General features: G+C 30.8%; 6 protein-coding genes across 6 annotated transcripts; 4 read left to right on the top strand and 2 right to left on the bottom strand.

Moving 5' to 3' along the window:
- Positions 1-1,492: 1,492 nt before the first annotated feature.
- On the bottom strand, positions 1,493-4,799 carry LOC137821620 (uncharacterized). Its single transcript, XM_068626302.1, has 2 exons — positions 4,655-4,799; positions 1,493-2,907 (listed from the first exon to the last, which is right to left on the bottom strand). Exons 1-2 carry the CDS (start codon positions 4,712-4,714, stop codon positions 1,768-1,770), a joined length of 1,200 nt encoding a protein of 399 aa, XP_068482403.1. The 5' UTR covers positions 4,715-4,799; the 3' UTR covers positions 1,493-1,767.
- A 28,446-nt stretch (positions 4,800-33,245) lies between these two features.
- LOC137822669 (protein NODULATION SIGNALING PATHWAY 2-like) lies at positions 33,246-35,160 on the top strand. The gene has a single exon (XM_068627611.1). It carries the CDS (start codon positions 33,560-33,562, stop codon positions 35,063-35,065), a length of 1,506 nt encoding a protein of 501 aa, XP_068483712.1. The 5' UTR covers positions 33,246-33,559; the 3' UTR covers positions 35,066-35,160.
- Positions 35,161-46,719: 11,559 nt separating this feature from the next.
- On the top strand, positions 46,720-49,698 carry LOC137822745 (G-type lectin S-receptor-like serine/threonine-protein kinase At5g35370). Its single transcript, XM_068627729.1, has one exon. It carries the CDS (start codon positions 46,939-46,941, stop codon positions 49,516-49,518), a length of 2,580 nt encoding a protein of 859 aa, XP_068483830.1. The 5' UTR covers positions 46,720-46,938; the 3' UTR covers positions 49,519-49,698.
- Positions 49,699-50,042: 344 nt separating this feature from the next.
- On the top strand, positions 50,043-53,691 carry LOC137822608 (pentatricopeptide repeat-containing protein At3g62890-like). The gene has a single exon (XM_068627516.1). It carries the CDS (start codon positions 50,153-50,155, stop codon positions 52,475-52,477), a length of 2,325 nt encoding a protein of 774 aa, XP_068483617.1. The 5' UTR covers positions 50,043-50,152; the 3' UTR covers positions 52,478-53,691.
- A 1,708-nt stretch (positions 53,692-55,399) lies between these two features.
- Positions 55,400-58,512, bottom strand: LOC137821177 (fluoride export protein 1-like). Its single transcript, XM_068625647.1, has 7 exons — positions 58,205-58,512; positions 57,704-58,124; positions 57,539-57,616; positions 57,214-57,312; positions 56,693-56,885; positions 56,103-56,521; positions 55,400-55,866 (listed from the first exon to the last, which is right to left on the bottom strand). Exons 2-7 carry the CDS (start codon positions 58,037-58,039, stop codon positions 55,639-55,641), a joined length of 1,353 nt encoding a protein of 450 aa, XP_068481748.1. The 5' UTR covers positions 58,040-58,124; positions 58,205-58,512; the 3' UTR covers positions 55,400-55,638.
- Positions 58,513-63,498: 4,986 nt separating this feature from the next.
- On the top strand, positions 63,499-64,439 carry LOC137821663 (glycine-rich protein 2-like). The gene has a single exon (XM_068626364.1). It carries the CDS (start codon positions 63,731-63,733, stop codon positions 64,271-64,273), a length of 543 nt encoding a protein of 180 aa, XP_068482465.1. The 5' UTR covers positions 63,499-63,730; the 3' UTR covers positions 64,274-64,439.
- The last annotated feature ends 7,650 nt before the right edge of the window (positions 64,440-72,089 follow it).

Below are 72,089 nucleotides of genomic sequence, written 5' to 3'. Positions count from 1 at the left end.
TTGGTTTTCAAAATATTTGACTACTAATTTTTTTCACTAAAATAATAAAGTTTCTAAAATTTTGCAATCACATTTTAACTAAAAACAGAATTCTATAAGTGCATTTTGTTTTTTTTTAGCTCCAGTGAAAAAAATATTGTATTTGGTAGTTTAAAAAAATGTATGTTAGGATTATTAAATTTTCTTTGTAGTTTAAAATATAATTTTATGAATATTTCATAAATAAAAATCAGTGTATAACTAAACGTCTTACAAAGTCTTAAGAAAGTTATTTTCCACTTTTGGGCTTCTTTACTTCGATAAAAAAGAAATAACAAATTTAAAAAACATCTATTTTAAAGTCGTTGTCCATGTGATAATTTTTTTTGGATAAACTTCCAAATTTAAAATATTTTCTACAAATAAAACTTCAAATTTAAAATAAGAATAAAAAGGAAAGAAAAAAAATTAAATGAAAAGTAATATTATTTAGATTAAATGAATTAAAATGAAAAGAGAAAAAATACAGTGAAATATTTGCTTGAGAAAAAAGAAAAGAGAAAAATTATAATTTTTTGGTAAAGACAAAGTTACCTTTATTATAGTGATAATTTATATTTTAAAATATAATAATATTGGTTTAAATAATGTGAATTAATACTGTAAACCAAAAAATATAGTAATAATTTTTTTGAAGTTCATATAAATAGAAGTAGAACAATGAAAAGTAATAAACACACTCATTTATTTTGATCGAGTTTGAAATCCATAATAAGCTGTTTTTTTATTGTAAGAGAGAGGAATTTGGGTACATTTTGACACAGAGGAACTTGTGTGAACCTTTATGTTAATAGACAACATCCCAGTAAAAAAACACATTTAATTGATTATATTATTTGACTTAATCTATTACATATGATGTCTATTTCACATAATCAACTATGCATTAACACATAACTTATAATAATAATAGAAGAAATTGACCAAACCATTATTCTATTAAGGCGATATCAGTTTTTGCAAGTAACATGTGAATTTGACTTTTTCATCCTTTCTCACCCATTCAACAAAGAAATCTTCCTTCAAATCTATCATTCAAAATCAACTCAATCCAAACCCAAAATTTTCATTCAAATCACTCTAATCCATTCCACGTAAGAGTACGTCATATCCAAACAAAGATTAAGTTTTATTTTTTTAAAGTATAAGTACTCTATTAGATGAAGGAATACTTTTTTTTTCTAAATTACTTTTAGTATATAATTTGAGACAATGGTTTTATAAAGGATGGTGACAGTTCGACATTAAATAGTGAAAGACATTCATCTATCTATATTTAATATAAAATATTATTATAATAAGTTGTCATGTAAATGTTACTTAGTTTTGTAGTGTTAAGTGAATATTTTTCATTAATTAAGTGTCAACAATTCACCACCCGCTGTTAATGAATGTTTTTTATATTTAGAGTGTCAACCTATCAATCATTTATAACCAAGGCAGACACCAAATATATAGAGATTCAAACTTTGCTTTTATTCCCACATTGGACCATGATACCTTGACACAGTAAACACATTATTAACCAAACATTTGTTTGGTAATATAAGAAACTTGGGACATTAGGAGGTGTAAAGTTCTATTTTCCACTCCACAGTCCCCAGAATTAAAAACTCAACACATAAAAAGATCATGAATCTTGGGAAGAAGAACATGCAAACAAGATGTTGGCAATGGCTAGATATGGTTGAAAATCCAATATATAGAGGACTTGATCAAGCATTGAGATCATTTTCTAAGTTTCTCCTTCATCCTCTCAACCGCGACCCTAAGAGTTTCATCATCCTTGCAGAAAACAAATCTGACTAGATTCTTTCCCTCTTCTGGATTGAAGCTAAACACACTGCAAGGGATTGCCAGCACCCCCACCTCCTTAAGCAGATATTCACAAAATGCAACATCATTTTCCAATCCAAAAGGGGTATGATCAGCTAAAACAAAGAATGTTCCGTTGGGTGGGAATACCTTAAAGCCAACGGCCTTTAATCCTTCCACCAAAATAGCCCTCTTTGCCATATAATCCCTCTTCAGCTCCACATAGTAAGAGTCTGGCGCTCTAAGAGCTACTGCAGCTGCACACTGCAAAGGAGTGGCGTTTGAGAAAGTGATGAAAGAATGTGCCAGTCGCAGTCCCCATGTCAGGTGTGAGGGTGCTACGGCCCAACCAATCTTCCATCCTGTTAAGCTAAATGTCTTTGCCAATGAGTTCATTGTCACGGTCCTTTCAAACATTCCAGGCAAAGAAGCTATTGAAATGTGCTCCATATCAAATGTCAACTTATGATAAACTTCATCAGCAAAAACTAGAACATCATTCTCAATGCAAAGGGATGCAATGTCATTGAGTTCCTCTAGAGAGAACATCTTTCCCGTAGGGTTGTGAGGAGTATTTATAACAATGGCACGTGTACTCCTTGACACGGTTAACTTCAACTTTTCAATCGGGATAGCAAAGTCTGGAGGTTGCAAAGGGATGCTTATTATTTTTGCACCAGCCATGGCTAAATTGCCTTCATAACAATCATATAAAGGAGAAAACAGGATAACCTCATCACCAGGATTTATTAATCCTAAAACAGTTGCAGAAATTGCTTCTAAGCACCCATTTGTGACAGTAACTTTATTATCAGGGTCTACCACTAATCCAGTTTCTTTCCTAAATCTATCAGCAATAGCAATGTTTAACTCCGGAACTCCAAAGCCTTGTGCATACTGATTTTTCCCATCCCTTATTGCTTGAATTGCTGCTTCCTTTATAAACTCTGGACCATCAAAGTTGGGAAAGCCTCGTCCAAGGTTTATGATTCCATCTTTCTGGCTGATCAATGCTTCCTTAGATCTCTGGAACTTCTCTAAGCGCTTCGCAACCTGACAATCAAAGAAAAAAAAAAGAATCAAAGTAAGCAAAAGGTTCATGGGTCATTTTTATGCAAAAATTCTTCACTTTCTACCAGGTAACAAGATTTAGTGCTCACTCCTTGAATCATTGAGAATGTCTGACGAGTTAACATAACATCCTTGAATAAACCTGTACCGGTATGGGCGAGGCCGAGGTCCACCTGGCTGCCCGTGGCCGAGTCCACATGACCGAGACCAGGGGAGCTTGGCTGAAACATTAGAAGACTTGGCCGAGAGGCCGAGAGACCGAGACCTTAGAAGACTTGGCCGAAAGGTCGAGAGACCGAGACCTTAGAAGACTTGGCCGAGAGGCTGAGAGACCGAGACCTTAGAAGACTTGGTCGAAAGGCCGAGAGGCCGAGACCTTAGAAGACTTGGCCAAGACCTTATAAGACTCGACCAAGACCAGTGGAATTTGGCCGATGGCCGACCCACACCATGGGAACTTGGCCGACGGCCGACCCCTACTACAGCTAACGCTCAAACCAAGATCAGTGAACTTAATCCATCATCAAGAATTAGGTAATGCAACCCTAAGCGGTATCCACCTCGATAAGCGGGCCCAACAAGGTAGGCCCATTAGAATAATATAAATAGCGCGCATTCCAAGGAGTAAGGTATGTCATTTATTACTGAGCTGACCACCCGCTTTACTGACTTGAGCGTCGGAGTGCCTTCGCAGGTACCCACCATCCGGTGATTCGTCCGATGACCGAGTGCCGAGTACCGAAGGATAAGCAAGAGGACGAGAAGAACCACAGTTCATCACCCAGTCACCTGCCCGACCGAAGGAAGGAGAAGAAGACTTCAATAGTTCTCTAGGTCTCATCTCCCTAGTAGGAACAAAACCAAATTAATTGTAGCAAATATATATTATATAGTATAAACCGAATGGCTCGAGGGGATTCAATGAGTTTCTGGATTTTTTCTTGTATGTTTCTCAACACTCAGACAAAAGATTGCCTCCAAAACCTTATTGAACTTTCTCATTTATAGGGGTTATTCTTCCAGTTCAGAAACTCTCTTTCACAACCACTCTACACCGTCACTATCTGTCCCATACATTCTCATTCTGGTGTTCTCTCTCACACGAAGTACACTCTCAAAAACACAATAGTTGGTTAAAACTTTCATTACCCAACTTAGAAACACACTTGATTCCCTAGATTTATATGTGATCAACAGAAGCATACAAATGAATTCTTCAACGATCAGTAACTCTAAGAAAAATATTGCTTTATTCAAAAGTTAGATCAAATTACACACATCAGTTTTGGAAGGGCAAGATTAAAAAAAAAACATCAAATGTGGGTTTGACGCATGATAAATAGACGAACGAAGAGAAATGTTAGGTATGGAGAGAATCAAGAGAACTCAACTGCAAAAGGATTATGCATTTTCAGTGGAAAGCAGCGGAAAAGGTTGAAGAAAGTTCGGGATTACACTGTAACTTTTGGAGTCGATACAAGAGTTTTGTTATTTTATAAAAATTATTTTTTCGAGTATTAATTGTTCCATAAAAACATAAAACTGTTCCAAGTTTTACACTATTACGGTTTTTATGTAACAAAATTATTGATGGAAAACAAAATAAAATGAAACAAGTAATGGGTTCTGTTTTGAACAGAGAAAGAAAATGATATTGTGAAAAGGATGAAATATACATAGCATGAGTGCAACAAAGTAACAGAAAACAGTTACAGAAGTAGTTAGAAACCTGGAGAGGGTGCTTGGCGGTGCGATTCTGAGTGGAAAGAGAGTTGACGGTGAGAGACATATGGGAAGGGGGTTGGGGATAGAAAGAGAGGGGAGGAGGGTGACATCAAAACCTTAATATAAGGTGGAGGAGACTTGAATCTCATGAGTTGGAAAATCATAATTTTATTTTAGTTTTATTAGTTAAATATAATATTTTATTATTGAAATGATTGTAAGGTAGAAATGGGAGAAAAATAAAAGTGTGAAACAAACATTATTTTTTAAATAAATGTGTTTTTGTTTAACTAAATGAAAAATGTACGGGGAGATCCGAATAACCGACATCATGTGATGGAGTTCGATTATTGGACGGATCAATCTCACAAACCCAATTACGTTTAAGTAGATTTAGTGAGACTAATCAGTAATTAAGAACTAGATAATGTATTTCTAAACATGACTCAAGTTCCATAATCCAACCAAATGAGAAAGGTCTACTAAAATAATATAAATAACACAAATTTCAAGATCTAGGTACGTTATCATATACAATACCCTGACAACTTAGTGTCGAATACTAAATTGACTTGAGCGTTAGAGTGTCTTCTGCAGGTACCATCTGAGTATGGGTTATGAGAAGAGCGAGAGGTAAAACGGGTGGAGAAGAGGAAGAAGCTTGCTTGGAGAAAAAGTGAAGTGTTATCCGACCGACTGACCAAGGGAGAATAAGAAGTTGTCTCAATAGTTCTCTAAGCCCCAACCCCCGTTCGAGAACAATTGGCGTCCACCGTGGGCCGAGAGAATTCGTGTGAAGAACGTTAGTAGATGGTATCAACCCGCAACATGATAAGTGAGAGAATGTCTGAAGCTGAGCAGATGACATTGTTGATGTCTCTGTAGAGAGAGATGGTCGAGATGAAGAGGAAGAATGAAGAGGTTACCTGGAAGAATGAAGAGGAGATCCTAGCTCTCCAAAAGGAGAACGAGGAGATGGAGAGGAGGTTCGTCGAGGGGGGACCGTTTGCTGTACCGACCAACCTTGTCAGTAGATCGTTCACCTCCCCTCCCGACCCGAAAACAGCTGAGGAGATCAGGGACAAGGAACTCACTCAAAGGTCCTCACTCAAGAGATGGATGGTGAGTCCCATCCAAACAAGTCGGTCCGCACGACCGGAACCCTGGACTTGGTGCGCCTACATCCTTTTACTAATTCTGTAATTGGGGTACCACTGTCAGATAAGTGGAAATACTTCAATAGGGATCACTATGACGACACGACCGACCTGAACGAGCACATGAATGTGTACACTACGCACATGAGTTTATACACCTCAGATGACACGGTCATATGCTAAGTGTTTTCCACATCGCTAAAAAGAGGAGCCCTGAGTTGGTTCACAAAGCTCCCTCCCATCTTCGTCAACAACTTTGCGATGTTGATGTCCAAGTTTGAGACGCAGATTTGATGGCAATGCACGAGACGCTATGTGGGAGCCACGTGGAGTGCATGAAGGACGCCCAATGTGAAGTTATCGAAAGGAAGGGAGACATGCAAATCGGAAAAAAGACAAGAGTAAAAGAAGAAAAATGGACGCTCGATAGGAGGCCGACCCATACACATGGTATTCGTTAGCTTGCAAGGCTCGACAATCATAATGCCGTGATTGGCATTTGACTTCATAATTGGAACCCTCCCCAAAAATTCAGAAACAGAAGTCTAGTTCACAAAGCACACAAAGCAGGAGGTGATCCTAGTCACCTTTGGATCCATCCAATCAAACACCGGAAGGGGGGATGGGGGCCAGGGGAGTCCGACCGGTCGTGGCACCTTCCGGATCATCTCCACTGATGACGTCCTCCACAGGGTGCAACGTCTGGTTTGCACCGACCGACAAAGGCACGGTCGTGGAGGAGTCGGGAGAAGACGATGACGATGAAAAAAAAGACGAAGGAAAGGGAAGAGTAGAAGGGGGAGTCGAAGAAGAGGATGTAGGACGAGATAAGGAAGACATGACTAACCTTTTGGAAGATGAATGAAACAACACAACAGGACGAGGGATGTTCGGATGTCAAAGCAGTGAATTATAGCAAAAGAGCATTGTCTCGACACTATTGAGACCACTATTTATAGCCTAGGGGTTCGGGAGGCGAAGCGTCACATCCATCTTAACCGTTAGATCTCGTTTGATCCAACGGTCCTCGTCAAATAGCGCCAAAAAATTCCTCATCAATGCACGTCACGTCACGCGCCGCCCCACGTCACATCAAGCCTCGGGAAGTCCAATCATCACATCGGTCTCGGACAAAGACTCTTTGGGTCAACCACCCTCGAGCCTGGAGGGAAGTGTACCGGGAGGATCCAGATGACCGACATCATGTCACAGGACTCGACCATAAGGTCGATCGACCCCACAAACCCAATTATGCTTAAGTAGAGTTAGTGAGGCTAATCAGCAATCAAGAGCTAGGTAATGTATTTCTAAACATGACCTAAGTTCCCTAATCTGACCCAATGAGAAAGACCCACTAAAATAATATAAATAGGACAAATTCCAAGATTGAGGTACGTCATCATATACAGTACTCTGACAATCGAATGTCGAATACTAAACTGACTTGAGCGTCAAAGTGTCTTCTACAGATACCATCCGAGTTTGGATTATGATAAGACTGCGAGGTAGAACGAGTGGAGGAGAGGAAGGAGTTTGCTTAAGGAGGAATTATCCAACCGACCGACCAAAGGAGGAGAAGAAGCTGGCTCAATAGTTCTCTGAACCCCAACTCCCGTTCGAAAACTAAAAACACATGGATGGGTGATACTTTAACATCACAAATAGTAAAATACATACACTTTTCATCTCAATAAATTATTATTGTAATTATATTCACTACAAAAAAAAATCAGTATTATCTACGGATTTTTACCCACGGATCTGAGTCCGTAGGTAAATTCCACATTACCTACGGATATTACCTACGAACTACATTACCTACGGACATTACCTATAGATTCTGAATCCGTAGGTAAATTCAGCATTACCTACCAACTATTACCCACGAATTCTGAATCCGTAGGTAAATTCAGCATTACCTACCAACTATTACATATGGATCTTATTACCTACCAACCTTTACCTACGGATCTCTATTACCTACCAACTATTACTTACGAATCTCTATTACCTACGAACTATCACCACTGATCTCTATTACCTACCAACTATTATCATAATAATTATATACATAATATTAAAAATATTAATATAATATAAAAAATTATAAAAACATAATTCATATTCATAAATAATAATAATCATAACTAATTTATACATATTATTAATATTAATATAATTTAAACAATATAAATAGTATTATATTAATAATATTTAATAATATTAATAATATTATAAATATTTAATAATATTAAATAATATTAATAATATTAATAATAATGATGATATTAAATATATGAAGAATGTTATTAATTTTTATTTTATTAATTATATTAATATTGATAATCATACTTATAAATATAATAATAATCATAACATGATAACAAAACTTGACTGGTGTAATGGTTAAAGCTTTTATGGACATATTTCAAAGGATTTGGCTTCGAGTTGGCTTCGAGTCTCACCTGCTGCAGTTTAGTTCTAACATTAATTTTAATTGTCATAGCATATATAATAATTATCAATAATAATCATAAAAATTGGAAAAAAAATAATATTTGTAAATAATAATTGAAAATAAAAAAAAAGATTCAAATAATAATTAAAATTTTAAAATAAAATATATTAACATTACCTACGGACTTGAAGTCAGTGGGTACATACGAATTTTTTTCCATGGATAATTCGTAGGTAATGTTGATTTACATACGGATTTTGGCTGTTACCTACGGATTTTGTCCGTAGATAAATTGGATTTTTCTTATAGTGATTTATTTTATTTTGTAATTAAAAATATTATTATATTATTATAATTGATTGTGTATGTTATTATAATTGATTGTGAAGGAAAAGTTTTTATATCCCATTAACCTCTCTTTTGAAAAGATAGTGATATTATTTGAATTAAGATAAATATATGAAAAATGTAAGAAAAATTTATGAAAATTTATAAATGAATGATGGGTATAATTAAAATCGTATTTTTTTAATTGATAAAAATATAAGTTTACAAAATTAATCTTATATTTAAAATTTATTAAAAATATAATTTAATTTATTTACCAATAAATTATAATTATTTTTAATTAAAATATTATTTTAGTGATTGAAATATTATTTTGGATAATATATTAAAACTATTTGATAAAAAATACAAAATGATATAAAATTTAATAAAAAATATTTAAATATTTATAATTATAAATATTTAATAATTTTTTATATATTAAATAACATTATTATATTTTATCTTTATTTAATATAATTATTATATAATTTTATTTTTTTATTACAACAAAATATTTCTTATTATTATTAGATTTCAGAATCCTTAAATATGATTTTGTCTCAACCTTTTCTTAAAAAATTATTGGAAGGAATTGTTAATTACTGTAACTTGAATATAAGAAAAGAATCCGCAACCACTCATTTTCATTTCTATTTTGCTTTGATAATGTTCTTTTCTTATATATTTACATCTTATTATTTTTTTGTATTTATTATTCTTAGATTAAGTTATATTAATATTTCTGGGGTTTTTAGTGCATTGACTTTCCAATTCATTTAAATTCTACATAAAATTTTCTTTTTCTTTTTTACATAGCACATACAGTTCTTAAAAGTAATCATAAAAATTATAAATATATTAAATAACCTTAAGAAACGTCCGGTACTTTTTTATAACAAAATATTATCGATTAAATAATTGAAATAATTTTTTATAAAAAATATAACTTTTTATTTTGTGATTTCCAATGCCACTCTAACCATGGAAATTTTGTTTCTTTAAGAAACTATAGGGAGAATCTTTATTTTCGTAAATGTAAAAACTTTTAAAAATTTTGTCCATAAACATGTAAAAGTTGAATTGAGACAGGAACATATTGAAATACCTAATAATTTCAGTATTAATGTAATTACCCATTAATGATATATTTAAGATATATAATTTAAATATCTTACAAATTAATTATTTAAAAAATGAATTAATAATTATTTTAAAAATAAATTATGTAATTAAATTATCCTACATTATATCTCTAATATATATTATTTATTTACAACAGTGTTAAGATTTAATATTAGTACATATTAGTACAAAAAAAGTTTATGTAAAATTATTTCTTTTATTTATAATTATTATTTTTTAATTTATTATTATTTTGTTTACTTAGTAACTTGAATATTAGAACTTTACCCACATATATATTTTCATTCAATCATATGTTTATTCTTTATCGTTATTAAGTTTATTTTATTTTTTTATTGTTGTTTACAACTCAATTCATAAAAATGGAAGATTATCCAGCTAAATACATTTATTTTCTGTAAAAACAATTAGTAAATGGAACTGAAAAATAATATAGGTTTATTATTGTTTCTCCCAATATAGTTATCCATATTGTGTTTTTACATCATTTTAGAGGTAAAACATCCAGTTTGCCAAAAAGAACAAAAATTAACAATCAGTATTAGAGGAAATAATTTAAAATCACAATTTAATTTATTTAAAGGAATGCTAGATTCATTTTGTTTTTAATAATATAAAATAATATTAATCTTAATTATTCATATTAATAAAGTAGAATGTGGCATCGTATAAGAAAAATAATACGTAACTATGTAAAATCAAAACCTACAATACATTCGTTTCATATTTCTTTATAATTAATAAAGAGATAGACACTTATTTTATTTCATGAAAGTTTTTATGTGAATTTTTTAATCTTATTTGCTCAATCTATCTTTTATAATTCCTTTTTTTTTCCCTTTTTTCTTAATGTTAACCCTTAACATCTTCAACTTAGACCCTAAACCACTTAATCTTTATTTGGATAGATATTAACTACATGGGGTAAGCTTTTTGGTGCTAGAATTGTTAAATTTCCTTATTCTTTTGTTTGGAGGAAGTTCTCTTTTATTATTGAATTGAGATTTTGTTACTGCTATTTTGATTTAGTCCTTTTATATTTTTTTTTTATTTCTATGTAGTTTTCATATAGTATCATATGATTATTAATCGATCAATTTTAAGACGTTAACCTACTTCAAATATTATTAATGCGTGATTTTATTAAAAAGTCATTTGTATACTTGATGACCCTTAAAGTTACTCTATTATTTATTATACAAATTTAAGTGGGGCTATTCCTCCAAAAATTATTTTGTTAGATGAAAAGATTATTTATCAATAATCAGGTAACATTTTAACTATAATTTGAAATACAATATTCTAGTTATATATTTTGTTATAAGTTTGAAAAGATAGCTGCAAAGGTTGAAAACTCCTTATTTTAACTAAAAGATAGTTGTGACTCAAAATAATAGTAAACAATCTTCAAATAAAGGTACATAAAATAGTTGTCACAAGATTGAACCAAATTATATTTCGAATTTTTGAAAGATATTTTATGAATGCGAAACATATTTAGAACTATAAAATTTAGAATACAAATTGTAGAAGGTTTATAAATTATATAATTCGAAAATGAAAAGAAAACAAATTCTGCACCTTTTGTTCCAGACTAATTTTGGAATTAACAAATTTATGGATGTACGAGAAGAAATTGTGAAGGTGGAGGAAGTAGTTGTCAGTATATAACTGCATTGGGTCACTTGGGCTTCTTCAATAAAATAACAATGTCCAGTCCAATTTAAAAAGTTAAAAAAAGGCTAAACAGAACACACAAATTACAAAATAAATAAAAAGATTATGCAACAACAATAATGGTAAGATTCAAAATAATTTTCTGTTCATCCATTAATCAGCACCAGTAAGCTTGTTGGATTTAAACCTACAAATGCGAATTATAATTTATAAAAGTTTATTACGAAATGAGAGGACAAAACAAATTAAAAGGGGGAAAATATATTTGAAGTCTAAGAAGAGGGCCCTTTTCTTTCACACTGCATCAAGCACCTTCTCGAACCCCTTCTATCTTCTTTTATTTTTTAAAATCGTCTGGGCCGAGCCTTTGTCCCTTGTTGACCTAGCCCAAAAGACCTAGATATTGTTTGTACGTTTTAAGCTGAATAACTCACTTCAAGAGTTTTGTTTTATTATTGGGGTTTTGCATTTTGCACCCTCATGATTATATACCTGCACTCCATATACTTCATTATTATTTTAATTTTTTGTATTTTTTGTTTTTAATTAAAAATGTAATGTGTTTAGCCGTGGTTGTTGAATATTAAGATGCAATCTTAGCCATGGAACAAAATATTCAATGAAGTAGATAAGTTATCTGACATGAATGAGTCAAATATAATGAAGTTGGTGGCCTTTGAAGATGAATTGATTGGAGGAGGAGACTACATTTGACCATTTACAACATATAAGGTAAGTATAGTTTCTTTGATTACCGTTAAAAATGCGTGAAATTCGATACTTTGAAAATTTGTTATATTTGTGTAAGTATTTGGTACACGAGATGACTCACTTCAATAAGTGCATAAGGTGAAATTTTTAATAGGTTTTGTAGTTATATTCAAGTATGACAAGGCAAATGGATAATAGAGAAGGAAGACCTATATGTTATAAGGTTGTGAAAGGAGTGAGAAGTATAGGAAATACATAAACGATTTGGAATTGTGTGTAACTTGTACAAAAAAATGTGATTGTGCTTATAAATTGCGAGGCAAACTAGTTCGCCATAGAGAAGGCTGGATGTTTAGAATTTAGGGTTTACATTTATTTTACCCATAATATTTACTTACGTCAAAATAGCTATAAAATATTTTATTTCATAGTCTTTGTATTGATATTTCCTCATAAATTTTATATATTTAATTTTTAATTTTCAAATTTTAAATTTTCTTCTATTTCAGTTTCATAAATATTTAAATTTACTATAATTTTATAAATATTTAAAAATAGAAACTGAAAAAATAAAAATAAAATAGTGTTAGATAAAAAAATAAGAAAAAAAAGTGTTAGAATGAAAAATAAAAGTGAAAATAATGTCGTGTTGGATGAAATATTAAAAAAATGTAAGAGTTTGTCACGATAAACTTTTTGAAAAAAATTGTGGAAGAAGAAAATAATATAAAATATTGAAAAAGTTATAAAATTTAAAATGTATTCATATAACAATTAGAAATAGTTCAACAGGTAATGGGATTAATTCAAAATTGAAGAAAAAAAAATCAATTATACTCCCTGGGATTCCTTTTATAGAGTTCAGATAAAAAGTAATATTGGGTTCTTTCATAAAAAAATATAAAATGTTCTTATCAATCACTTCAATACCGAAAAATTCTCTTAATTAAAGTCTTTTCAATTACTTAAATAAATAGTGCACTGATTAAGTGTTTTATCATTTCAAGGTAATTTTGGAAATAAATAAAATTAAGACATATTTAATACTATCAACTAAATTAACTAATATTTTTAACTGATAAATTGGTTAATTTCAGTTTTGTAAAGGGATCCAAAGAGAATAATTTTATCTGATTTAAATTTTAAGAAATAATTAAGTAATTTAATTATGGAGTTTAAGTTGTCAATTCAAGGTGCTATATAGAGTTTTAATCATGGGCCAATACCCCTCCAAATACTTTGTTCAGACTGTTTCTTCCTGTACCTCCATAGGTTCTTTTGCTATCCCCATACACAATGAAAATACGTTTTTAATTTTCTTGTGTCATCTTCATAGAGGAGCTTCCGGTTTATATAATCTGAACACGCATTTGAAAAAAGACTTCTGGATTATGTAATCCATAAGATAAAAAAGACTTTCAGATTACATAATCCGAAAACTAATCATGCATATGAGAAAAAGCTTCCAAATTATGTAATCCATAAGCTAATTACGAATTTGAAAAAAGACTTTCCAATTACATAATCCAGAATATTATAGAGTAGTATTTTTGGAAATATGAAATTTATGAAAGTGGGAGAATAATATATGGAGGTGCAGAAAGAAACAGCTTTTTCAAATATATAGCCAATTGTCCATCCAACAAAAGAGGAAAAGGGTTAAAAGAAAAAATAGTAAAATAAAAAAGATATTTTAAAAGAAGACAGAGGATATGAACAAGCCTCCATTTCCTTTCCAAACTTTTTGATATGTTCCCATTCTGTCCATTTTTGTCCAAGTAAATTGGTTGCCTAATGGACAAATTGAAACTGTATATTATGCTTGCAAGATTTCAAGTGAGAAGGAAAAAAAAACACTTAAATTCCTTTCAAGTTCAAAGAACATATTTGTTTATTCTTTCCCATTAAAGAGGACAATTAAATAGCTCTCACAGCCTCTTTCTCAGATTTTAAACCCTTTTAATAATAAGGATGAGGTATGTGAATCACTGACATATTAGGCTTCAGTTTTAACCTTTTCTGCCTAAGTTTTTAATTAACATCTAATTATGATGATGGGCATAATTGAAATTATTAGCATATGGAACTTGGCCCATAGATAATACAATAATTTATGTGCGATAGTTGCATCTATATTTATTCACTAACCCTTCAATTCATCTATACATAAATCCTACAGAATTGTTCAATAATAAAAATAAAACTAAACAGAATAAATGAGTTTGATAACAACAACTAAGTAGATTATTTATAATTACTAATACCATTCATCATAATTACCAACAACTATAAGTAAAAACTTAGGATTCATTCTTATTCTTACCGAAAATGAACTAGAAGAGGATAAATTTGGGGATTCATTCTTATTCTTATTGGAAGAGTATCGAGGTGAAGGATAGAAGATTTTTCTCTAAATCAAATTTTGTAATATTGACTGATCACAAAAAGAAAAAGAATGTTTACATGCAAAAGATTTTATGACGCTCAAGTTAGTAATAATATAAATAGACAATTAAGAATACATTAAACAATAGTTATGAGATATAAATAGATTTTATAATATTAACATATAACTGGTAGTAACCTATAAAGAGGTATGATCCGATTTATGTGTCTTAAATAATATATTAAATTAGTAGCTGTAATTGAGGGTATGTATATAAGTTCCTCCAGCTCGAAATATGAGAAGATTTACAGGTGGATCGATTTGAAGGATGAACGAGCTCAATTTGGATTTGTATAGGTTTAGCATAAGTCGATCCTTGATTTCGATTTCGAGTAATGTTTATTAATCATGTTGATATAACAATTTATATTATTTTCGATGATTGTTTGAACTCAAATAATAGTATTTGACCGCTTGGTTCAAGTTTGAGAAAATTCTGATTATCGTTTGATCTTGGGTAAGAGTTGTTGATCCAATGATCATTTGGTCTTGGGGTACTATCAAACCGTTTGATTTAAGTTTGCAAAAAATCCCAAGTTTGATATCGAATAGTGTTGCTAGGCCATTTGGTCTTGTTTGATCCAAGTAAAAGTGTCAATCATCGTTTGATATCGATTAAATACTTATAATAAATATCATTGTAAAAAATTATGTCTAAATTTTCTTCCTTGGGAATAAAAATAAGTTGGGCTTTTGTCGAGTTGTTTAGGATTTGTTTAGGAATAAAAATGAAGAGAAAAGTTTTGCCGGAATCCTAGTGGGAGCTAAATGTTCTTACCGAAAATGGATTTGGAGAGTTTTGAGGTGGAGAAAAGATGACTTCTTTGTGGACCCAACTCTGTCGTGTTGGCCGATCACAAAGACAAGGGGAGTTCACCTACAAAAGACTTTTTGATGTTTAAGTCAGTAAAAATGTTTGAAGTATAAGAGATTCTTTTAGATGACATCACTAGGGTCAATTACTGCATTCAAGGTATTGTCCGCTTTGGAGCTTGGAGCTCAATCATGATTTTGTCCTTAAGGCTCTGTTTGCTTCTGTGGATGTACTGTTCACAAGGAAATAAATGAGAGGATATCAATGGTTTGGATTCAGGATTTTGTAGGGAAGAGGATGCAAGGATATACATGTGAACAGTAAATATCCTCTCCCCTAAAAATGAAGAGATGTAGAAGGAAAGTCACATCAACATGTGTTATTTTCGAATTTACCCTCATTCATTTGCAAGGATTTTTAATATTAAAAAATAGTTTTTTATTTATTTATATAAGATGTGATTTATTTTCTAATTTTATAGTATATATTTAATATTTTAAGAAATTATTTGAAGTTCTTTTTTTATTTAATTTATTACTGTGTTTATATTAATATTTTTTTTTATAATTATTATGTTTATGAGTTAGTAATTTATTTTATAATAGTTTTTTATAAAATTATTTTCTATTATTAATTACGCTATATTTTTTATTTTTTATTATTATAGGGTTTTTAATAATAAAAAATATTATCTTTTATTTATATAAGATCTGATTTATTTTTTAATTTTATAATGCATGTTTAATATTTTAAGAAATTATTTGAAGTTTTGTTTTTATTTAATTTGCTGAATACATTTTTTTTTCTAATTATAATTTTTAAATTATATCTATTTATATTTAATATATATTTATTTTCTAATTTTAATTTTTAAATCTATGAAATATGTGAAAGTTGTTTATTTTTAAACAAAAATAACTCATTTCATTATTAAAAAAATTTAATAGGCAAGGATAACTTTGTAAAGTAACATTTAACAATTTAATAAAAAAATAAAACTCCCTCACAACCATCATATCACTCACAAACTCCCATTAACTTTCCTCACACATTCATTCTAACATACCCCAATTCAAATAATCTCACTTTCTTCCGACTTTCTTCTCACATTCTCACACATCCACTCTCTCAAATCCTCACACATCTACTTCCCTAATCCAAACGCACACTAAAAGAGGCCTTGATGGATTAAGGAAGAAATGTATATTTAAATTATCCTTGAACTCAATTCGTATTTTAATTTAAGTTTATTGAAGTTTGTTCAAATTAAAGAGGTTGAGGTATTTTCATTCCCTGAAACAAGAATAATCTATTTTAGGCTAGCATTAATGCAAGTTGATCTAACCGATTTTTGGCTTTTAAAAAAGGAGTGGAGTAAATGGATCTCAATAAGAATTATTCAACAAGAATTATGAGTTAGTTTTATTGGTCCGATTTGCATAATGAATTATTTGTATAAATAAAATCTTAAGAATAATAACATGCAAAGGTTGTAATCGTGATCTTATTTTAGTGTTTCATATTTTTATTGCACTTCATAAGTTTATTATTAATAATAAAATTTAAATATATTAAATAAATATAAAATTAAATATCTATATCAAATAAATATTTCATAGTTAAATCTCTTATGAGTAAGGAAATATAAAAAAAAAAATTGTCAAAGTATTAAAAAACTACATTATTAGTCACAATTTTCTCTTGACTTCAAAAATATTATTGTTGTTTTATTTCAAATATTGAAATATATACTAAAAAAATTATTAAATAAAAATTAATTTTAGAGACTAAAAATATTTAGTTAGACTAAATTAGATATTATTCTATAGATTAAAAAATTATTGATATTTAAAGTAGTTTTTATTATTAATAAAAATTTATAAACTAATTTTTAAATTATATGTAATTAACTATACCAAGATTTTAACTACCAATTACTTTAAATTCTAAAAGTTGGTAATTAAAACCTTTGATATCTAATTAAATACTAAGTTAGAAAGTAATTTATAATTTTTTTGTTAATAATAGAAACGATTTCAGATATTTTGTTAATATATAAGATATTATCTAATTAATATATAATTAATTTTTTTATTTAAAATTAATATTTATTTAATAATTTTTCTGTGTGTGTTATGTGAGCTAGCTACATATTAAGTAAAACATATCAAAGAATTAAAATAATCGTTCTATTTTTTTTCAATCGATTTGGTTGAGCAGCCTACATGACCTGAACCACATTATTATTTTTTTAAATAACATACTAATGAGACGTGACATTGTTTTAATATAAATTAATCAAATAGAAAATTTGACGTCTTAATGAAAATAAGAATGTAAGGTTGACGGAAGAACTTATTAAATTTCTTTTGGTGTACAAATTTCATTTCATGCTATTAAGAATTTCTGCATTGATTCTATATTGAAATTATATTAGTCAGAATACTCACAAACACCATCATTGACACCAAAAAGTTGCATTATTTCCTGTAGAAGCTGCTTTATAATTTGAAATACAATTGAATCTTCTTTAACATGTATGCAAACGTGCTGAATGGTTATTGAAAGAAATTAAACCGATCTCATTAAAGATGTGGAAGAGAAAAATAATACATATGTTCAATTCAAAACATTAAGTTATTCTTTTCTTTAAAAAAATATATTGAAGAATCTTAATTAAAGTCAAATGAACTACCTCTCAGATCAAGATAAACAAATTGAAGTGCAATTAGGGTTTAATGAAATATTCTTCAGAATCGCTCAACGAACATCGATATTAATTATTGAAAAAATTAGGGACCATGAAAGCAGAGGGGATTATATAATCATTATCCAAGTCAGAGATATACAGTGTTGTTGGCACAGTTTGACAAAATAAGTTTAAAAAAAGAAAGAAAGAAGAGATTATCCAATGAGTTTATGGACACAATGCTTTCGCAAATTTATTATTTATGTGATTTGTGCTCGCATATACCTTCTTTTTTAATTTTTTTATCAGCTGTGCTCGCATATACCTAATAATAAGATATACAAAATTTCCTTGTCTCTTTGCAAAGACCCAAGATGCCCTTATTATTTTTAATTCAAACTATGATTTATACTGCAAGTGTGAGTGCAAGAAAATCACTTGCAGTTATTAGAATATGTGTTCGAATGGCCAGTTACTTGACCCACCCACCATAACCATGCATAATGCATATAATGTACAAACAACCACATGTTTGATGTATCCCTTGTCTACTTCTAAGGTAATTGTGAATTATTAAATTAATAAGGTGCTACTTTATCAATATCACGCACTGAATAAACGTTGTTACTCACGTAGTTCTGAATTATTTTAGGATATACATGAATATGTGCAAATCACTAAGCAACTTGTGTGAACAATCAACTACCTAGCTAGCTAGGAGATACGGTGTGGCAAAGTTGGACTTAAACGACATAAAATTGTATAAAAGAAGGTATATAGAGATTAATTGAATTTCCGGAATTGATCGATTCTACTTTGCTGCACCCAACATATAACTAAAGGTTTTTCTTCCAATAATATTAGTTATTTAATCATCGAATCAAGTTGACACTAGTGTTTATTTAAAAGAACTTATTATTTATTATTGTTTATTTAAAGGGAACTTATTATTTATTATTGTTATTTAATGAATTGAGAATATCTCATTCTTAATATTATTTGTATTTTTTAGATTTTTTCCAAAGTCAACACCGAATACGTATTGACTCTTGTCTCCTAATACGTATTGACTCTTGTCTTCAATTTCAGGGAATGAAGTTGTAAAAGGTTTTCCGATGCTCAAATAGTACTCAATATTTAGTGGTTAATTGTAAGAAATACGTACATTGACTTGATGTTAGTAAACCTATTTATAAATATGTGTTTGGCCATCATGGCTATAAGCCTAAATTAGCATGATTAATCATTGTATTAGTCTGACATTACGTACAGATTCTTTGGAAAACATATGCTTAAGATGCATTTTCTTTGGGTTGTCGATATGCTCTCGGCCTTAGTAGTTTTGGGACTACTCGGCTGAACGTAAATCCTAAAATATCTCGATCGAATATGTGTTATATATTGTTTTGGCCACATGCAGTACAATCAATATTGGTAGCTAATTATAAATCAATTTAGAAACTATTTTATAAATTTTATTAATAATAAAAATTACTTTAGATATCAAAAAAAAATTTAGTCTTTAAAATATATCTAATTTAATGAATATAGTGATTAATTATTTTTTGTCTTTAAAATCAGTTTATATTTAATGATTTTTCTGTTGTGACACACTCTATTTGGGACACATGTTATGTACATATGTTTGCTTCGGGCCACTTAATATTGTCTCACCTTCAACATCGTTAGCTATAGTCTCACCAGGAGTGACTAATATGATGACACACAAAAATGAGTTTTTGCTCCAATGTGATGATTTTGTGTATGAGCTAACAAACATTTGTTTCCAATGAATTTATGAATTTTTTCTCTGACTTGACCATATAACCTATATGTTAATGAGTGTATGCTTTGATTTGATTCTTAACCTATGAGTTAAAGATATTTTGTTCCGACTTGATAATATCAACCTATAAACTAATAATTTTTTACTCTATCATATATAGTCTATGTATTAATGAGTTTTTTTTAATCAACAAAGAATGAATAAATAAGAGTATTTTAGGGATGTTGAAACCCTATAATTTTTTTTTACAAAACCCCAATCACTAAAAAAGATTTGTCTTTTAACTCCATATCCGTGCTCCAACAATCCTCAGCTATATTCATCCAAACATGTGTAAATAAATTAAATACGGCTTGAATTTTGAACACAAAAAATAACTTAACACAATCTCCTTATTAATGAGTGTATGCTTCAATTTGATGCATTATCTATGCACTAATGAACTTTTCTTTCAACATGATGATATTACCTATGAACTAATAAATTTTTGTTCGGACTCAACTATATTAATTTAGGTGTTAATGAATATATGCTTCAATTTAATTTGTTAACTTATTAGCTAATGAATTTTTCTCTCTAACATGATGATATTAGCTTATGAACTAATAAGTTTTTGTTCCAATATATGTAATGATATTAATGAATGAACTAATAGCATTTTTTATCTATGTTGATGATATTAACTCATGATGATAAACTTTACTCCAACTCGACCATTTTAACTAATAATGGATCCTTTTATTTGATTTACTAAGATGATATTAATAAACTGTGAATTTAAAATACTTTATACAAAGTGTTACATACTACATGAAGAGTTTAAGAAAATGTTAAAATAATTTTAATGTGGCTTTTAATACAGATTTTACACATAATTTAATGCTTTCTGATATTTTGATTTTGAACTTTTAAAAGTATTTTTTATCGTATAATTTACTTTATTCTTTTTAATTCCAACAACTTTTAAGATTTTTTTTTAATTCTTTTCATCAATAACATAAAATCAATTTAAAGGTGTTGAGATTTAACCAAAATTAATATAACCTACTTTGATAAAAGTATATTTTGGCGTATCTATAATATTGTGTAGATTATGAGGTGAATATATTAAATGAAATAAACCTAAATTATATCGTATTAAAATCAATATATTTAAAACGATTATGATATCAGTATTTTATAAATTTAGAGAATTCATTAGTGTAATAAGATGATAATATAATAATTCTGAACACTGTTGAAGCAACAACTGGCAGATGAAGATTTGAGGGTTTGTAGTTTTAGTTGTTTTCTAATTATTTCTGTTTGACATTCACTTTGCAGATTGGGACTCAACTATAGAGCCACCTTAAGTCTATATTTAATTAAAATGGTTATAGCTTGTTACCAAAAGATTTTCTTGCCTGTTTCCTAATTATTTTATCAGCAAATTATTTTTATTTCCGAGGAGGTATCTTTTATATTAGTTCGTTGTTGAGATTTTTTATTTATTTTTTATATCAGCACATATATGTAACCCTAAATTTTACTTTATAAATAGAATGTTTGACATTTTTATTATATTTTCCTAGGGAGCACAATAACTTTATAGTCTGTTTGACGACATAAAATAAATATAAACAACTATACAATATTAATTTTGCAATTTAATTTTCCTAATTCTCAATGTGATTGTTTTTTTTTACATTATTGACTAATCAGAATTCACTCCAAGTGTATATGACTTTTAAAATAGTTTTATAATAAATCAATAATTATATCTTATATGTAAATATTCTATTGAATAATAATATAAGTTGGAAGTTCTATTCCACTCCAAGTGCATATTCTTATTTTTATGTATTTTAATTTATATTTTTAAATTTTGGATATTGTATTTTATCATATCTATATTTCTCGTAAAAAGACATTGTTAAACACCAATCTTGGTTTTTTCATTGGGACCGCATATTTTCTAAGATTTTTCCACTAATCTAGGAATCTAGGTGAACTCCTAATGGGTTTCTTTCAAGCTTTAATGATTTAGCTACCAAGAAATGAGGCAAACTCCACCTGAATAAAATAATCTGACGCTCAAGTCAGTAAGAGCATCAAATTCTATGTATATAGTGAATATAATGCTAAAATTCGAGTTAAGAGTACTCCCTATGAATGATCATCTATTTATAAGTTTTCATGGGCTTGGATCTTTGACACTACTTTCTCCATGTTTTAATGTGACATATTATAATATCTTTTCATAAAATATGAATATAATGTATATAAACTACTAGAGTATTATGTAGTGTAATAAGGAATATTGTTCAAGTAAATTAGAGCATTTATGTAATATAATCAAGGATATTATGCATAACATTTATGTGCTATAATCAGAGATATTGAGCAGAGCATTTATGTTATATAATCAGAAATATTGTGCATTAAAATCGCATTAGTAGAGTGTTAATCGAGCCTTTATGAGATTTTATTCACTAGATGTCACGCTTGGGTTATATTAGTATTTTCCAATTCTTCCTTTCTTCTTGGACAATTTGGCGAGTTGGGCTTAGGCCCAACTTACTACGTTTGGGTTCGTTCGACCATATACTGGTCCGAGTGTTAGTACCATAATACAAGGGTTGTTGGACTATCTCTTCGGGTTGGCCAACTCGGCAAACTTACCGATCAAGTCCCGGACAATACAGATTCATCTACATTAACACTATTAGAAAGTCATTAAATAGAAAATAATTTTAGAGAAAAAAATAATAATTAGTTATTATATAGACTAAATTAGATACCAATAATTTTTTCAATCTTTAAAATAATATCTAATTTAGTCAATACAATAACAAAATATTTTTTGTCTCTAAATTATTTTTTATTTAATAATTTTTTTATGTAGTGCCTCCAATTTTGATTTTGTAAAAGTTAACCCCAATTTAAAGCATCTAAAAAATACTCTTAATAGTTATAACAATTTTATATTCGCCTTACATAAAAATATTGTATAATTTGCGAACTATAGAAAATTAATTATTACACCTTTACTATCCAATTTAATTCCTATGAGAAGTTAATTGATTGTCTTACTACCTCAACTACTCCTTTTACTACCATTATAAATAAAAATGATGTTAATGGTCACTTTGTCTCACGCCTTTGAGTGGTTTAAATTCTTTTATTGAGCTGTAATTTACCAAGATGGATATAGTGTTGAGTTTAAGCAATTTATTGTCCAACTAATGGATTGATTGTAGAATCCTAGTTTTTTATCATATATCCTAAGAATTCCTATATAACTTTTTCTTAAAATTTACTTTTAACATCATATACCTTCTTCTTTTTTATCATCAATGTCTCATTTGCTACCACTACATCGTCTACCTTCTAAGAATACAAATTGTGAAAAATCTATTACCTTCGATAACACACTTTTTAAACCTAGTTGATAGAATTTTTAATAAAATTTTGTACAAATACAAATTGTGAAAAATCATTATCTTTGATAACACTTTTTTAACCTAGTTGATAGAATTTCTAATAAAATTTAACCTAACATAGATATAGTTCTAAACCTTTTAGGATACAAGCCTTAGGGTTTAAGTGAGAAGGAAGCATTACAGCCCCTCGGAATTTTACGAGTACTACCTGTAACAACTTGGAATATTTCACCTTGTTTCTTTTCGATGCTTGATTGTTTTTAAAGAGTGTGTAAAAGTGTTTTCTCATGTATTCTAATTTTAATATTCGAGATCTATCGATACACTAGGAATTTGATGGTCCTCTATGGTGACTTGCCATGCTCTGCAAACTGCAATGATGAAAATATACACGTAAGGATGCGCATGCCGGGAGAGAAAGAGTACAAAGAGAAAAGAGACAGAGTAAATACATAGTTCGAGGTGATTAATTATATATTTAGGATCTGTACAATTCATTGTCTTTATCTTGGAACCTGCTCTAAACAACCCATTAAATCTTTATTGGATTGTACATTATTTGAAGAAATCACAAATCTTAGAATGAAATATGGAGATGAATAATGATGGTTTCTTTCTTTGTATCTAAAATGCATGCGTTTCTTGTTAATTAACAATAAATGTATATAAGGACATTGTAACAACCATGTTAGTGACAAGTGATCTTGTTTGCCGCCCGAACGGGATTATGAGTGGTGAAAAGGGAGACTGCCTCACAAATATGGGACTGCCTCCTTGCCTGGTTTTGAGGAACATGCCGGCCATTGGATTAGGTAACTCTTTGGGTGCATTTATGGGTGCAACAATCTCATAAGTTCTAGATATCAAGTCAATCATTGACTTTATTAGTCCATTAGCTACTAAATAATTATTAACTATCACTGATGTCACTATACTATTGCAGCACTCTCATTATAAGTTGTGCCCAATTATTTAATGGTGTGGACGTGCCTTGTGGCCATTTTAACAAAGGGTTACAAACTTAATGATTTTCTCAGTGTCATTTTCAGAAATGATTTTGTAGGGGTTAGCATAATCTGTGAAGTTCCTCATTGCCGACCTCATAGCTACTAGGGAAAACATGCATGTCTCTGAAAAATTGTAAATTGGAACAATAACTGGTACCCTAAGTGTTAAGCAAAGTTAACATGAAGGTATAGTAGGTCTTTGACTGAGTTTCTGAACCTACTACATTACTATATACTAATTGAGATTAACCAGGTATCGCTGGCACTGTTAGCCAACTGGTGTGGAAGCAACTAGTCAGGGCAGAAGCACTTCAATATATATATGTACACACATATATATACACTATATACTGGTTTTTATAGTTTTTCCTATTTGTGTAGATTCGGAATTTGATACAAGGATGTTTTTTACCGTGAGACTAATCTTATGAAGAGATAAAGAATCACTTCAAGAAAAATGTTGTAGAAGCAACTGTTACAGAAGCAATGTTGCTCTACGTACTTTTATTAAAGACATTTTAGTGAATTAATATAGGAAATATATTTATTTATTACTCTTTCTAATTTTTTAAGAACCAAATTAAAATTTTAATTTAATCGTTTAATAAGGTTGTTTAAAATGTTTTATGCATTAATTTTTATTTTTTTTAAGTTTTCAATAAGAAATAGGTGAAATATATTAATTTTTTAGATTCTTTAATTATAACTTTTAACTTTTGTTTATAGTAAGATTGGTATGTTTTCTAGAGAAGACTGATTTCTAAACTGGAGTATGTAGTTTAGTCAAAAATAGTGATTTTCAATTGAATATTGTGTATCTTTTTTATCAATTTTTTTCTCTCTTATATAGGTCCTTTATTTTCTCTAGTCTTTTTTTCAACTTTTTATTCCATCATCATTCTCTAACCCGCCAGCTTATTACCTGATCATTATCGCCCTCTTCTTTTTTATGAGAAGTAAGATAGTATCTTCGTTAATTTCCCGAATCGGTATCAAGATCGTTTCGTCACACTAGCGGGATCAGTTCATAACCTTACATTAGGGTTGGTAAGATGTGTGATGTATAGCTAGGTAGGTCTTCTCCATACCATTAGAGAGTTTATATATACTTTAATTAATTGGACATTTTTGTTTGACTAGCAAATGTAACAAAAATATGAAAATGTATATGGAATATTGTTATTGTTACGAAGATTTGAAACATAGAAATAAGATTATTTTTAAGATTGCAATGGTTGATATGGAGAAAGTCTTTATGCTAAAACATGTATATGGATTATAATAAGTATATTTTTTTATAAAAAAATAAATAAAATATTTTAAGAATGTCTTCATCCTTATAAAAAAAAATGTCCAAAAACCTGCTCATCACATATCCGTAGAAGATTCCAAAACACGTTATACTACCACCTAGATTTAAACCACTCAACATTATACAACATATAGAATTGATGCTGCTAAAATAAGTTGAAGCTGCATGAGTTACTCTGCTGCCCTCACAACACGTTCCAAAGTTGCCTTGTCAATAGCTTTCCATTCATTTTCCAACTTCAAACTCACCATCCAACATCTTTACCCACTTACATTCACAAGCCTCAAATACGCACTCTCACCTTCATCTTCATTTTGCTTCTTCCTATTACCTGCAAAAAGAAGCACCCACCTTCTCCTAGCTTGCTGAACGTGAAATTAGACATTTAGAAACATATTTTATTCACTTTTGGGGTCCATACACCAATCATAATAAATCTTTATTTTACTATTCTGACTGGTATATCCACTCAATTGGATGTTTGCACACATTAAAATGAAACATTTTTAGAAAAGGGAACAAATGCATGCATGCTTTGCAATTTTAGTTTGATTTCTGGTACTTCAGGGGTATATTTTGCTCCTTGTTTTATGGAGGATAACATGTTTTCCCGAAAGTTTTGAGTTCCTTATTTTGTTCCCTGTTGTGACTATTCTTGGGTGCACAATTATGGTCTTTATATAGGATAGACGTGATTTTTTTGTAGTAGCTATTGATAAATTAGTAAATTGTTTAATGTTTGATCACTCCTTTGTGTTAGAGGATAACTCTGAAGGACAGTAATGGAGAAACACATATGCATGTTTTTGTTATCCTCTCGTCTCTTATCTTTTTGTTTTTTCTGTTTTTTATATGGTTTATGATATTTGGTCTCTTTTCAATAATTTATTTTTTATTCTGATAAAAATACTTTAATTTTATTTTATACAAAAACTATATGGATTTTGCTAACCGGTGATAGGATTTTTTTTTTATTGAAAATAATGTTGGAACACGTTAAAAAAATCACAAAATAATTCAATTTTATATATCTAAATAAAAAACTTTGTTTTGATTTCTTCATTTGACTAAGAGTATTCAAGAAAAAATATTTTGTCTATGTACAAAAATAGCAGATAAAAATAACAAAAATATTAATGACATGAAAAATTAAAAGAAATAAAAAATTGCAAAAAGAATAAAAGTATATATGTTTTACTAATTTTAGGAGTGCTTTAAAGATATAAATTTATGGAGAAAATTAAATCTACTAAATATATTAACTTTTTTTTAGTTTTAATAAATTAATTAATTGAATCCTATCAGAAGTACAGGAAATAACTCATGACATAGTTATAAGTAACTAAAAATATAAAGTTTTTTTCTAAAAACGAAGTATTTAATACCATTAAAATCATAAAATAGAAACTAATTTTATAGATCAAAATATAATTAGTCACTATGGTGATTAGATTAGATACCATTTTATAAACTAAAAAATTATTGGTATCTAAAATAATTTTTATTATTAATAAAAATTTATAAAATAGTTTTTAAATTGGTATTTGTTCCGGTTGGGAAGATGAGACCTAGAGAACTGTTGACTGGTTTCGTCTTCCTTCCTCCTATCGGCTGGTCAGCTCACACTTCAACCTACTCCTTCAGTCTTCGTGCTACTCTTTCAGGTCTCGGTTGCCTGATCGCAGTCTCTGAAAAGAATGTCGAATGGAGGTACCTGCAGAAGATACTCTGACGCTCAAGTCAGCAAAGGGCGTTCGACACTCGGAGGTGTACAGTAATTAATGACGTACCTTATTCTTGGAATGTGCATTATTTATATTATTTTAATGGTCTTACCTTATTGGGCCGAATTAGTGAGGTGAGTCGCACATAGAAGTGTATTACCTAATTCATAATGATTGTTTAGCTTTGCTGGCCTTGATTGAGCGTTAATGGACTGAAGGTGTCGGTCATCCTACACGGACGTGTATCGTTTAGCCGACTCGGTTCTGGGAGCCGGGTCTGGTAGTGACCGTTCGGTTCATACCAGTACAATATCTCACTAATAGCTACCAATGTTTTAGCTACTAACTTTTAACTTAGTCTCTATTAGTAGACTAATTTAGAATCTAAAATATTAGTAACTAAAATCTTGATAGCTAATTAGATACTAATTTTGAAACCATTTTATAATATTTATTAATAATAAAAATTACATTAGATATTAATATTTTTTCATTTTTTAAATTAGTATCTAATTTATTTAATATAATGACTAATATTTTTTTATCTAAATTTAATTATTATTTAATATTTTTTTTAATGTATATTTTAAAAGTGTATAATTTAAAAAAATATATATATTATTGCTTAAAGTAAATCATAAAGATCGGTATTAAAAAGGTTTAAATTTGCAGCACTATTTATACTTAGAATTACAAATTTCACATTCATTGACTTGTTTATTTCTCATTAAATATTTTAAGCATATATTCCTAAGTACTTATCTAGTATTTTTTACTGATTATTGAACAAAATATAGATATAAAATGATAAAGTCTTTTTCTTTTCTTAGTTGGTTTTCAGATGGTTAAAAAGACAAGTAATTTGATATTTCTAGGTTTTCCCCCACAGCAAACCAGAATAATTAATTATACATTTGACACTAGTCTAGAAGAATAACTTAAGTCGTACGTATGTTTTTCATTGAAGCTATCCATGTACAATCTATTTTACGTAAATTCTGAATTAATGTTTTTGCTAATCAAGACGTGTTTTTTTTTATTTTTAATATATGAAAAAATATTAAAGCCTCAGGAGTATCTTAGTGGCCACTCCTAACCTTAAATTATTTGTTGATTAAACATGCTATTTTTGAAGCGTCGCGATTAATTTTTAAAATTAAAATCATTTTTACACACGCCAGACTTTTTTTTTAGACACGCCAGTTGCTATAAACATATTTTTTAGAGAATAATTTCATTAAATGAAACACTGTATAAAAGGTTGGGTGGGATACGAACTTCTACGTTTAATTATAATTTATAACTTTAGTTTGGGATAAATTATTTTTAATCTTTTAAATTTAAAAATATCATTTTAATATCTAAAATTTAAAAATATCAGTTTATTTTATTAAATTTAAATAAATATGATTTTAGTAATAAATTTGAAACAATATTTTTTTTTAATTTTAAGACACTGATTTTTTTACTATAGTATTAATATGAATTAATCATCACCAAAAGTAATGCTAAATATCATGGAAATTTTTAAATATGGACACAAATAAATAATTTCATTCTAATTATTTTATATTAAAATGGTATTATCTAAACAGTTTTGATGATCATAGTGATTAGGTAAAACTTTTCTTATTTTTACAAGACAAAACTATACAAAATCAAAGACATAATTCAATCCAAAGAAGATGGTAATACTTTAATCCTGCAACAAATTCTTGAAACTATAAGGGAGTTGCAATACGATAATGCATAAGTTAAGAGAAGATCAAAAGAGGCTCAAGTAGAACAAGACCGATTACTCGAAAAAGTTGAGCTATGACATCATCTGATGGAGGAAACTTTGAGAACACATGAAGAATTGCATGTAACTAATGAAAAACTACAACAAGTCACGTGTAGATAAATGACCTATGAGAAACATGTCGGCCCGTATTCAATCCACGTCCAGATAAATCCATAACCTTTCTCCCAAGCGATCATGGATGATTCAGTACCACCACATTATATGGTGTCTAAAATCACGTTATTCTCTTGATCAAGAGATCTAGAAAGTTGTCTCAAGGCTTTTCGAGCTCAGATGCAGTTCGATGTAAGATGTTCATTGTCACTTTTATGGGAACCGCTTTGCAATAGTTTAATGGGGTTCTCGATGGAGCAAACGCCTTTTTTCAAACTTTCTCTCATATATTTGTGGAGCAATTAATCACTAACAAAATAAAGCCTCATAGATTTGTTGATCTTTTTATATCAAGCAGTAGGAGAATGAGTCTCTAAAGACTACCTCAATTATTTTTGTCATTAGTCAAATGAAGAGATGTGTGTAGATGTCTTTCTTAAAGAACTTCATGTCAACCCTTTTAGTGAATCACATTTAGAATAAGGTTGAATGTATGACAAAGATTCGAAGTAGGGCCTCAACCCATATCGAGGTTGAAGAAGTTATGAGGTATAAGAGCTCTAAAGAAAAACAACAACCACCAAAGTACAAAGATAACAACCATATATGGAGGTCGAAAAAGGGAAGATAATCATCAACAAAAAAAGACATATTGATCGACACTATATACCTTACATAGCTTAAAGACCACGTGAGACAAGCAAAATGATAAAATGTTTATCTTCAATGCTATCATGAAAACAAATTCTTACACTTGAATTATACTCCTATAAAAAGTATCACAATGTCTACTAGAAACACACTAAAATTAACCGACTTAAAAACTACTTTGAATTAGAAGAAGTTTTAATTTAATTATACAAATCATATCAATAGTCTAATACATTATTAAATTAACAAAGCTTAAGTTTGATTAGAATTAAAGGAGGGAAAAATACTTTCAAGTATATAGAAGGAATAATAAATGTTTGAAAATTTATTAAATAGGTATTTTTATTGTTTTTTTTAAAGACCTTAAAAATGATTTCGTAAACTAAATTCTAACACATAATTGTATTTTTGTGTGTTGAATAATTAATACATAATGTTAATTTGAAAATTTTATACTGTTTTTTGTTTGCTTATATAATATAAGTTTTTTTATTTCAAAATAATCATCTTAAAATATCACATTGCTAATAATTCTAGATTATTAATTGATAATTTTTCTTTTACAGTCAAAAGATGTACTTTACACTCAATTTTGGTTCCGTTTTTTAATTAAATTACGTTTTCTACTTCTGATTCTTTATTTTTTTTAATTATAGTCAATTTAAGTTAAGATATTTTTATTTTTACAGTTATTTTTAACTCATAACTGATTTGAAATTTTTTAATATATTAAAACAAGTTGTAGGATAACAGTGATTTAGTCCCTCTTCATCGATTATTCAACTTTAAGCTTATTCAACTTTTATCCTTATTAACTTTAAGCTTATTAATATAGTTAAATTGTTATAATTGAGATGTTTTTTTTATAGATTAATGGAATATTGAGTTTCAATAATGAGAAGGATATATAATGCAGAGAATATCCGCCTTAATCTTTATATATGTTGCCCTCTTCTTCTCTCCTAGCTATCAGAATAGGAATCCGTCTTTCTCACCTTAAGTTTAAAATGTTATCATAGTTTTGTCTTTAAAAGATGTTTGTCCTTAACTCCTAAGTTATGTAAAACTATTAAATATACTCAATTTTTATTGACAAAGTCAATATTCTAACTTTAAATTTGTTGAAATAACATCGTTATGGTTAACTAGTGCATCTGAACTATTGTCAATTTTAAAATTTGAAGATTCGTCATAATTTTGTTTTTAAAAGACACTTCATATAGTTGAAAAATGAAGATATATTTAAGTTGTTCTTAATTTCTCATTAACAATGTAAGATTATTGAGCATACTATAATATAAACAACAATTAATCAAATTATCTACATTTCATCAAGAAAAAAATCACATTTGTAAATTCATTAAAGTTTTAATAAATGCGGATTAAAAAAACAAGCTTTAATAAGTTTTCACTAAATTTCTAATTTATGAACACAATGTGAATTCCCTTTGAACTGTCAATAGAGGAACATAATAATGTAAAATTTGAAGTTAAATAAATTATAAATGAGAGGTCAACATTTGCTATAGTTTTGAAATAGAATAGAAGGACCTAACTAGCTAAAAAAAATTAACAGTAAAATGCATGGAGCGTAAATTAAAGAAACCAAAAAGACATGAAAAAAAAAACGTTGTAACATGCTCTGCTAATTTTTCTTAATTTTTATTTTCTTTAGTAACAGTGTCTCTAGTTTTACACTTTCCTTATCTGTTCATAGTATCTTGACATAGGTTAATACTAATTATAGAGAGGCACTATATATATCATACAATACAGTGCACATCGTTAACGTGGTGATTAGCATGAATCGCGGTGCTCAGTTATGTCCCTTCATAATATCTCAAGGTGCTTAATTATGTGACATAAACACGATCTCATACTAAAATGAAAAGTAATTTCCACATTCTATTCTATTCGCGGCCGAATCAACTATTGAATGAGTGAAGCACGCAATGAAAGAAGTGTAGGCGTGGGTGATCATTTATTTAAAAACCCTAAACGATGACTTATGTCACTGAATACATTATCAAAAGTGTATGTGCCCTTAAAGGTAGACACTGCATAGCCCTTCGTGTATTTAGAAGTTTATCTTGGTAATCAAAATTCTGCACACTCAAATGTTCTAATTGAGTTGTGCGGAGACTTTTTGAGGTTCAACCAATGGCAGAGGAGAAGACATTCCCAGACGTGATGACGTGGATGAAGATAGTCTCAGCCAATGAGAGGGTGCCAAGCAACACTCCACGTGGCAAGATAAAATGGTGAGGCACTGACTTGGCCACTGAGATAGGCTTGACAGAGAGTTTAAATTTTTTTAACATTTTCTTTTTAAGATACCACTCTGAGATAATGAGGCTTTTATGTCTTTTTCGCGATGTATCGTATGAGGTTAAAATTAAACTTTTGAACAAAACTGAGCTTTCGTGTTGATGATTTCTATATGATGTTTATGAGGACACACACGTATTTCATCCAATTAACTTCGTCAACCTCCAAATACCACCCAAGCTTTTTTATTTTATATTTCAGTCCTTCTTCTTTCTCCTTTTGCTTCTTCTCTCCCTCTTATAATAACTTGAAAAAATTACAACAACAGTACTGTAATTTGCCACCCAAATAACTTAAATGGACAATCTGCAGAAAATTTACAGAAATTGGTGAACGAATTTTATATGATGATTTGATTTTGAAAATTAATCTATCAGATTTTTATTTTAATTGAAGTTCTCATGCAACAGATGACAACTTTAGTTTACCAAAAATTTAATATATTTTTGTAAACTGAACTTGTCATTCCCTATATCAACTTAGTTGAATTTTATTTTTCTCAGTTGAATTAGAATTAATTTTGTTTAAGTAAAAATATTTATGTAATTTTTTGAAATTATTAATTTAAAAACTCATCAAATCTGAATTTTGAAATTATATAGCATAGAATAAAATTTTATACGAAAAAATATTAATTAATGTAAAGGAAAAAATTTAAATAATTTCAAAATTATTATATAAATATTTTCATTTTAAAAAATTAATTATGATTTAGAGAAAAAAAAATTAAACTGAAATCACTACAGAAAATGACGAGTTGAGTTTAAAGAAGAAAATTTGGACAAGATAACTTTTTTAATCAAATTCGTGATATAAGTACTATTTAACTGATTTTTCAAATAAGTAATCACCTGCATTGATGACTTCCCCATTATCTAAATTTTTAAGATATTGTCCATTTAGATTATTTCAGTGCCAAATTACACTATTGTTGTAATTTTTCCTATTCTCTTGTTTAGTTATAATGGCATGTTCCTTTGTAGAGATGAGGAGGGAATTTGGAGGGTTGTTGAAAGTTAAGTAGAAAGAGAGGGGGTTAAAAGTAAATTAAGAGCTAAAGATTGTATAAATCCAAGATGGGGGTATAATAAAAAACGGCAGTAGTAGTAATGATGATGAATAAGTAATATTTGATTAAAAAAATTGAATGAAACATGAACTGGGCAGTGATCGGCCGCAAAAAACTGTAGTCACCAATCAATTTTTGGACTTCGACTGTCTCATGCTCCAGACACTTCTTCTCTTCTACCACTCTGAACCCCCTTTATAAATCTCCTACACCACCACTTCTACATCTACCTACCTTCTTTCTATTCTCTCCTCTTTTCTCCTCACCCACCAACATACTCCAACAACCATGGAAATAGACATGGACTACCACACAGATGCAATCCACAGCCTCCACTTCTCTGGATACGCCACCATCACCGACACCACCCCGTCTTCCGACGACGACTACGATTGCAACTGGAACCACTGGTCCCCCCTCGTCAACTGGGACGCCTTCACCGGACCCCACGATGACTTCCACCACCTCATCGATTCCATCGTCTCCGATGGCGCAACCGCTGAGTACCTCAGCCCCGACGACCACGCCGCCAGCAACTCCCCCTCCCCCTCCATAACGGAGGAAGACGACGCCGAGGAAGAAACAGCCGCCGCCGACGATTCCAAGGGCCTGAGACTAGTCCATCTGCTCATGGCCGCCGCGGAGGCCCTCACCGGAGCCACCAAGAGTCGCGACCTTGCTCGAGTAATATTGGTTCGGCTCAAGGATCTGGTGTCCCACGCGGCGCACGGCTCCAACATGGAAAGGCTCGCCGCCTACTTCACCGACGCACTACAGGGCCTGCTAGAAGGCGCCGGGGGTGCGCACAATAACAGCAAACATCACCACTACATCACGTGTGGGTCACACCACCCCCGCGATGATCATCATCAAAACGACACCCTCGCGGCGTTCCAAATGCTCCAGGACATGTCTCCCTACGTCAAGTTCGGACATTTCACCGCCAACCAGGCCATCCTCGAGGCCGTGGCCCACGAGCGCCGAGTCCACATCGTAGACTACGACATCATGGAAGGGGTCCAGTGGGCTTCTCTTATGCAGGCCCTTGCCTCCAACAAAGCAGGTCCACCGGGCCCACACCTCCGAATCACCGCATTGTCCCGAACCGGAACCGGACGCCGCTCCGTCGCTACCGTGCAGGAGACAGGGAGGCGATTAACGGCGTTCGCCGCTTCCCTAGGGCAGCCGTTCACGTTCCACCAGTGCAGGTTGGATCCCGACGAAACGTTTAAACCTTCGTCTTTGAAGCTGGTTCGCGGAGAGGCTTTGGTTTTTAACTGCATGTTAAACTTACCGCACCTGAGTTACCGCGCGCCCGATTCTATTGCGTCGTTTTTGAGTGGGGCGAGAGAGTTGAAGCCGAGGTTGGTGACTTTGGTGGAGGAAGAGGTGGGGTCCAGTGTGGGAGGGTTCGTGGGAAGGTTCATGGAGTTGCTGCATCACTATTCGGCGGTGTTTGACTCGCTGGAGGCTGGGTTTCCGATGCAGGGGCGCGCCAGGGCCCTTGTGGAGCGGGTTTTCTTGGGCCCGAGGATTGTAGGATCGCTGGCCCGGATCTATCGGACGGGTGAAGAGCTGCAGGAGAGGTCGTGGGGGGAGTGGTTGGGTGCGTCGGGTTTCAGGGGAGTCCCCATGAGCTTCGCCAATCATTGCCAAGCGAAGCTTCTACTCGGTCTTTTCAACGACGGTTATCGGGTAGAGGAGTTGGGGGCTAACAGACTAGTTTTGGATTGGAAATCTCGGCGCTTGCTTTCTGCCTCGCTTTGGACTTCTTCTTCCTCCGACTCCCATTAATTTATTTCTTCCTAGGAATTCAGCTCATTATTTCATTTCTTAGGCTCTGTTTGGTAGAGCAATGAGTAAAAATATAAATTATTTGCATGACGCAAGTTTTTATCTCCTTTCTAATACACATAACTTAACATAAAACACACTCATCAAAACTTCCAACAAACATACTATATTTCGAACCATAAAAAAAACACATACTCTATGTACTTTTTCATATTTGGTCTGTTTGCTATACTGAACTTGATTTTGCAATTCAGGACATGACAGTCATATTACAATTTTATTTTATTTTATCAGCAACAGTCATATTACAATACTATAGTCTAAAACATTTTTAATTTTTCCATTGTAAAATACGATGTGGTTTATGTTCTTGTATTAATGTCTTTACTAAAACTTACCATATAAACCACAGCCATCGTACTTTGAATTATTCGAAGCTTGTCTCCATATCTCTGTAAATGTATGTTACTCTTTGCAAACCTGCAGGCTCCTTTGTTTTCCTCCTATTATTTTTAGCAGCACTTTAGTATCACAGAAACATTATTATAATACTTCCAGGTGTGTGAAAATTTCAACATATAGCGTGCCTTAATGAAAAATAAATAATAACCTTTAAGTTCAAATTAAAAAAAAAAAACCACAAAGACGAATTGTATTTTCTTAGAGTTAATAAATTATACTGGCGTCAATTTTAGTTCAATTACATTTAACATATATATGGTTCAAATGTAACACCTTGGGACTCAGTGTTCTTTTGCGTACCAGTTAATTGAAATTCATGCTAAGCTAGCCTAAAAGAAAGTTAAACACTATTAGTGTAACTTTTAAATAAGAGGGGTATTCAGTATGTATGATCGTGTCAAGTTCAAAAGAAGTTAGTGTCATTTTCTTTAATAATTTAATAGCAAAAAAGTATTTACCAAAATTTCTATTATAATACAAACTATTTAAAATGGTATCGTGCTTCTCTAAGTTTTTGTTTTTGTTCTTTTACGTGTTTTTTGTTTTTGTTTACTTTGAAAGCAATTCATCGGAGTCTACATGACATAAAGATATAGTTTGGGTTTATTTTATATTAACGATATTAATATCATCATATAATTGTCCATAAGAAAAGCATCATATAGTTAAAAGTTAAAAGCAGTGCTTATTTATTAATTCATAGCACTTTACTTCTACTATTGGTGAGAGTGATAACCGGTAATTCAAATCACAAAAAACAAGGTGGCTGATCTTAACAAGGTCTATTTATTGTATAGAAGGAGGGATCATACAACAAAACACTTACAATCTTTATTCTTCACTTGTTTCTTAGAATTTTATATTAGACAAGAATGAAAGTGAGCATAAAAAATATTTTTAGAACAACCTAATCCTTCTTCAATTTATTTCTGGAGTATATTTAAAAGAGTTATTCTTCAATTTTATCATTCGTTTCTTTACAATTATATTAACAAAGAATTAATCTTAGTTATTAAATAAAAATAAAATATTAAAATGGTGAATAACTACTTACTATTAGTTTTTTTTAACTAAGGATTAAAGATAAATTATTTATCAACCATTAAATTAGAAAGAAAGTGTGATGGAAGAGGAGTCTTGTCGCGATTTATTTTTTGACTACAGAATAACTTGTTTTATTTGGAGTCAGTCTCGTGTCATCACTTTTTACAGTTTAAGATGTGTAGTGCATCTGAATATGTTAATGTTGTTTGGGGATGACTTGAATTGTTGTAATAAGTGAGATTTGAAAGCATATGAATAATGTCATTTTTAAAGGTGGTGTGATTGATGTTTAAAAAATGTTTACTCTAGTTCAATTAACGATTTGGTCTTGGATAATATCTTCTAAGGTACCTCAGTTTGCTTTTATTATCTGATTAATGATCTTTTAGTGTGTATGAGTTTGGTTAAGTGATGTTTTTGAGTAGTTAGTTAGACTCTTTGTTGTTGATTGAGTGTTTGTTGGTGTTTTGTTAGTTGTTGTTGGTAGGAAGTTAAATTCTTTTCTTAGGAGAGGTTTTTGGAATTCTTTTTTGGTATAAAGGTTGAAACACACACACTTATTTATTCTTTTTTGTTGATTAAAAAAATAATGAAAATATAATTTATGATTTTTATTTTTTTATCTCTTATTTCTTTTTGCAATTCTTATGCCACACATTTAAAAAAATTCAATTTTTTTATCTAATTTTTAATTTTACATACGTTTTATTTTTACATTCCCTCTGATTAAATTATTTTAAACTTTAATTGGTTTAAAAGAAAAAATAAGTTTTAATTAAAATTATACCAAAATTACAGATCAAGAATTAAAGTGGCGAAATTATGCATATAAGGTAAAGTTATTATTCTAGTAACTTTAGTATTATAGGAAGAGAGTAAATTAGTTCCTTTTATAAAAATATGAAGATGGAAAACCGAACTTTTAAAATAAAAAAAAATGGAAGTAAAATATAGGGACATTTAAATTGGAACTTTTTTTTAATTATTTTTCTTGTAATCTTTCTTTCTGATTGTTTATTGATCATGGTTCTCAAATATGAACGAATGGTTGAGATGAGTTTGGGAGGTGGCACGTCACCTTCTTCCGCGTGTCATCCTGTCTGGGAGATTCTGTTGAATGTTCCGTACAATATATATTTATTTGCATTTGAATTTCTATTTTATTCTATGACAACATAAACAATAAACAATTGTGCTTCTCAGCTCATAATAATTTTTAACAATGGGTACATTAATCAATTAATTACTCTACAATACGTTCCGTAATTCGACAGATCTTCTGCAACATCATCTCTTCATGCAGATGTTTGTTTATTATTGACGAGCATTTCACACTGTCATATATGTGTAATTTAAATGTTGTGATCAGTGTGTGTATTCATACGCCTCTGTAATTTATCTTGATCAGAAGATTAGTCAAAAGTATGGCTAATCAAAAAAATTTAATCCGATCTTTGGGTTAGGGAGAACAACAACGTTAATTAATTATTTAATTATTGTTAATAAGTTTTTTTTTAGCATTTCAATATGTTCAATATAATCTGATATTATTTAAGAGTAGAGATCAATAATATTTTATATACATATATTTTTTTTTAAATTTTTTAGACGTTTTACAATAATAAAATTATGATTGAAAATCCTAGAGAAAATACCTCAATCGAACTTGAGGTAGGTGATAATTATCATTCAATATTACTCTTCATACTCTCTTCTTCTCACATATATTTTATATTTTTTTTTTCTAGTAAATTTCCAGTAAGAAAATTAATTTTCTAATTCATATCCAAAATTTTATATCATCATCGTTTACAATTACAAAATGAATTTAAAAAATAAGTGTTTTTTTCAAATTAAAATTACTTTTCAATTCTCTTAACTTTAATCTAAATAGCATTTAGTCATGCTTGTAACTTTGTAAATGAATGATTAGATTGATAGATGATAAGTGTATGATTTTCACATGTTTTACATAAAATTAATAATTAAGAAAGAGATAGACACTTACCTTGATTTATGAGAGATTCCACGTTAGCAGTTTCTTTAATTTATTTATTTTTAATCTATCTCTTATATATTTATTACGTTAATCAATAGACCATTTATTCTATTATTATTATTATTAAATCACATTCGGGCTCAAAGTCCAAATTTTATATCATGTGAGTCACATTATAAAAATTAATTTACATAGTTTCTAACAACCTTAAGTGAAGTCCATGTTACCCAGAATAATGGAGTAGGGATAAAAATGATTTTCTTTAACTTTTCTAAAAGACTTTTAAGATCTTCATTAATTATTAACGAAGTATAAAAAAATTATTTTAAAAATCTAAAGAAAATTTAATAATCCTATCACACAAAATTGTTTTCACGTTTATCAAGTATTATCTAAATATAATTTTTTTAATAATGTTTTTTACTCAATCCCATAAATTAGCAAAATGCTCCCTTTGTTATCAAACTAAATATAATATCCTTTTAGCCAAAATATAATTGTAATCTTTTATTTTCTCTTATATAATTATAATATTAAAAGTAATTTTTGAATTTTTTTTTGGAAAAATTTCGGTTCTTAAATTGCATTCTAGTCATATTCATATTCTAAAATAGACACCACAAAAAAATGAAATAAAAAAAAATCTTATAAAGGATTTCCCTTAAGCGGTGAATCTCCACGAAGTTGTCTTAACCTCAAGCTCCCACAATAGAATTGTTCTCAAGCTCCCTCATACCACTGAAGTCAAGAATGCAGTCCTAGAAATCATTATGGAATCATTAGGACTAGACCTTCAAAAACAAAATCTGTGCTAAAAATAAAAAACAACACAACCCAAACCTCAACCAATACAACCCACAAAGAAAGAAATCGAGATGGGGCGAAACCTAGGATTGAATCTTCAACTCGCAAAGATTGAAAAATAGAAGGAAATCCAAATTTATGTGAAAATTCATCATGGAAATGGAGATTAGGGCGAAAATTAGCATTACAAAAAAATCATTAAATAGAAATCAACTTTAGAGACAAAAAATAATTAGGTATTATAGTGACTAAATTAGATACCATTTTAGAGACTACAAAAATTATTGATTTCTAAATTAATTTATAATATTGATAAATAATTTTTAAATTAATATCTAATTAGCTACCAAGTTTTTAACTATCAATTATTTATATTATCAGTGTCATTATTCTATTTTGCTTTATTTTCTATTATTTATTTATTCCACAAGTAACTATCTTATATAGAATTATTTCTGAAATTTCCCAACCTAACCTAATGTGCCTCCTCGAAGATCTTATTCACTAAGAATTCTGAATGTATCGTCAATTATGGGGTATGAGGGGCAGTTAGAAGTAGGAAATAACTTCTTGTGACAATAAATTCTTAATGCTTTTGCATAAGATTTAATTGGAAAGAGTAAAGGAAGATTAGACTTAAAATTATGGTTTTAAGTAACTAAATGGAATGAGTACCTACTCTTCTTAACTTAGAATAGTACTTATGCATCCCAATGGAAAACCCCAAAATCGTTATTGGGGTACACTCATTAAAGTCAAATTGCCGAATGTGCTCTAAAACTACACTAACTACGTAACTTCAAAATATAATTTTCATACTTGCTAAGCAACTATGAGTTAAATCTAGTTACGTTTTTAGTTATAACCATCATAATAAACTTGCAATTATTATAAAATGACCACCGAATCATTTACTATGATGAAGAATAATAACCATCGTAGAATCCAATTTTTCCATTTGTGTATACCCAAGAGATCAATATAATCTCATCCACAATTGTATGAATTCTCTATTCAAATATATGGCTTCAACATTCATATCATAAGACAGTTAAACTCTCATTCAATTTTTGTTTTGTACATTGTTGATTTCTTTGTAATATTTCATTCTTAAAACTAACAATATTACGCATATATAAATTATCATCCAAAGAATCAAGAACAACAACATTTGTACTTTGATAGAGACAAACTTTATTATTTTCCAATAAACAATTAAATTTGACGAAATCAAAATCAGAAATTCGTTAATGCTTTCCAAAAAAATGGTATAATAGAAGTTTTCAAATAAATTTATGTATTTAATTAATTTAAATTTGACCAAAATCAGAATTCGTTAATGCTTTAAAAAAAATGGAATAATAGAAGTTTTCAAATAAATTTAAGTATTTAATTATATGAAAGTTCTAATTGAATATACTGAAATTCTTAAATCGACACACAAAATAATATTTCATCACTTATGAAAAAGTGAAATTTAAATATAAATTAATCATTGACTTATAACATAAAATTTACATTATATATTATGATGAAATTAATTTATTTATAAGTGAAACTATAAATCCAACCAATTCTTATTATGATAGATTTTAAATGATTATGATATCATCTTAATAAATAAATTTTAAGTTTAACTCAATTTTACCAAATAATTTATAAATAATTTATAAATAATTTATAAGATAAGATTTATATGCACCTAATATAAAATATTTTTATATATAGGAAAAGTCAGATTTCTAATACACTTAAAGTCAAATCGGTAGAAAACATAACACAATTATACTTATGTGAGCAAGTATCCTCAAGTACAAAAAGCCAAATTAACTTTAGAACAAATTAAAATAAGATTTTTTTTTAAAGTGACCCACTTAAAATGCTCTTTTTTTCACATGTCCTGATTATAAAAGTAGTAACAAGTAAATTCTTTAGTCTTTTAGGTTTCTTTTGTTGAGAAGACTCTTTCACAAAATATTTAGTGTGTTCCTTTTTCTTATTTTGAAGAGTCAAAGTCACGTGAACACACTCACTTCTACCTTTATGTAGTCTTTTTCTTAGGTAACATATAAAAGTAAGTTTTTTTTTTCCTAAAATAATATGTATATAAAATAAATTATATAATAAAAACAACTTTTTCTATGTTAAATACATTTTAAAATTAATACAATGTAAACTTGTTCATTTTGTAAATATAATGAATAAAAAATGTTTCCTGTAGGCTTCCATGCGGGACTAAATAGTATATAGGAGGTGTGATTAGTAGACTTAAGTTCAACAAAATAACTTGGGCTTCATGAAATTGGACTTATAACACATCAGTTTTAGGACAGAATTTTACTTCTTGCACCTTTACCGTTATGAATTGCATCTCCACTACAAACAAAAAAATTATCCTCCTTCATTGCATCACACCACTGATTCTGTGCAGTACCATCATCGCTACAGAAGAAGAAGAGAGGGAGAATGATGCAGAAGAAGAAGAAGAAGAGGGAGACTGAACATGTGAGCACAAATTATTCTGAAAAACTTGTTCTAGAAAGCTTATTCAAGAATGTATTTCATGCATTCTAAAAATTCTATTGTAAAGTTTTTGGAAAACATGTTCTAGAAAATGTCTGAAACGAGTAATCAAGAAGTTACTTTAAAGAAGATTAAAATGGACATTTTCTAAAATTGTGGGGGTGCATGAAGAAATTGTGGAAGTGCAGGAAGAAGAAGCCTTTAGGCAAGTTTGAGGACTAGTAATTGGGATTGTTCTGTTAAGACAATATAATGTACTATTCTAGTATATTTAATTTAAGTTTGTATGTACATAAAAACATTCTCTCAATCCTCCTTAATTTTTTGTATATCGTTTTGGATATTGCTTGGATCGAGAAAACTAAGAGAAATGTCCAAGAATCTTAAATGTTGTGTTTGGGCTACTCTTTATCCCTTAGAGCTCTAACTTTTTTTATTGTATAAAAATAAAAGCACAAAATGTAAAAAAAACAATTAAATTTTAAACAGAAAGATATACAACATATTTCATTGTTTGAGTGAGTTAAAGTTTAAAATTAATGATTAAAAATTCCAAAAAATTCACGAAACTGTTCTCCGTAGCTGTAGATGAATGATAAATAAGCATAAAATCTGAAACAAAAATAAGAGATTGTTACCATGTAACATCTGAGTGAGGTGCAGCATATTATAAATAATCAGCATGTCGGGCAAGGCTGAGGTGTGCTAAGAGAGTTGAAAACGAAGTGATTAGTGATATGACAACAATTTTCATGCAACTTGGTAAAGATGCATTTCTAGCCTTATTCTTAGACTATATTATATTAAGCAATGCAGCTACCAATAATAATACATTTTAACTCTAGGTTTTTGAGATGGAAAAGCGTGTATTTATTTCCTAACCTGTGCATACTATAATAGATAACGTAATCCATTCTCCTTCTATTTGTTGACGCCAACTACTACCTCATTACAAATAAAGGGATGACAACAGCTAACAATAACAATACCAAGATAACCATTTCATAAATTGTTGGACTGTTCTCTTCTCTTGAATAGACATTTTTACACTTTTATTTTTCTATTACTATATGTTAAAGCGATTTTAAATTTATTCTAACTATAATTTGTTAGACTTATCAAATCATGTGATATATTAACTAGAAATTAAGAAATATTTTATAGATGAATGCAATTTGAATTATACTTGAGATTTACTTCTTAATAACTCTACTAATAAATTTTACTAAATAATAAAATATATTTCAAAATAAGCTATTATACTTCTCGTAATATAAAATCATTTAACAAACGTCTTGTTGTTCAGATAACTATCAAGTTCACATTTTCCTTTATAATCACTTCTTTATTTTCAAAATTGCAACTTTTAAAGAAACACTGATTATTAGTATGAAGAAACATCTAATATTTTATACAAAATATTTTCTTTGTTTGAGTAATTTCCCTTCCAACGTAACAATATATAATTTCCTGCATGTATATCCTCAAGTAGAATATTTTCAAATCAAAACTTAAAAATGTATTTCTACATAAATATTTTTTAGCTTTATTAAAATTTAATAATATATTTGAATACACAAATTATTGTTAATTATACAAATCCGAAGATGACAGATTATGAAAAATACTAACAAAGAAGCCAATTGGATCCTAATATCTTCCATATTTTCATCTTTTAAAGGAGATGAATTTTTGAATAACTACATACTCAAAATTTAATTTAATCAGTAAAAACTAAAATTCATAATTAATTAAAAAAATTATTTAATTTTATATTATCTCTCCATAAATCAATAATGCTGACAAATCTAATTGTGTACATATTTTACATCACATAGTATTCCTGCTCATGGATTATGATTGATGTGTGAATTGCAAAATAAATACAAATTATTAATATATATATATATATATATATTACAATTAAATAATAGTGAAACAGATTATTTACATTAAATGTAAATAACTATAACTTCTTCCATGCAACTTTCGAATGAAATTCCATAAAACATAATAAAGATTAAATTCTATTAATATTAAATTGTATAACATAAGAACAAAGTTAACTAAGAGATTTACATGTCTAGTATACCTAATGTTCAAAGTCTTAGTTTCTTCTACAATAAACACGCGAAGCATACCAAAATGATGAAAAATAATGACTATCAACTTGAGTAACCTACAAGTTCTAATACTTTTATTAACAATAAAGTTTTATATTAATGAACATTTATTTAGAAATTAAAATAATTATTATTGGAGTGTCCCTACAAGTTCTAATACTTTTAGTAATAATAAAATTTTATATTAATGAATATTTATTTAAAAATAGTCAAATTAAAACCAAGGTGTTAAATCCATTTTTTATACATTTTTTGAAATGTGTATATTAAGTATGTTCCTTGACCTGACTGATTGATTCTCTCTTTGTGAATACATGAAAAGAGGGTTGAATTGTTTTTTCAAAACTTGGGTACACTCTTCACAAATATCTTTTGAAAGCAAATACTTAGACAATAGATGTGTAAATTATTATTATGTTTGAGCATAAAGGTGTTAAGCGGATTTGAGACAAAGAACATCCCAACAACTACAAATTAGCCTTTGGTTTATATATATAAGTGTATCTCATTTAAATCACAATATGAAAAGTAAATTCAAAACTTAAACTTTAAAAAAAAATCTCACAAATCAATCTAAACAATCAATCACTTATCAAATTGTTTAAACTTCAAACAATTTTCATAAAATAACATCTATTTCACTTAACAAACACAAACCCTTCAAGAGAATTTCAGAACTTGTGACCACATCACCTTCATATTAAGAACCTAGAGTTATATTGAAAGATAAAGTGTTCCTCATACATGATTATAAGGATGGACATTAAAAAAAAGCTCAAATTTATAAAGAAAACAGGGATAACCTAACCTACACCATAAAGTCTTATCAATTATTTGAACACATTACTAAGACCCTTAACTAACAAAGACTACTCATGAAGTCATAGATACTCATGCAAAACATATCTACCTAGGTGAACAAATGGCTAAAAACTAACTCAAGAAAAAAAGAAAAAAAACTTACTTTAAACAAAAATATAATTGGGCAGTTTTTCTCTATTTATTGTCAAAAGTTCAAAGGTGGTATGAGATCACCAATGTGATAATGATGAAGTTAGAAATTTAGAGAATATAAACTTTCATAGAAAAATGTTAGTGATTAAAAATGAGACCTAAATAGATAATTTTTCTAAATATATAAATTTTTAATTTTAAAAATAAAATATTTAATTATCCTTTTAATGTACTACTTCTGCATAAAACTATAAAACTATGTTATATGTCATTACAAAATGTCCATATAGTTAATTACAAATTGTAGAAAGTAAAACAACATCACTTAAAGCATCAATAGTAAATAGGAATAAAGAAACTTGTAAATCAAACGTGTGAAGTTTATAACTTATTATAATAATAATAATAATAATAATAATAATAATAATAATAATAATAGTAATAATAACTATATTTATATTAGAGGTATATCGCAGCTTTGGTTTGGATCGTTTTGGAAATTCAAACCGCAGTCTAAACCGAACAGCTTGATTCTTAGATTTTTTTAAAAATAATCCAATTTTTGTTTTCGATTATTAGTTATTTGGATTGATTTTCAGTTTTTTTTTTATCGGTTTGGGTTTGGTTCTGTACACCCATATTAAGCATGGTAAATATTAAAGCAAGTAAGTGAAATGATAAAAACTTGACCAAATGACTTGAATTCCTCTAAAAGTCAATCAATCCATTATCAACCTCACATGAAACAAAGAAGATATTATATAATAAAGTTAAAAACATTGTATAAATGTTTTATATTGAGATACCACGTTCTAAATTAAAAAAAATATCATTATTATAATTATGATAACATGGTAAAGGATCCTTCCAAGAAGGATGATTGATATGTTTTATTGAAGTCTCATTGACAATTGATAGTTATAATTTTGAAAGACAACACTATCATGTAGCTTTGTTGGAATGTACACTTCAAAAACTTTAGTACTATAAATTATATGATTTAATTAAAATAAGTTGAGTTTTTCTTGCATACAAAATATTATAAATTATTTTTCTTTGTACTGCTGCTATTTGAGGGTATGTGAGTTTTAGAGATGATAAGTCCACTTCATTATACATAATTTATTTTGAAGTTATCTTGAGGTATTAGTTCATCATTATAAATAAATCATTATAGAAGCATGATTATTAATTTATAAAAAATTAACTTAGTTAGAATTTATATATAAGAGCAGTAATTAGATAGAACGAAGTATTTGTTTAGATCAATGGATTTTTGTTGAGATTTAAGTTAAATTAAGATAAATTTATTTTTGTTAATGAGAGACTTCAGAATATATTATTGAAATTTTAATTAATAATTATAGATGCTCTGGTTTTATAATTGTGATTCGCAGGTTCCAGCCGCTAGCATCTCCAAGTCCATGGTTTGCGTAAGCACGCAATTTGTAATATTTTGGTTTCACTGTCCCTTTTATCTGCGCTTGGAGGCTGTGGTAGGCTTGACTTTATGATGCAGACAAGTTGTGTAACATGTTTTCTCGTTTTCCAAACTCCCATTCTATGCGTTTAAATAAATGAAGTATACATGAAAATATGAGTTGTGGAAGAATGTATGATGCATGCACTGCAATTATTTCAGATTAAGATTATATTAAATACTCACGTCATGCTGCCCCATAAGTCACTGCATTTTAAAATAAGTCGGCTTTATATTATTATTAGATAACAATAATTTGAGGAGAAGAAGCTTTCTGGAAATAACGGAATACCAATATCACATCAACAATAATATGAATTGGAATTTGAAAGAGTTTATTAGTGAGGGCTGTAACATTTTTCAATAGTCAACGCAGATATGGGTATTGAAACCACAAAAACTGACCAATTCCACCTTTTTTCCCTTCCTCAATTCCAAGGCCATTTCTTACTTCCCTCAGCTCTGCATTTTTTCAAATTACACCATGAAACCTATCATAACTCTCTCTTGCATTTTCTTTTTCTACACTACCATTTCGGCTCGCACTTTTTCAGACTATATCACTCCAAATTTCACTGCCTCATATCTTCATTTCATAGATGACTTTGGTACGTTCCTCTTCTCTCAGAACAACACATTCAAGGTTGCTATATTCAACCCCGGTGGCCAGGAAACAAGTTTCTACCTGTGTGTCATTCACGATGCGTCCAACACCATCATTTGGTCTGCTAACCGTGATGCCCCCATCTCAGCTTCGGGAAAAATGCTTCTAACTGTCAGAGGGATCACAATTCTAGACGAAGATGGGAACACCAAATGGTCAACGCCATCACTGAAATCACAAGCAGATAGACTTGTGTTGACCGAGATGGGAAATCTTGTCTTGCTTGATAAGTCCAATGGTTCTCTCTGGGAGAGTTTCCAAAGCCCAACTGACACAATTGTTATTGGGCAGCGTTTACCTGTTGGAGCATCTTTGTCAAGTGCAGCATCCAGTTCAAACTTGTCAACAGGAGATTTCAAGCTCACAATTTCTTCCTCTGATGCAGTGCTGCAATGGTATGGACAGACCTACTGGAAACTTTCATCGGATACGAAAGTCTATAAGAATTCAAATGATATGGTGGAATACATGGCCGTGAACAATTCAGGTTTTTATCTATTTGGAGATGGTGGAACATCTTTTCAACTGGGATTGCCACTGGCTAATTTTCGAATTGCCGTGTTGGGTACCACTGGGCAGTTTACTATCAACAGTTTTTCTGACACTGGCTTGACGCAGGAGTTTGTGGGGCCAGGTGATGGTTGTCAAACTCCCTTGGCTTGTGGAAGAGCAGGGTTATGCACTGAGGGCACTGTTTCCTCTACACCTGTTTGTTCTTGTCCCCCAAACTTCCGTCTAGGCTCAGGTACTTTTGGTGCTTGTGTGCTAAGCAATGGATCCTATTCCTTGCCACTTGCTTGCAAAAATTCTTCAGTTCTTTCATTTTTGAATATAGGGTATGTTGAATACTTTGCCACTTTTTACTCTGATCCGGTTATGAATAAAGGGAATTTATCTGCCTGTCAAAAATTTTGTTCCAATAACTGTTCCTGCTTGGGAATTTTATATAAAAACACATCTGGTTCTTGTTACACGATTGAGAACGAGTTGGGCTCCATTCAGTCAAGTAATGGAGATGAAAGAGACATGTTGGGGTTCATTAAAACTAATGTTGTTGAATCTAGAACTGGTAATAATGATGGTAACAAGCAAAGTTCTCAAAATGGGGGGTTTCCTGTGGCAGTTGCGGTGCTGTTACCTATTATTGGATTCATTAGTATGATGGCCATAATTTTCCTTGTGTGGAGAAGATTGATTCTCAAGTCAAAGATAAAAGAACTGAAACTAGGGAAAAACTCATCTTCCTCAAGGGACCTGGATGTTTTCTACATTCCCGGACTACCTGCAAGGTTTGACTACGAAGAGCTTGAGGAGGCTACAGAAAACTTCAAGACTCTTATTGGGTCAGGTGGGTTTGGAACTGTGTACAAGGGTGTGCTTCCCGACAAGTCTGCTGTGGCAGTAAAGAAAATAGTGAACATAGGCATCCAAGGGAAGAAAGATTTCTGCACTGAGATTGCTGTGATTGGAAACATCCACCACGTTAACTTGGTCAAACTGAAAGGCTTCTGTGCTCAAGGGAGACACCGCTTGTTGGTTTATGAGTACATGAACCGTGGATCCCTTGACCGAAACCTCTTCGGTGGTGCACCCGTTTTAGAATGGCAAGAGAGGTTTGATGTGGCGCTTGGAACAGCGCGTGGACTTGCTTACCTTCACAGTGGCTGTGAGCAAAAGATTATCCATTGTGACATCAAACCCGAGAACATACTCCTGCAAGATCAGTTTCAGGCTAAGATATCTGATTTTGGACTCTCCAAACTCCTCAGCCCCGAACAATCTGGTTTGTTCACAACAATGAGAGGCACACGTGGTTATCTTGCTCCAGAGTGGCTCACCAACTCTGCCATTACAGAAAAAACTGACGTGTATAGCTTTGGAATGGTGGTTCTTGAACTTGTGAGTGGAAGGAAGAACTGTTATTTCAGGTGGAGAAGCCATAGCATGGATGAGAGCAACAGTGGTGGAGGTCATTCCTCGACATCATCAACAACTGGGTTGGTTTATTTTCCACTATTTGCATTGGAGATGCATGAACAAAAGAGTTACCTGGAGTTGGCTGATCCAAGGCTAGAAGGACGTGTGACATATGAAGAAGTGGAGAAACTGATTCGCATTGGGTTGTGTTGCGTTCATGAAGAACCTGTACTGAGGCCAAACATGGTGAGTGTTGTTGGCATGTTGGAAGGTGAGACTCCATTGCCACAGCCGAGGATAGAATCTTTGAACTTCCTGCGCTTTTATGGGCGTAGGTTTACTGAGGCTTCCACTATAGGGGAAGAAAATGAGTATGGTTCTTTGATGCAACAAGAAGCACGTAGATCTACAAGCATACCAAGCGATTCACCCACTCATGCTTTTTCTTACATGTCTTCCCAAAATGTCTCAGGGCCAAGATAGGGAATCCTGTTTATTCTCTATGTTTCTTGGTTTTCGACCTACCATAAACTGTACCATAATATCTCATTAGGGTCTTATTTAATTCTATCATTTGTAATTTCCTTTCCTTATTATAATACCTGTTGTGTAAAGGATGAGAAACTAAATTCATAAGGATATCAAAGTGCTTACTGTCAATAATCTCTTTTTAACAATAGATTTATTTATTTATTTGTGGATTGCCGCATATATAGATTTTTTTTATATAATAAGAAGAAAAAGAATACTTTCACATCCAAATTTCTAAATATTTATTTAACAATCTTTTCTAATTCTAAAATATTATATTTAGATTATAATAATAAATATAAAATAATATAATGGGAAACTTTTAATAATAAATGTTATATTATAATAATAATAAAAAAAAATATTATTATAAAATAATAATTTATAAAACTGTAAGTTGAATGTAAATGAAAAAAGAGTATGAATGTATAATTACTCTCTCTGTATAATTATAAAGTGGTTGTATAAAACATGAAAGTGTATTATAATAACAATCAACTTGAATTGCCATTAAAAATAATTAATGTTGATAAAAATTATGCAGCAAATGAAGATGTGTGTGTGAATTGAAGTATGAAGACGAAGCATGAAGGTGAGCACGTTAGACGCAGCGTTGCAGCGGTGCCAATGGGCGAGGCACTTCAAACAGATTCTCTCACAAACGATCCTCACCGGCCTCATCTCAGACCCCTACGCCGCAAGCAGACTCATAAACTTCTCCTCTCGCTCCGCTCTCGTTCCCTTCCACTATTCCCTCCGAATCTTCCACCATCTTCACAACCCCAACGCATTCACATGGAACACCATCATGCGCGCCCACTTCGAACTCCAAAACAACCCCCACCAAGCACTCACACTCTACAAACTCTTCCTTGCGAAACACGCAAAACCCGATAACTACACTTACCCAACTCTCCTTCAATGCTGCGTTGCCCGGGTGTCCGAGTTCGAGGGAAGGGAGCTGCACGCACATGTCGTGAGGTTTGGTTTCCATCAAGATGCGTACGTCCGGAACACGCTGATCAACTTGTATGCTGTATGTGGGACCATGTCCGCTGCGCGCCAGGTGTTTGAGGAAAGTCCTGTGCTGGATTTGGTCTCTTGGAATACTGTTTTGGCCGGGTATGTTCAGGCGGGAAATGTGGAGGAGGCGGAATGTCTGTATAAGGGAATGCCGGAGAAGAACACCATTGCTTCGAATTCCATGATTGTGCTCTTTGGAAGGAAGGGGTGTGTGGAGAAGGCGCGGCGGATTTTTGATGAGGTTCGAGTGAGGGATATGGACATGGTGTCGTGGAGTGCGATGGTTTCTTGTTATGAGCAGAATGAAATGTGTGAGGAGGCGTTGGTTTTGTTTGTGGAGATGAAGGCAAATGGGGTGGCAGTGGATGAGGTGGTTGTGGTTAGTGTTGTTTCCGCGTGTTCTCGAATTTTGAATGCTGAGATGGGAAGGTTGGTGCATGGTTTGGCGGCGAAAGTTGGGGTTGACGATTATGTTAGTCTTAAGAATGCATTGATACATTTGTATTCTAGTTGTGGGGAGATAGTGGATGCGCAAAGAATTTTTGATGATGGTGGTGTTCTCTTGGATCTAATATCTTGGAACTCGATGATTTCTGGGTACTTGAGGTGTGGTTCAATTGAAGATGCTGAGCAGTTGTTTTATTCCATGCCGGAGAAGGATGTTGTGTCTTGGAGTGCCATGATATCTGGTTATGCTCAACAGGAATTCTTCTCGGAAGCGTTGGCATTGTTCCAAGAAATGCAGCTTCATGGAGCTAGGCCAGACGAAACTGCCCTAGTCAGTGCCATCTCGGCTTGCACCCATCTGGCTGCTTTGGACTTAGGAAAATGGATTCATGCGTATATAAGTAAAAATAAATTACAGGTTAACATTATTCTGAGCACGACGCTTATAGACATGTATGTGAAATGCGGGTGTGTGGAAAATGCATTGGAGGTTTTCTATGCGATGGAGACAAAGGGGGTTTCTACCTGGAATGCTATTATTCTTGGGTTGGCAATGAATGGTTTAGTAGAACAGTCACTCAGCATGTTTGCAGATATGAAAAAAACTAGGACACTTCCTAATGAGATAACATTTATGGGAGTTCTTGGGGCCTGTCGGCACATGGGCCTAGTCGATGAGGGGCGTCACTACTTTAGTTCCATGATCCACGAACACAAAATAGAGCCTAATATTAAGCACTACGGATGCATGGTTGATCTTTTTGGACGTGCAGGTTTGCTTAAAGAAGCGGAGGAACTGATTGAGAGTATGCCTATGGCACCTGATGTTGCCACTTGGGGTGCTTTGCTTGGGGCTTGTAGAAAACACCATGACAATGAAATAGGGGAGAGGGTGGGCAAAAAACTTATTCAGCTTCAGCCTGACCATGATGGTTTCCATGTACTATTGTCAAATATATATGCTTCAAAAGGAAATTGGGGCAATGTTCTCGAAATTAGGGGAATTATGGCACAACATGGGGTGGTAAAGACACCTGGTTGTAGCATGATTGAAGCAAATGGGATAGTTCATGAATTTTTGGCTGGAGATAAGACACACCCACAAATAAGTGATATTGAGCACATGTTAGATGTAGTGGCCGCAAAATTAAAGATTGAGGGCTATGTACCAACCACAAGTGAGGTTTCACTAGACATAGACGATGAAGAGAAGGAAACTGCACTTTTCAGGCACAGTGAGAAACTTGCAGTCGCCTTTGGACTTATCACTATTGCTCCACCAACTCCAATCAGAGTTATGAAGAACTTGCGCATATGTAATGATTGCCACACTGTTGTGAAGTTAATCTCCAAAGCATTTGATCGCGAGATTGTTGTAAGGGATCGTCATCGCTTTCACCACTTTAGGCATGGAGCTTGTTCCTGCATGGATTTTTGGTAACAAAACCGTACTGGCTATTAAAGTGAATGAGTACGTGTAAGGAACGTGCACTCAATTTTTTCATTGTTGACTCAAATATCAAAGCATGTGGAATTTATGATTTTCCAGATTTTGTTTGCCTTGCTATGGAATAAAATTTTTGGTCATTCTTGTGATCTTGTTGGCAAAGAAGGACATGTAGGGTACCTTATACTCCAGGATAATATCACTCCAACTTTCTGAGCCTTGAAGATCCAAGATTCTGAAGAGAAATGATACTTCTGCCGATGTTAATTGAGTTTGCATTCAGGGGTTGGCTTCTCATCTTGGGAAAGTTTGCAAAAATCCAAAAAGAAAAATTCAATCACCATCATCTCTGGTTCAGTGGTCATTCCTGAGCTGTTGAGTTTATAGAGGCACTCATCTATTGTACTTGTTTTTTAAGCAAGTTCTTTCCTTAGGCTTGGAATAGGTTTCTTGGACACACCGAAGTTTTGTGGGTTAAGTAATGGAGACCTTCTTGGACTCACGGAATGAGGGTGGGTCTACTCTTTGATTAGGTTCCTTGGTTGATAAGCTTGCACATGAATGAGGCACGACTAGGAAAGGTTGATGATGGTTCTTGAAGTCAAGAACAAGCAGCAGTGTTGCGGAAGCAAAGAGGAGAAGAAGGAGCAACGATGGCTTCTTGGATTGGTTCTGTTCAAGAAGGCCGAGACATACGGGTGGTATTCTTGGTGTTTGATGAAGGTTTGGAGGTGTTTGAACAATGTGACCGAGAGGTTTTTAGGTGGTGGTTCTTGGTTGCCAAGGTGGTGAAAGTTCACGCAAGCCTAGACCAAGATGGAAAGAGGAAACCGAAAGGTGCAAGGTTATGATGGGGGCAGTAATGTTATTTGTGTAGAACTCGTTAATTTATGCCAAAAGAAGATATACATGGTTGTACATGTTCGTCTAAAATCTAAAAGAGTATGTAGTACGAGAGTTTTGTCTCGCAAATAAATACTACTTGACAGCTAACGAGCAATGGAAAATGCAAGGTCATGTTTCACTGGACGAAAGTAAGCAAAGACGAAACAATTATTCTTGCTAGCCAAGACAACCCACCACCAAAATATAAGACCAAAACACTTCAAGGATTATGCTTGTGTAATCTCCATACTCTTAGTAAATGAAGCAACACTTCACACACATACAATTTTATTTTTTTTTACTTTTATTATGTTTTTTGTCAATTATGTGGTTGACTTGTCACAAAAAATATAAAAAATCAACGAATTATTAATGTTCTCATGATGATAAAAAATAATAATGCGAATTAAATACAACTGGAGTTAATTGATAATGGATATTAAAAACTATTTTCTAATATGTTTACAGTGACAGATAACTTAGCCTACAAAATATGTACTTGTAATACAATACAAAGATATGTGAATTATAAAGAAAATTAAGTTTTCTACTTCTGAGAACCTTACGAGTGTTCTAGGTTATAAGAACTCAAGTTTTAGTTTTATCAATCTCATAACTTATCACTTAAATTCTCATCTTTCTGGGATGTGATATTAATATTCTTTCTCAAACTGAATATCATAATGGTCATTTGTTTTCTTTCCTTCATTTGTTTTCTTATTATTGAGAACTTGTTTGTTGGTTTTTTTATCACAAACTTTGAGACTAGTTAGTAGAAAAACAAAGTTTGAGTATTATAAAAATGATTAAGTTTGATATTGTAAAACTTTAAAAATGAATAATTCAACTCATCATCTTAGTCATATAAGAGAATGCTTATTATGTTATTTTGAGATGTAATATAGTGTGTATTCGTTTGGCCCGATGCATAGTGCAATTTGTTCTCTACTCTTTCAAAATCGTATTTAGATTTTAGTTTTATTTTTCTTTTCATTTTTGTTTATCTTCATCCAACAATAAAAGTTATTAACAACATAACTACATCGTTTAATACTAACACAAAATAACATGAGGAGACCAATCACCAAGATGACATGACAACATAACAATCATGTTACCCAATTATTAGAAACATTAAACAGCAGATACTCAATTGAAAAACATAAAATTTTTTAGTACTCAATATATTAACAAAATTTAATAGAAACTCAATTAAAAATACCAAAATGTATGACTTGAAACTTAATTAAACCTTTTTTTTAGACACGCTTTTATTATTTCTTACTAATTTTAAAGAAAAATTAAAATTTTTCTTAACTTTCAAGTTTTTCTACTACAACTTTTTTGTCAAATTGTAACTTTCTCAACGTAATTATTTATCATAAAAATCTTTATATTTTATTTATTTTTTAATTCCAAACCTTAGCTGTAACTAATGACACAAAGCTACTCTAATATAGATTAGCTTTGCTATCATGCATCAAGCGATATCTCAACCACAAACAAAAGAAATTAGCCAAATTGAACAAATCCGCTACATTATATTTAAGTTGCATAACACCAATTAAAATTCTATATTTGTTTCATCTTTATAGACACGCAAAAATCCATGCATGTAGAAAACAATACAACAATGCTCACCTAACCTTTATTACGTAGCTATTGAATAGGTCAATACCTTTACATTTCTTGGGCATTAATCAGCCTGTGATATTATTGTAACGATCCAACACAGTGATTGGCACTTGCCGCATCTTTGCTAATTATGCAGCAAAGTTGAACGAATTGTCAACAATAAGGAGTCCATGAATACTTTCCATTCAGTTCTATTTGTTGGAGATCTTATACGTCGAAGATCCTACATCAACTAGTTGTATTAAGGACATTTCATAAATATAAATGAATGCAAACATATTTTATAAAAGTTGGATTAGATTTAAATTTCTTTCTTAATATAATATCAAAATTCTATACTTACTTAGTTTATTGACTTTATTAAGTCATGCGCTATTCACTCCTACAATACCACAATTTTGTGAAAAATTAAGTTAATGAAAACTTTCTTACTGGGTTGAAACGTTTTCTACATCAAAAAATGCATCTACATTAGTAAGAACTATCAGCTCAAATTCCGGTTTTACAGTCAATCATAATATTGACAGATCTCACTATGAAGAATAGTATAGACACATTACTCTGCTTCTCTGAACTGCCGATCCATTCTAAGCAAAAACAATCTGTTGCCTAAACAGGATTGCCTTATTCAATTGCTACGCGTCAATGTCAAACCCCTTCGTCCAAACAGGGATGCAGTATATTAGTATTCCCAGAGAGAATGAAACACAAACTGTAATAATGGCATAGACATAGGCTCTCCAAGGATGACTGCTTTCTCTCATTGCATTGAACTCAGCAGCAAAAGTAGAGACAGTGCTCAAGCACCCCATTAGACCAAACTGTATTCCTGCTACAACAGTATCACAATCTCTGGTGTTCACCTGCATCAGGCAAGTAAATAATGGTTATGGTTTATGTCATATATATAACAGACATGAGGGCAAGAATTAATCATGGTAATCAAAAAAGAAGTTCAACAAGCAATCCAATTTCCCAACACATGTAAATCTTACTGTCATATCTAATTCGGAACCTATGAGTCTATGGCTTCTAGCTTAGAGATTGGACAATGTAGTTAGGGGGGGACTTGAACATGAATGATGACAATGAAACTTACTGCATTCTTCACACAGGCAAGTGCAGCCATAATACAAGCTGCTGATACATTGGCAATTAACGTCCCAAATGGAATCCATTTAAACAACCCTTCCTTTCCCAGTCCACGCCCATTTAACCTTGCTAAGAACCATCTAATCCACACACCCATGGGTCCAACCATGCAAGCAAACCATAACTGTGCAGCATTACCACCGTGCTTGAACTCAGCCTTTACTAATGCACCACTTATACCCCACAATATGCCTAGTATAACTAAGAAGATCACCATAACTATCAACTGACGACGGTAGCTGTCTACTTTGTAGTTGATCTTATTACCATCTTTTCCCGAACTAATACTCAACCGGTGGAGGAGCCACCTGAAACCCTTGGCAGTTTCGATCCCAAACTGGATGGAATAGGCAACAAGAAATAAACCTGAAAAATTGTAATTGTAAAACAAATTCATCTTATCAATTGAGCCATCATGAGGAATTAAAATCATCACCTCATCTAATAGGGGTCATTTGATTTTAAGCAAAACAAAAAATCTTTGCTTGAAACAACAAACTTAGAACTATAAAATACACAATAAATCTTCTCATTTACCTAATAGAAAGCCAAGTGAAGCGAAGAACCAATGCCCGGAAACACTGAGTTCAAGCATTTTTTGATTCCAACCACTGAAGGTTGTAAGGCTTCCTAAGTAACCAGTTGTTATTGCTATAGCTAGATGCTCTGACACTTGAGATATGTCTCCTTTGAATACCACACCAAACCAACCCATAAGAAACGAACCAATCTGAAAAGGAATATAAAAATTTGAATTAGATTATCTGAATCAGCTTCCTCACGAGTGAATTCCAAAATTTCTTCTAACAGTAGTTTTAAGTTTCAAGTTTGAACTTTGAAGCTTCTACAAGATGCCTATACATAAAAAAATTAAAATGTAATTTGCAAATGTGTTCTATACATAAATGACTCTAGTGTCACTCCACACTAAGCAAGTCACTACCATAATGTAGTTATGTTCCTGTCTAAACAACTCTGGAGTGTTGGCCTTTGTGAACCCATCAAAATTTGTAGATAACCAAGACACAAAAATATTGAAGATGGAAAAGGGAACACACCATATTAGAAGGAAGATCAACATAAAGAATGGTTTGGTCGCTTGTCACATGGGCAACCTCAGGGCCAAATAACTTCTGCAGTAAATATCTCGTTAAGACCTGCACAGTGTTTTTACAGTTTGTGTATTAGAGTTTTGTGGATAACTGCATGTCATAATATAAATTTGACCATAAAATGGGTATCATTGTCACAGCTAAAATTTGCCATAGCCTCTCAATCAGCAAAAGAATTCTAAATTGAAACAATGGCAAATACCAGTAATCCATTCTGTACCAACAAGTTAGCCATGTCTAACAAGTCAAGCAAAAGTTTAGCAGAAGTTACCCCAAGAATTCCAAAAACCGCTAACTGAACCATACATGAAGTATAGTCAAGCAACTCTGGCAAACCTTTAGGAGGATCCTGAAAATAGATCATAAGGTTAATTAATAACCAAATCACAGAAACCAAAAATCTTGGACTACATGAAAATCAAGTGTTGAAGCTCACATGCTCTGTGTCTTCAGAACCTACTATTCCATCAGTGGAAAGAGGGGAAAGGGATGTGAAGGCAGGAGGAGGCAAAGGCCTAACAGAAGAATTGGGATGCAATCTGTGCTCCTCTGTAATGGAAACAACGGTGTCTTTTTCTGACCTGTTGTCAAAGGACAAGCGGAAACTGTTGCTCTCACTGAACCTCTTGCTTTGAAGAGCTCGATCTCCAATGTCTCCAGCCTCGGAAACACTCTCATTCTCACCATCATTGTCTGTATGATGGCTTACGTGACTTGATATGCTCAATGAACGTCTTCTGATTGAAGAACCCCCACTGTTCATTCTCTCCATGTCAACAACAACACAACCACAACACTTGTCTCGCCGCCTTAAACCGCGTTGAACACCCAACTAAATACCAAGTTGACTCATGCAGCTGCCACCAATACAAACCTTATTTGTTTTGTTCTTTATATGTGTGGTACAGAAAAAGATGACTGAATTCTATATACTTACCCCCAGTTTAAGTAACAGTTAGCCACTTGCCCAATTTATTTTGTTTAGGATTTTAATAATAATCACACTCCCCGTCCCAATATAACAACAGTGTACATGAAATAGCAGATGAAAAATCAACCATTTCTACCCCGAACATTAAAACAAACACATTATAGTCAATTTAATAGATGGTGATGCACATGCCTAAGAAAGCAGTTTTCCCCACACAAGCGATAACTTACTAATGACAAGTAAAAACGTATGGGAACTAGCCTAAGAAAAAGAGATAATATAAGTTATGGGCAATTAATAATCAATGATATCACAAAAACTGTACTGACTACATGGTGAATATATGTAGGCCAGGGATACAAATTCAATGGTTATGATTTTATGTCATCTTTTGTTTTTTGGAGTCACCTTAGAGAATACGCAGCAGGAAATTCAATATGAAGCGGACAAATTGAAAATGGCATAATATTAATTGTTCTAAAGAAAAGGGCATAATAATGTGTCACACCAGAGAGATTCATACGTAAGGTGGCGTTTTCACTTGATAAGAAAATGTGAAGCTAATATTAGGAGACATGAGAAATGAATTGGGGATAACTATTTTGTGGTCAATGACAGCACGCAGCTTTTGAAATAGATTCCTTTAAAGGCTCCACCAAGATGCCGTTCTTGAACAGTTTTATTATTTATATAAAATTTAAATAATATAAATAAAATGGATTTTTTAAAAGACCGTCACATTAATTTCAAGAAAAATAAATTATAAAAAAACATCCAATATATTAAGTTTGTTGACAGAGTTACTAGATTAAAAAATACAATCATCATTTATCTTTCTTAAATCTAACTTCTTTATTTGTTAACACGTGTCCAAATGAAGACCCTGTTTTCTGTGGACTAATAGAAATTAGATTTGGTTTTTGCACAGCAGTATTTATAAATTTACAATTTGAAGCAATTGTTTTGTTTTTGGATTCTGCGGCTTGTCATAAAATAAATTTATTGGCATCACCTCACAAGTCACAATCCCCTTACGGAAGATTCCTACCCCTTATCACGATAGACACGAGAAACCAGAAGAAATTTGAGTTTTAAATCAAATCTTGACTCTTACAACAATATTATACATAGAGTAGAGTATCTTATTTTATTGTCATCAAGAGCTTACTATGTGTCTCCTGTCTCTTATGCGAAGGAAAAGAAAATTGTTTACTGTATTAGCATCAGTAACATAGTCTTAATTGTTTGTAATACAAGTTACATTATCATTTATAAGTTATAGTATACCCACTTATAGATAGACTATAATATATTATAAGATTTTTTATCTTAATATGAGAGATTTTTAACATATATTTTTTTTTCTAATTTATGTGTAAGATTATATATTGAGTCTAACTAAAAACGTTTTCTGCTTCATTTAAAATTAAAATTCTTATAAAATATTCTTTTAAAAATTTAAAAAGTATGGTGCAGGAGTTTAAAAATTATTTAAATTCATGAACAACTAAACATCATGTTTTTACCGTCAAGTTAAAAGAGATTGTAATTATTAAATAATTTTCTATCATTATCATATATATATATATATTATAAATATAAAAAAAATTATATAGAAATTATACATATATTGCACATTTAAAAAGAAAAATGTCATCAATTTTTTTTAATATAAATCTATTTTTTCAGCACATTTACATCTTTCTTTCTTCTCTTCACCTTTGGTTACTTGGGCGTAGTGCCAAAATTATAGATTATATATGTAAAAAAATAGGTGGCAAATAAAAACACGTTGGGCCAAAAGAAAGGACCAAAGTTTAAAACGGGATGGCAAATAGCAAGTGAAGGGCCAGACGAATGGGTCCAGTCTTTTCAAAAAAGCGAAAAAGGAGTATGTATATAAAAAACAATGGGGTAAATAATAAGAATGCTGGGCCGAATGAATGGGCTATTCCAGTCTAAAAAAAATATTAAAAAGAAAGAAGATAATAAAAAAACAAAAAACATGTTTTATGGCACAAAACGACAACACAGCCCTCCCCTCCACCAAACTCCAACTTCAACAGCCACCAAATACAGCATTCCAATTTTACATCCAAACAAAAGAAACGCAATATATTCCACGTTTACGTACTATCCAAACAAAATCATGATATATCGATAGTTTCCTTTTTTTCTACCTCAACATAATAATTTTTAATACTATTATTTTAATAATTTCTCAATTTAACTTTTATAATATTATTTTAACAATTATAATAAGTTATATACAACTTGCAGGATTGTTATTGTATAATTTTTTATTGAAAAATAATATAATTTATTTTATTGAAGAATTCTAAGATGGCCTGGGGAAAAGAAACAATCGTCAAATAAAAATCAAGAACCAAGACAAGAAACTAGAGTAAGAAAGATAAAAGATAAAGCTTAAAGATATCATAAGAAAAAAAAACACAAAATGAAAAGAAAGAGTAATGTGTGTTGAAAAAAGCAAAGTAGAGGTATACTTAAAAGAAAAAAATAAAACAGAAATATAAAGTCCAATTATAAGGACCTTCACATTAATTAAAAAGTCACTTTCAGAATTATTTTTTTTACCGTGCAAAGATCATTTTATTTTAGTTTTATATTTCATGTTCGCACCTTGTTAGTTTTTTTCTAGATTTTGTGGTTTTTCATATTATACAATAAGCAAACGGAAACATAATTATCACCTATAGAAAAACACTATAAATTTTATCTCAACCACCAATGTTTACCAACGATCATCACAAACAACCATCACTAATTAAAAATGAAGAAGAATATACCATATTCTTCACCATACTTAGAAGTTCTTATAATTAAAAAGAAAATGTATGAAGATAGAAGAGAAGGTACAAAGGTGTAGGACAAATTTCTCTATTTCATTTAGGAGTGAGTGAAATGTGAGAAATTGTAAAATTTATTATTTTATTATTTTACTACTCTCTTTGCTTAGTTTTTACTAGATAATATCGAAATTTTATATGTTCACAATAAGAGATAAGTAAAGATAGGAATACCAATTTAGTTTGGTTTCAAAAACTAAAAGAAGAAGGAAAGTGTCACTCAATTGGGCTTTGTCGGGGACAAAGTGAGTTGGGTTCAGGGTAGACGAAGTTGTGATTGAACCAAATATAGGTCATTCATATATATGAACCAGACCATCAATATAAGACGTGAAAACAACGAAATTGTTAACCATTAATATGAAGGAAGTGGATTTCAATATGAAAAATATAAGTAAGATTCAACAATCATTCATATGAAAGAAGAGGATTTGATCCAAAAGATAAAAAAAAATTATGATCATTCCCAATAAAGGGGTCTCTAGTTGAAAGATAACAAGAAAAATGATTTGGTTACCATTCCCAAGAAGAAAGTTTATATCCGAAAGATTGAAAAAAAAAATAATAATCATTCACAAGTAAGGAATCTCTATCCAAAAGATTGAAAAAGGGATTGATAACCATTACCTAGAAGAGAGTCTTTATATGAGTAAAAAGGATTTGATGACCATTCCCTATGAGAGAGTCTCTATTCAAAAAGAAAAATGATTTGGTAACTGAACTTTCATTATGTCTTATATAAATAAGATCTTGATCCCCAATATCTCCATGCTCTGAAACTCACTCATTCTCATGGTCATCGTATGCGTTCTGACTCTTTGAAAAGTCACTAATTTTTTCCAATAACTTTCCTAAAGTTAGATAACTTGTTTCCTTATAAAATTAAAAAAAAAAGTTATAAACAAATAAAAACAAGTTTTTATATGCTGAGTGATAAGTTCAAAATATAAAACATATACTCCTGAAGTATAATATAAGTGATGATGTTAATAACCTGCATCAAATTTAAATTAGCTCTATATTTATGTTTTTGTTTAGTATTTTTGATGAATTCGGGAAGATTTTATAAGGATTGATTTACGTCATTTGTAATGATTTGTGAGAAAAACTTTGAAGAAAAATAGTGTAAAAAAGAAAGAGAAAAAAGTGATGATTTTTTCAATATTGTTTTGTGAAATTGAGTTTCCACTTTGAGAATCTAACTTTTTTTAATTAGAAATCTTATGAAAACATGGCAGAATTATATAACAACAAACGAATAATAAAGTTTAAGAATTAAATAGTAGAAGAACACAATGATCATACGACAATATGCTTAGTCAACTATAAGGTGGGATTCGAGAGTTACGACAACAGTTTTACATAATTTAATAATTATTATATTAATGAATTCCAGCATGTTAATAATGAATAACTGGTGTTGAAAAAGATTTAAAAAATAATATTTCGATTGGACTTATCACTCATTTGTCGATCAAAATCTCGGTATACGAAGATGAAAGTTTATATACTTTTGAAAAGTAGATGCATAAAGTATCACAACAAAACTAATTACATAAATAACAATCACATTTGTAATAATTAACTAAAAAAGTTCTTATAAAAAAAACTTAGTCGATTTTTATTTTTCAATATATGTTTAACCAAATTCGTTAATAATTATTTTAATTTTATGATCAATGGTTGATTATTTATTATATATTTATTTAAAATAAATCTGTCTTTACAAATATTATTTACCTATTTTATAATTATTTTAAAATATTGTCTAGAAAATAATTGGAGGTGAGAATATTGCTTTGAAAGAATAAACAATGATTGTATTACCAATATCATAAATTTGGGCCACCTTATATTCTCCTAAAAGAAATAGGCAAATGCTCCCTGCACCCAACACATTTTAACCTGCACCCAACATAATTTTAAAAATTCCAAAAATGCCCTTTATTTCGGAAATAAAAATCCGGAATTGAAAATAATATATTCCGGAAAAATATATCCGGAAGTGGTTATTGAGTTTCAGAAATAAAAATCCGGAAACAAAATGTAAAATTCTATTCCGGACAAAAAAATCCGAAATTGATAAATAATACATTCTGGAAAAAAAAATCCAGAAAAGAGATTATTGTATTTCGGAAATAAAAATCTGGAAACAAAAATGAAAAACTCATTCCGGATAAAAAAATCCGGAACACATATTTCGGAAATTTTTTTTAAGGATAGTTTCGTCTTTTCCGCTGGAATCGGGTGCAGTGATATGGTGCAGGAAGCAATTGCCAAATATGCCCTTTTTATTCTGTGTTGGGCCTAGGCCTCTTTCAAAAAGAAAATGAGTTAAAAAAAATATTATAAAATGCAGGGAAGATATTGGTGAGGGTGAGGTGGGAATAATGTGTTTGGATAGGATAAGAGAGAGAGAGAGTGAAATTATAGGAAGTAAGATGAGGAAGGGTCCCACCTAAATATATTAATATATCACTTTTATTTTCTTTCCACTCACACAAAATCCATACAATACCACATCAGCACCTCCGTTGGAATGGACGAATCACAATCGCCGCACCTCGCTCTTCCCTCCAATTCAGCGTCCTAAGCTTTCCCAAACCCAAAAGGGAAACTTCTAGAACCTTCTATTCCGTTCCGTTCCACCTCTTCAGGAACCATGGCCGACAGTCGGAGATCCACGGGCAACGTTAAGTGGTTCAACGCGAAGAAGGGTTTCGGATTCATAAGTCCCCAAGACGGCTCCGAAGATCTCTTCGTTCACTTCACTTCCATCCGATCTGACGGCTACCGCTCCTTGTCCGATGGCCAGTCTGTCGAGTTCCTCCTCGATTACGGCGACGACGGCCGCGCCATGGCCGTCGACGTCACCTCTCCCGTTAGATCCAGCCGTCCAGTAGGCATTCGAGGCCGGGGTGGGGGCGGAAGAGGACGCTACGGCGGAGGGGAAGGCCGTGGGGGAGGGATCGGCCGTAGAGGAGGTTACGGCCGTGGTGGAGGAGGACCTGAGTGTTATAATTGTGGAAGAATAGGTCACTTGGCGAGGGATTGTTACCAGAGACAGGGTGGTGGTGGTGGTGCTGGTGGTGATGGTAGGATACAGAGACGCGGTGGAGGCGGAGGTGGTGGAGGGTGTTATAACTGTGGAGAGGAAGGGCACTTTGCGAGGGAATGTCCAAACGTTGGGAAATTAAATGAGTGAGAACGTGGGTTTATGAATTATTATTTCTTCTATTATACTGTGAGTCTGTTATTGTTAGTTGAGGTTGGGTGCATGCATGGGTCTGTTATTTTTGGTTTCTAGCCATTGGCATTTGTTCCAAATGTGTTTTGCTAATTGTTTCATCTAATCCGATTCTTTTGATGAAGTGATTATGGTTGTTCCTCCTGTTCAATACGAAGCAAGGGAAGCCGTAATTAATGGCTAATTTAATAATTTATAAATTCAGCAAAAATATACATTCGCTTCTATGCACTGTCCTCAAACTATCTGTATTTGTGTCGCAGTCCTGCCATTCTTCTGATCATGTCAGAACCAAAATCCCCTTTGATATGTCCCTCCTTATTTTTAAGGGTTGTGAAACAATTCTACATTACGAATCTATCAAAACTCGTGATAAGGAAGTATTTTTTAAGGCAATTATTTAAAAGTAAATAAAATCATTGTAACTAATATTTTTTATAATATTCTACGCGTATATTTTTTACACTTTAAAGAAACTATGCTTTAATTAATGGTTTGTTTTCCCTTATATTTCTCTACTATAGAAGGGTCTGTAATAGTCGGTTGAAAGAAGTTTAATTTTCATCTGTAATTCATGCAAATATTGTGAAGATCTTATCTGCTCTGATAAGAAGCAGGCATTTACGCAGTGGTCCTACCATGAAAGATATGATAAGTAAATCTAGTCTATTCTGTCCTCTAGTTTTGTGTGTGAATGATATGTTGTCATTTCTGATATTTATTCATGCAATAATGAATGTTGTGGATGTTCTTTTTTCCTAATTTGTTCATTTAAGGCATTGTTTTATTTTTTTAAAGGTTTTACTGGCAGAGATTTTATAAACTTCTGTACTCTGAAAAGTTTTGAATAAATGCAGTCACAATTTTTGTTACAAAAATATACAACTTTAATATTGTAGTGACAGCTTGGCTTTCCATTTAAAACCAATCATGCCTTTAAATTTTTTATTATAAGTATTATGTTATTTAATAAGGATATTTGATGATCAGATGAGTGGCTAATGATCATGACAGATATTCTTAATCCCATGTTGTGTGATTATGAAAAACTAGAAGTTGTCCTATGTCATACACTGTGATGGTTGCATGAGAGCATCGTGGGTTGCTTCCGCCCTTTGGTTTTTTTATAATTGTTAGAAAAATCTTTGCATTTTCTTTTATTTCTTCCATTATCAACCTAAAAATTATATATGGTAATTCTTCTTGTTTCTTCCGAAATGGATCTTTAGTTGTTTAATGCTTATGATAGTAGGTAGGCGTCATCATTCTGTATTTGGATAATTTTTTAGTGCCATGAAACACGAGTGCGCGTGAGGCGCCATTGAATCGGTGGCATTAGATTCTTCAAGGTCTCTACAAATCTTGCATTTAGATACATTTGATGTTTGATAATATCATAGAGAGACTACTTCTTCGTTTATTAGGAAGCAAACAAAGTAGATTTTAGAATACTTGAAAACTGTTTCGACCTTTTAGTTCCTGATCATGGCCTGGTGTTTCTTTTCCTTCTATCCATCACTTTGAATTTATTATGGCTTTCTTTATCATACCTGGTTCTTATAAATTCATCACTCTATGTCAAGTAACGAAATTCTTTGGTCATGATTTTTGGAGAACGGTGACATTTTCTCCGTTCTTATTTTACAACCATTGTTAACAATTTCACATTAATAATTGGTCTATTGCTTAGTTTGTTTGTTCTTTTACCTTTTTGTTATTGTTCTTAACAAAGATTGAAATGACAAGCTCTTGAAGTGGAGATGAGACAACTTCTCTCCAAATAGTGATTTGTGGTGTTGAATGATCACAAATAAAGAAAAAGATGAGACTTCACCTCCAATTTTTTTTAATCTTAAAGTAAAAAAGAATATAAGAATATTAGTTAAGTATAAAGATGGTAATGAATATAAAAAAGTAAAATACTTATTGAGTGTTACCATTTATTTATATGTCATCCTTTATCTATACAGTTAAGAATGCATTGAATAGTTTTTTATGAGACAAATAGATTTTATAATAATCTTGTAATTGATTTAAGTGTTTTAAAAATTATGATAAATTAGTGATTATTAATCGGTATTACATACGGATAACTTTGGCACCATACAATAAAATTTGGTGGTAGATGAAATTCAAAATCAGATTTCTTCAGTAACCAAAGAAAATTTAACCACTACCACAAACAAATTCTTTAGTATTATCATGATTTTTATTATAATTATTATTATTAACAATATTAATAATACTAATAATATTAATAATAATATGTATAAATTATATTAATAATAATAAGTATAATAAAAACGATAATATTATCAAAGAATTTGTCTGATCTAGTAGTTAATGTTTCCTTGATTACTGTGATTACTGAAAGGATTTGTGTTTGAATTTCCATGATGGGACATTTATGAAAGGAGAGATTTATTATTCTAAACATACAAATTGTTCCTTTTGTGGGCTTCAATCTCATGTTCACCACACGTAAACAAAAAATTACCTTTTTGTTGTTGTTGATAACACCATTTCTAACTATTAGTATCTCATGAAGAGGCTAGAGTCTTCACCAGTTGTGAAATACGAAGTTTAACTTTTGTGACTGAATAAACCTTAGCTTTTTTAAGTCCTTCTTATTCATTTCTGATAATGTATAATGGGTCACTGAAATGTATAATGGCGAATGATGAAAGAAAGAAACAAACTTAAAAAGGAGGGGCTTAATCATGTATGCATTCTAATATTTCCTAGTTTATAATTTTTAATGTTTCTATTTCATTTATAATAATTTGTCAACTCTAATTTTAATGGTGTGTTTGAATTGGGGAGGAGATTTGAGGGAGAAAATTTGAAATGATTTGATAGGAAAATGAGGTTGTTTGGATTGAATATATTAGAGTAGATTTATGAGGAAAATTTATTGAAGTTTGTAATTGATGTGATATTGAAATTTTTTTAAATTTTTTTTAAAATATATAAAATGTAAGTTTACAAATTTGATAAATAATAAATTTTTAAAGAATTTATTATAAAAGAATTAAAATATATATATATTAAAATTAAAATAATTTAAAGTAAAAATTATTATTAAATTAAATAAAAATGTGTACTAATAATTAAATTTTTTATTTTTATTTTATTTATTTAACATAAAACATATATTAAGAAAATATTAAATTTATTTTATTTATTAATTATTTTATTATAAATTTAATTAATATACATTTTAAAATAAAATAAAATATTTATTACATTTTATTTAATAATAATAAAGTAACTTAAATTATCAAAAGTTAACTTTCCTCGCAATTGAGAAGAAAAAGTTTAAACGTTTTTCACAATTATTCTTTTTGTTTTTTTAGCTTTCTTATTCTTTTATTGCTTCATATGTTTCTATCGAAAACAAACAGAACATAAATTTTAAACCTTAAACTCCTAAATTTTTTAATTGAGAGTGATAACTTTGTTATTGTTATTATTTCTTTCATTTATATTAATATGATTTATCTACGATTTTAGCCACTACTTCTCAAAAAAAAATATTTGTAAGAAACTACTTTTATTTAGAAATTGAAGAAATTAGTAGTGACTAATGGCTATACGTTGTTTGGAGAGACTAATGACTATTATTTTTAGAGGTTGTTGACTATATTGGCAAAGTAAAAAAATTTATACTCTATGGATAAAAACTACTGTTTATCTGATTTTTAAAATTATTATGGTAAAATTCAATAAAATTATCACATGTAGTAGTTTACGATTAAACAACATTGTAAAAGTGATTTTTGATTTTTGATTTTTTATTTTTAACTGTATATTTATTCTGTTAGTTCCTACAAATTTTACACACTTGCAGTAAATGAGAAATAAATAGTATTAAAATTTTAGGAAGAATTAAAAGTAATTTGATAAATAAGAATATTGTTGGAGATTTTACATCGACTAGGAATGAAGACATTTCATTGTATATAAGTGAATGCAAACCTAATCTTATGAAGTTGAGTTTGGTTTAAAGTGACGATTTTGTGAAGTTGGGTTTGGTTTAAAGTGAAGATGTGTTGGAAATCTCACATTGACTAAAGATAGAAAATTTCATTATATATAAGTTGGTGAAAATCTCACCTTATAAATTGGTTTTATGAGATTGAGTTAAACTTAAAATTTACTTTATAATAAATATTCATTTTATATTTTTCTAATTGTAATGATTTTTACTTTTCTTACAAGGGTTGTGTTACTTATATTTGTTTGGGTCTTGGTTTGTGGATGATGGACAATTTATCCTGCAACTCCATACTTCTTTTATTTTTCTTTTCATCTTTTCTATTGAGCACTACTCTTTCATTTCTCAGCCATTGATAACCTCAACTTTCAAAGCCATCGTCCTAGAAGCCTCCACCTTCATTATTACTATTCCAGCAACTTTTCACCTTTGTCATCTAAACACAGAAAATTGTATTTTAAATTATACAATCTAAAATAATAAAAAATATATTTCAGATTACACAATCAATAATATAATAAAATAGATTTAATAAATTTTGGATCATAGAATTTGGAGTACAAATTTTAGATTCTAGATTGTAGAATTAGAATACAAAATAATTTGTATTATGGTTTCTAAAATTTGGAATATAATATATTTTAAGTTCAAAAATTCAGATACAAATTAAAATTTATATTTTGAATTATAGAATATGTAAATATTTTATTTCAAATTATATAATTTATAATGCAAAATTTTGAATTTTATATTGTAGAATTCGAAATACAAAATTTGTATTGTGGATTGTAAAATCCGAAATGAACAATTTCAATAGCTTTGAAAATATGAGGTGCCAGAAGAAACTGTGGAACTGCAGGAAGAATTTGTCGTCCATGATACTTTGTTTGGGTCAACAATGACTTGATTTCAAAAAGCCCAAAGACTACCAAAAACTTTAGTTAATGTGTCTTCAAACTTTGAAGGAAGGCCTGGGTGGAGTTGGTTGGGTCTGCTGGAGAGAACCAAACAAAAATGGTGTTGAATCCTGTCATACAAATAGACTCTTTCTTCATACACCTACATACCTTCTTGTGTCACCCCATACTAAATATGAAAATACCATTTTATTCTTTTTTTTCACCCCCTTGGATTTGAAATAATATGTAATCCGGATAAATTCTGGATTACATAATCCGGAAGTCAATTTCATATTTAGAAAAGACTTCCGGATTATGTAATCTGGAAGTCTTTTTTTCAGATGTGTTATTAGCTTCTGGATTACATAATACAAAAGGGTATAGAAAAGGGTATTTTTGGAATAATAAAAATTTATGAGGTGGCACAAGAAGGTATGGAGGTGCAGGAAGAAGCAGCCCATACAAATTAAGTCTCTCATAACAAGTGTTGAAACACCTGTATAAAGGTGCAGTAGTTGGAACATGTAATCTATTTCCGATATTTAGGATAATGTTTGGGACAAGTTTCTTCATAATCACTTTTAAGAAAGAAAAAAAAAATCCAGAATAATATAAGTATATATATATATATAATTTAAATTTTTAGTTTTAACATAAATCAATTTTAACTTATAAAAAGTATATTTTTAATGAAAAAAAATTGTCATCTAAACCTACTTTCAATAGAAGATTCATAAGAAGTATTATATTTATATTATTGCATCTCATAAGCTTTAGGTAGTATTTGTAGGGTTGCCAAATATAAAAATTAATTAATTAATTACCTTTTAAATTTGTAAAAAAAATAAAAAAAATAAGACTAATTTATCATACTATATGGTATAACTTAATCATACTCATACAATTATAAATGGGAGCTTACACATCAAAAACTTATTCAAGATAAGATCACCAATACTAATTGAAAATATTTTGAAATCACTATTGTAATTGGATGTTAAAAATTTCATAAATTACAATAAGTTATAACGGTAAGTGGAGGAAATTGATGTTCACTCAACCTTCAAAATTGGAGGACATCTATATTGAGATAAATGGGACGGACAAATATATTTTATTATGGTAAAAACTCGTGATACTCAACTCACGTATGAGGAATGCAAATATGTGTTAAAGATAATTACCCAAGACTATATCCTCTCTAGATGTAAGGAGATAAAACTATGTGATATTGGGTGTTGGTAAGATAACATCTGGAAGTGGTCCTTGAATGGAGAAGAATCACGTTTGAATGGGAATCTAATCAAATAAATCTTTTGTTGAATGACTTAGTCAACATAACCTTGAACAAGGAAGGGGCTAGCAAATGAATGTGGAAAAGAGAAGTGTCAAAGGTATTCATTGTAATATCAACTTACAATATTTTTGTTTAATGATGCACTGGGGAAGAAAGGGATGTTTATGAATTTTTTTGGAAAATAAAAGCCCTCCCTTATGTACTGATTATAGCTTGGAGAGTAATTAAGAATAGAGTGACCACAAAAGATAATTTGAGTAGAAGGGGATTGGTGTTGAGTAGTATTTCGTGTGTTATGTGTGGTGAGACAAAAGAAATTATAAGTCATCCATTTCTAAGATGTAAAATTTCCAAAGTAGTTTGGAACTCATGTTATAACTGGATTGGTGAGGTCACTCTGTCACACTATGAACCAAATTAATATTTTAGACAATTTGGTAGTCTAACTTTAAATAAAGTTAGAAACAAAGTTTGGGGATGTATGTGGATTGCAATAATAGGAGAAATCTGGAAACAATAGTGTTTAGAAATAAAATAGTTGATCCAATGGAGATTTTTGCGTTAACTCAAGTAAAAACATGATCATGGATTACGAACAAAGTGTTTTCCGCTACTTTTTCTTACTCTGAGTGGTGCATTAACCCTATCACTTGCTTGAAATCTATAAAGGAGTAGTAAAGATTGAAACTGGTAATTTGACCATCTTAACATATGATAATTCTAGTATAAACTTGGTATGCTAGGAAGTTGGGAGTCTTTTTCTATTGTAGGAACATGAACTAATCTCCACCACAAGCTATACAATATCATTACGCTCAAAAGGGGCAACAAAATTAGAGAACACAAGCATGGTGGCATTGCTTAATACAATTGGTAACAATTAGAGGACAACACATACAAGTTCTTTGACAGAATTGTCTCTGGTTGGTTCATTGGTGCATAAAAGCAAAACGAATGTGGCTATTTTACATTTACAAGGGTGGCTATAGAGCCGCATTTGATGAGCACGCATTATTAAATCGAAGAGATAAGAAGGCGGCTATATAGCCACATTCGTAAATCATATTTATAAGGGCGACTATTTCTGGTAGTCGCACTTGTATATGCTTCTGAATGAGGGTTTAGGGTTTAAGGGTAATGCAAATTATAGTTGGTATCTCGTGCAAATTATAAATTTTAATACAACTTATCAATGGATGGTTACTTGACTTAAGCTGATTTTGTATTTTGAGTTTTGAAGATTGTTATATCTTATATAGGTGATCATCATAACTAGTCTGTATTTGTTAGGTTGGGAACCACAAAACTGTGGAGATGTTGATTAGTTTACTTAAACGACATAAATCCCTCCTGGTTTTTCTTGTTGAACCTATGATGTAGTACACTGATGCTTTCAACGTCCTTTTCAAATCTGTTAATATGAATTTGGTGACTACGTCTCCTATTGTTAATAAAGTTGCTAAGATTTGGTGTTTGTCGGTTCATAATCTTGTCCAAAATTTCTTGGTCAATGATTAGTTTATTTCTGTAACTTGTCTTTTGCATGATAAATGTTTTAGCTTTGCAGGTGTTTATGGTGCT

The sequence above is a fragment of the Phaseolus vulgaris genome, chromosome 9 (genome assembly GCF_000499845.2).
Source record: "Phaseolus vulgaris cultivar G19833 chromosome 9, P. vulgaris v2.0, whole genome shotgun sequence".
Taxonomy (NCBI): Eukaryota; Viridiplantae; Streptophyta; class Magnoliopsida; order Fabales; family Fabaceae; genus Phaseolus; species Phaseolus vulgaris.
Note: the sequence above shows the minus strand (reverse complement) of the source record. Positions and strands in the feature narration are given on the sequence as shown.

What these genes read in the sequence shown, in the direction of transcription:
- LOC137821620 (XM_068626302.1), bottom strand. Translation starts at nt 4,714, where the DNA reads ATGTCTCTCACCGTCAACTCTCTTTCCACTCAGAATCGCACCGCCAAG. An exon ending in CCGCCAAGCACCCTCTCCAG is followed by an intron (nt 2,908 to 4,654) that starts GTTTCTAACTAC and finishes TTTGATTGTCAG; the next exon opens with GTTGCGAAGCGCTTAGAGAA.
- LOC137822669 (XM_068627611.1), top strand. Translation starts at nt 33,560, where the DNA reads ATGGAAATAGACATGGACTACCACACAGATGCAATCCACAGCCTCCAC.
- LOC137822745 (XM_068627729.1), top strand. Translation starts at nt 46,939, where the DNA reads ATGAAACCTATCATAACTCTCTCTTGCATTTTCTTTTTCTACACTACC.
- LOC137822608 (XM_068627516.1), top strand. Translation starts at nt 50,153, where the DNA reads ATGAAGGTGAGCACGTTAGACGCAGCGTTGCAGCGGTGCCAATGGGCG.
- LOC137821177 (XM_068625647.1), bottom strand. Translation starts at nt 58,039, where the DNA reads ATGGAGAGAATGAACAGTGGGGGTTCTTCAATCAGAAGACGTTCATTG. An exon ending in TTGATCTTCCTTCTAATATG is followed by an intron (nt 56,886 to 57,213) that starts GTGTGTTCCCTT and finishes ATTCCTTTTCAG; the next exon opens with ATTGGTTCGTTTCTTATGGG. An exon ending in TTCACTTGGCTTTCTATTAG is followed by an intron (nt 56,522 to 56,692) that starts GTAAATGAGAAG and finishes ACAATTTTTCAG; the next exon opens with GTTTATTTCTTGTTGCCTAT.
- LOC137821663 (XM_068626364.1), top strand. Translation starts at nt 63,731, where the DNA reads ATGGCCGACAGTCGGAGATCCACGGGCAACGTTAAGTGGTTCAACGCG.